The sequence below is a fragment of the Cyprinus carpio genome, chromosome B23, assembly GCF_018340385.1.
Source record: "Cyprinus carpio isolate SPL01 chromosome B23, ASM1834038v1, whole genome shotgun sequence".
Taxonomy (NCBI): Eukaryota; Metazoa; Chordata; class Actinopteri; order Cypriniformes; family Cyprinidae; genus Cyprinus; species Cyprinus carpio.
In genome coordinates, this window is record NC_056619.1 from 21,061,933 (window position 1) to 21,134,021 (window position 72,089).

The window sequence follows — 72,089 nt, forward strand, 5'->3', positions numbered from 1 at the left end:
TGCCCAGTGGTCCAAAGTCCTCTTTTTCAGATGAGGAGCAAGTTTTTGTATTTCATTTGGGGAAACCAAAGGTCCTAGAGTCTCTGGAGGAAGGGTGCCAAATTGCTTGAAGTCCAGTGTTAAGTTTCCACAGTCTGTGAAGATTTGGGGTGCAATGTCATCTGCTGGTGTTGGTCCATTGTGTTTTTTGAAAACCAAAGTCCCTCCTGCCCATTTACCAATAAATTTTGGAGCACTTCATGCTTCCTTCTGCTGATAGCTTTTTGAAGATGCGGTTCATTTTCCAGCAGAGTTGGCACACACACTGCCAAAAGCACTAAAAGTTGGTTAAATGACCATGGTGTTGGTGTGCTTGACTGGCCAGCAAACTCGCAGACCTGAACCCCAGAGAGAATCTATGAGGTATTGTCAAGAGGAAAATGAGAAACAAGAGACCAAACAATGCAGATGAGCTGAAGGCCACTGTCAAAGAAACCTGGACTTCCATACCACCTCAGCAGTGCCACAAACTGATCACCTCCATGCCACGCCGAATTGAGGCAGTTATTAAAGCAAAAGGAGCCCCTACCCAGTATTGAGTACATGTACAGTAAATAAACATACTTTCCAGAAGGCCAACAGTTCACTAAAAATGCACTTTTTTTATTGGTCTTATGACGTATTCTAATTTGTTGAGAGAGTGAATTGGTGTTTTTTGTTAAATGTGAGCCAAAATTATCACAATTAAAAGAACCAAAGACTTAAACTACTTCAGTCTGTGTGCACTGAATTTATTTAATACACGAGTTTCACAATTTGAGTTGAATTACTGAAATAACTTTTCCACAACATTCTAATTTATTGAGATGCACCTGTACCTATCCATTTTTGTACATTCCCATGTTTGCCACTGTAACAAACATTTTAACAATACATTTTTTACAAGATTAGTTTGTTCCTATTTTAGTTGAGGTTTTCAAAAGTTTCAGTTTTAGTCATTTTAACACAAACTTATTTTAATTCAGTTAGTAGCCAAGGCAACATTTCTGTAGTATTTAGAATTAGCCTTGAACTAGTCTTCAAGCTGGAACTACAACAGGACCCCCCACCACTCCAATAATGTACAGTGGGTGTGGGCCTAAGCCGTAGGGTTTCCATGTCTGATGGGGGTGTGGACTCGCGCCACGGGGGATGTGCCTCAAGTGTGGTCGTGAGGCTTGTACCCTAACAGATGCGGGGGTTGTGGGGCCCAAACATGAGTGATGGGTGGTGGGCTAAACATAATGTGGATGTGTATAGTCCTGATGACTGTGTATGCTTATTTCTATTAGTATTTCGTCAAAATATGAGGAATGGTTTATTAATATTGTAATTAAGCAACAGCACTTGTCAGGTTGTCTATTTTAATTGTCCACTTCAGCTTTTTGTCAATAATCCTTTAGTTTTTTGTTAATTGGCTATTTTTATGGTTTACTCTTCACTTTACTTTTGTTTAGTTTTAAATTCAGGAAATATAGTTTTTAAGTTTATTTCTATTTAGCGGTAACAATTGTTGAGGCTGTTATATGATCATCTGATATTTTCCAGCAGGTTTGTTCCCAATTATTGACTAATGTTGTAAGGGTTTTAGTTCTCCCCCTTCCGATACACAAAACTGTGGTTCATGTCCACACAATGGTGAGTGTGGTTTCATGAGCATAGTCCAATCAGTGGTGGGCTGTGTTCACAGCCTCATAATGTTGTCTCCACCTCCCCCATTCTTGACCTCTACTTCTGGACAGGACTCGCACCGTATTAAACGAAATTGAGTGGCAAGATTTTATTTTATACCAGCAGGGACCTGAAGGAGACCACAGTTTCTTTTCTCACTTGTAAATCAAAATCGTCCTCGTCATAGATCTACTCCTCTCCCCTCGGCTGTTCAAACGGGCATGCCACAGCGGCCTTTTCTTTCCGCCATCAAAATTATGTTCTTCCCTCAATTTTTCCCCGTGTTAACTACAATTTGTTCGTCTTTTCCTATCCAGGTTTAAGGATGAACTCAGCTCTGAATGGAAAATGTAAATGAAGAGTCTTTTAGCAGCCTAAATGCTGGCCTGGCTGCGGGCTCATTCCCGCGCGATGCCACAAGTCTGCCAGACTGAGAAAAAACCCTGCGCGCGATCACGCTGCCCCCACAATGGGACTTCCGTAGAGAAACCACAACACATAAACAGTCAAAATAGCATCTACTAGGTGCGCCCGCTGCACAAGAGTGCCTGGCAGGTCACCAAAACTCAGCCGGAGTCCGAAGCCTCTCATAGTTGCCCTTTAACAAACAACAAACCAACTCACGCACCCGTTCGCCCTGGCAACAATCCAGCGTCTGGCGGGTTTCTTATGCGGGCTCTCACGTCCGCTCAGCTGGGAACCGGGTGCTCATGGATTCATATGGAGAGCAACGCACGCCCCCCCCCGTTGATCTTCCACACGCACCTCACAGCTTGAAGTTCATCCGAAACACAAGTACCACAGTCTCCACCAGCGAGTCTGCTCCCCATCCACTGCCTCACACAATACACAAACCGCACGTCAGATTATCTGATTCTTCAGCGCACCTTCTGCACTCCAAACATTCCTATATTATGTTGGAGTGCACGAGTACCTGGAGATACTATCGATTTCAGTTTAGTAGCAGAATTCATTTTCCTCCCTTTCAGTTCTCTCCTGTTACTTTTAGTAAAACACTTTGTTCTATTGTTGTAACATTTTTGCTAAGGATGTAAGTAATAATGTTCGAATAACCATCCCTTCAGGTCTTTATATACATTCTATTTTAGCTATTTCAGGTATTTTTAGTACATCAAAGTTAACTACAAATTGAAATCGAGAAGATTGCGCTTAAAATTCTTAAAATTCTTGTTATTTCAGTTATTTTCAGAAGCTGGTTACATCATTAAGCATAGGAAAAAATTTTTACCTGCCTTCATTAGAACGTGTCTTATAATGGGTTCGAACACGTATTTATTCATTTTTACACTTTGGATACAGGTCATTAACAAACATTATACTCAACGCATGTTGCAGAGTACGTATATTCTTTACTGCACTTTAACCTTTGGTTATGGTTATTCATAATAGCTTCAAGTGTTAGCGCATTACGTTTTTGTAGAGTGGATTGTGGTGTTACCATATGCCAAATACAAAGAAACACATTACTAAGATATATTACAATTGGGGTGTGTGTTTCATAAACATGTTGTTGATGGTGTGACACAATGCAATGTGTTAAATTGTTTGCACTGGAAGCGAGAGCGCAAAAAACGGAATGTGTACACAATTTCTGCGTGTATCCAGGCAGGCAGCGTTTCCACGCGCTGACAGATGAATCAGTCGAGGTTTGTATCTGGGACAGATGTGTTTTGCGGGAGTCTCTACCTTCACATTCCACGTGATCCATTGCGAGCACAGGCGACAAAGTTGGTGAGTTGAGAAAAGGGAAGGAGCAAGGTGGTGTGGCGTTTTCGGTTGGGATTCCAGCAGCCGGCAGAAGACACGCGCGGTGTACGACCCAGAACGCCCGTCATAACTGCGCTTCGAGTAGCTCCAGAATGAACAGTTGGGTTGAATTCCCTCCTCAGACTGCTGGAAGACGAGGAAGAACAAACTGCATCAGAGAGGAAAGCAGCAAAGCACGCAAACACACAACCATAAGCGTGAATAAGAGTTACACTCAGGGTCCAAAACCTTCAGCAAAACAGTGGCAAAAAGAGTTTAACCAGCAGAACTCATTATTTACTGATCATGAACCTGCAGGATGGATGACCAAGGACTAAATTGGATGAATGGAAATTTTACCAACATTGCAAAGACAATAGAAGTCATTATGAAATTACACATGAGAGTGTACTTAAGTGGGTAAATACACTCTAGAGTTCAGCTTCTTGTAATTGCAGTAATGCACATTTCAGCATAATAAATTCCATTTAATTTGCAATTAACATGCAAATTATGTGTCTGAAAACAACCAAATACAACAACAAAAAAGGTTACTTGAAATAAAATTAAATGAAATAAAACATAAAAAGCTAGTGGCAAACTGAAAAAAAAAATGAGATTAAAATAATAAGAAAATAATAAAAACTATAAAAACAAATACAATAATATTAATTATTAAAAATAACAAAGTAAATACAAGTATTACCAACTGATACATATATAAAGTTATTTATACAATTAATAATTTAAATTAAAACAATAATGCATTTATACAAAGACTATACAGTACATAAAAAAAAGATGGACCCAGTTACGAAAAAAATGACCAAAAACGGACACTCAAACAAATTACTAAAAAACTTGTAAAATCCTAAAATGACACAGAAACGCATAAAATTAAAAAATTACAAAATATGCTTCTAAAAACTATTACTAGGCTACTCAAGGATATGAACATTGACTGAACATCACAATCAGTTTACATGCAAGTTATATATATATATTGACATTTTTATTTTTTATTATTAATAATTAGAATATATATTCACTAAATAAAAGTGCAGTTCTTTTTTCACAAGGGTAAGCAAATACAGATCATTTAGAATAAATTCCTCAAACCTAATCATTCTAGGCTCCATTCCAATACTAGTGACCTCTAAACTACACTACTTCAACCCAGACATAATGTTTTTATGACATTTAATCGGAGACCAAAAAAAAAACCCTGATTCTCAGGAATGGATTTAAACTCAGGAACCTGGTGGCTAAAGCTTTATTCAAATTAGCCAAAATCTATAACAAACAGACACTCGGGCGGCTGGGTGCTGGTATTCTGCTGGAATCTGCAGATTCCTTGTGGATTTGCCGATATCTTTCTCCCGTGAGCGAATTCCAACACACACAAACAGGAAACACGTTTCCAGCTCTAATTGAGCCTGGAGGCAGAGATTCTGTGCGTGCGTACTTTTGGGGTGCATTTCAATAAAGTGCTTGGAGAAAAAAATAATTCAAGCATAGATGACTGCTGGTGGCGAGGGGGGAAATTGGCAGATTTTAACAAACAGAACTTTTTTTTTTGTTTCTCAATCAGACCTTGCATTGCAGGAAGGCATGAATACACAACATAAAAAAGACATTGGATGAGCCATTTTAACCATAAGACAATAAAAGTAATAATGAAATTACACATCAGAAGTCCTACTGAAGCTGGGTAAGGTTGAGCTAATTGTTTTGTAGAATAGATTTAAACTATAATAAATAATTTAATTTAAACTTGCAAGTTAACGACAGCACATGAAGCGATCTCAAAATACATAAAGTATTAAATGTATTCTCTTTCAAAGCGTATTAACCGGTTGCTAATGCTTAAAGCGTACTTTTTACCAGGGTAAACAGTCTGTGCACTCAGCGATCCGTATGATAAACTCTAAAAGATAACTCTAATGATAGTTATATTTAATGTCCACATCAATGCACAATATTGGTTCTGTTTATTGGATACATAATAACTCGATTCACTATTTCTACTAACTCTAATTAACACTTTGCAACTCATATGTCACCAGTTTAGTCCTCTGCTTCACTTCTCAACCTGTAGTTAGAACTGTCTGCTTTATATCTGTTAACACTTTGATTTTGATTTTACTGACTGTAAGTAACTTTGCCACTTATTTACTAACCCTACCCTAACCTAGCATATCTCTACAATAACTCAGTAGAGTAGATTAGTGGACTCACAGATTCCTAACCTGCCACCCTCTAATCACGGGCACACTCCAGTGCACGAGTTTGTGTGGAACCAGTTGGCATTGTGTGTGTGTGTGTGTGTTGTGTGATTTTCTGGGGTGTGTTTTCATTAAAATGCTTGGAGAAAACATAATTCAGGCATAAACTCTTGGTGGTGTGACTGAGAAACCCACTGTTTAAAACCCGCATGAGTTATTCCAAGGATTTCCTCCGAAAAAGATGTTTTATAATCTGACAACACAATCTCTCAGTGAATGCAGCACAAACCTTTCGGCTCCGTACCTGAATATGTTGCACAGTAAATATTTACAATGACGGGGTCAGACAGGTAGACTTTGTTACTGTCTTTGTTGATGGCCGCCGTTATAACGGGAGAGTTGACGATGACAGAGTAGTTTGTGTTCAACGTCTCGCTGCTGAACTTCATGCTGGCATTTTCAGTGGACAGATACGAACCCAGATGCTTGTACAGGACGAACGCCATCCGGATTTCCCCTGAAAGACAGAGCGGCTGTTAGTTTCTTTATGAATTTATTCAGCATTATTATGACAAAGTTCAGTTGTTTTAGTTCAGAAGTATTTGGCTACTCAACAGGAGCTGAAAAAAGACTCACATTTGAGGGAATCAAATAAGTTGGTCAATCATTATCGGACGCTTGGGGCAAAAATGCCACCAAATCTGAGAAATATGCAGAGAGGCACAATATTGTCTGTTTTTGTTCTATTTCACAAGCAAAAACAGCTCCAAACAAAGCCACAACAGAACCGTTGCACAATGTGTTTTGTTACTGAATGAATCTGTTTTTGAAAGAATCAGTTGAGTCGATGATTCAATGACTTACTTATTATAACAGTCACTTGTTTTATGTTTAAAAGTAAATTTCATATTTCTATACTAAAAATGCTATTTTAAAAGCATGCCTCTTATAACATTATTCATGTAATTGTAGTGTAAACGCACTCATGGTATCTCTGAGCTGCATCAAACCGTTGGGAGTGTTTAGATTTTTTAATGTTTTTTTTTTTTTAAGTTTGTAAGTCTCTTCTGCTCACCAAGCTGAATTTATTTGATCAAAAAGTATAAAAAATTGATGAAAAATTGTAAAAATATTATAACTATTTCAAATAGCTGTTTTTCTATGTGAATATCTGCTAAAATATAATTTATTGTTGTGATCAAAGCTGAATTTCCAGCATCATTACTCCAGTCTTCAGTGTCACATGATCTTCAAAAATCATTCTAAGATGCTAATTTGCTGCTCAAGAAACATTTCTGATTATTATCGATGTTGAAAACAGTTGTGCTGTCCAATATTTTTGTGGAAATCATGATACGTGATATTTTTCAGGATCCTTTGATGAATAGAAAGTTTAAACAAACATCATTATTTTAAATAGAAATATTTTATAACACAATAAATATATAATATAAAAATAAACAAATAATATAAAAAAATATAACAGGTTTTTATTAAAAATTATTCTTCATATGCAGTTTATGTGCCACTTCTGAAGTGCAAAGATGGATTTATTGGATTTTATGTTTGCCCTTATAAAAATCCTCCTGGAAATAACTTTAAGTGGGCAAATATTAGCCCTTAATGGAAAAGTTAATTTCGGGAGCTCGTTTTGGGAGATCAGCCACCTGCTTAAAACCTTTAACAAAGCCAAAAGTGACAGTATAACAAAGGAAAACTGGTTAAATCTGCTGTTGAACATGGTCTGATGGGGCATACCGGGGTTCAGCCACACGTTTCTTTAGAGTTCACTAAATACTCTTCATTAGCACATCATAGAGCGCGAGCAGACTCCATCTCCAGCTGATCGAAGCCCTGTTTCAGCCGTTATATTAGAGGAAAAGAGCAATGAACTGAAATAATTTGAGCTTTGATTAGATGGGATTCGGTAGATCACGTAATGAATACATAACACCCATAATGCTTTGTTCCTCTCGGCAGCATTTACTGAGAGCCACAAAGGTTCAGAGTGAGCGAGAAAAAGGGAGGGAAAAAAAAAATCTAACCGCAGAGTCGATTTGATTCAGCTCTATTGAAATGTCATTAGCGCTTTACTGCCTCCTTTGACAGAGCCACAGTTCTGCTCGTTATTTTTGCGTCTCACTTGCTTTTTCCGTGAAAATAAATGAAAAATCACCCCACCGCTGCCTCCCTGTCACATCTGAATCACTGACTCACAAGAACACACAACTATTTTTTTGTGACTATTGGTGCTGGGCTGTTTGTAACAAGTGTTTGTTCACAGGAAGAAAAACAGGAAACCAGTTGACAAAATGGGAATAAGTTTGGAGGATCTTTACTTTCCATCTATTTTGTTTTGCCAAGTAGGATGTTGATATCAAGAGTTTCAGAGAATGGAAGTGGCTTTCAGCGTTATTTTAGTATCACTGATGTACTAGTATAGTTTGTGTTAATATTTCGAATTAGATTTTTTTTAATACATATTTTTTTTCTTCGTTTTAATTTTAGTTAAAATTTTACATTTTGTTGTGCATTTTTTAAAATATAAATTCCAGTATAGTTTTCGTACATTTCAGTTAACTTAAATTAAAGGAAAAGGAGAAATGCTGCCTTGGCAACTAGTTTAAATAAAATTTTTAATTTTTAGTTTTACTTTATTTATTTTTTTTTCAGTTTAGTTTAGGATTAATTTTTAGTTTTACTTTATTTAGTTATGCTGATTTTTACTACTTAAACTTAAACTTAAACATAAGAACTCGCCTTTACAAGCAGTTAAAATGATATACTAAAATACTTGATTTTAGTTTTAGTTTTTAGTTTTAGTTATTTTAGCTTTTTTTCAATTAACTAAACGAACAGACAAAATGTTGCCTTGCCAACTAGTTGAAATAATTTTTTTTTCTTTCTCAAATATTTTATTTTGTTTTATAGTTATTATAGTACTTCAAAATGCAAATGATAAATAATGCATTGGCAACTAGTTATACATTATATAATTCACTGTTAAATTATTATTATTATTAATATATCATTATTATTCCTAATAATACAACAAACAATATTTATCATAACATGCTGTAGTTATTTTAGTACTTCTAAACTACTTCACTAAAAGGAAATGACACTAAAAGGAAATTTTGTGCTGGCAACTAGTTTTTATTTTATCTTAGTTGATTTAAGTTTCAGCTAGCATTACATACAGTATGGCCGTCTCATGACCCCGTGTCTGTACCGTTTCTGCCGTGTTGTTTGAGGGTGTTGGCTGACAGGTGGATGGCGTTTCCCTGGCCTCCCGTCTGTGGAAACTTCAGATCGGGAAGATTTCCATCTGTGCTCATCCTCGCCACCTCCAGCTCTAAACAAAGACAAAAACACACATGCACACACAGTTAAACCAGAAAAATAATCCACACAATGCTTGACAAGTGAGGATTATGGCAATAACACACACCACAGAATTCAACTGAGGTCTTTTGAGTTTAGAAGTATGATGAAAGTGAAAAAGGACTGAAACAAAAGCTGTTTTATATGTGCTCCATCCCATTTGTGTGCTATGCTGCAATCTTCTGATTTCATACAAGCATTTGGTGTGAGGAATTTAAATTGTAAATCACTGAAAAGCTTGATCTCTATTTGGTGTTCAATAAAATTGCAGCAATGTCCAATTCATAGACAAAGATTCATTTGATGATTTGACTCGATCTTGATCGTTTAGTTCTTCCAAACACATCTCAGTTGTTCTCATAGCAACAGGTTCATAAGACCAAACTTACTTGGAAACAGGTTTATGCGACGTAAATAGGATTTCAGCGAAGGTGATACTTGAAGTCTGTCACAGCTGCTGCTTCTGTCTTACAAACCACCCTGTTGCTTTCCGTTCACACTGAGCACTTTTATAATTTTTCTCTTTCAGCCAATTCTCCTTCATGACAGTAGCTGAACCAAAAGAGAACTTTGACAACGCACATTTTAAAACGCAACGATGCACGACATCGAAGTGTTTGCGTCACATACTTACGTAGAGTCTGCAGTCTGAACAGAGAATGAAACTCCTGCTGTGCTGTTTGCAAAAATCAAAGCATCTCGCACTGTCTGAGATTTCAACAGTGATTCAGCGCAGCTCTCTAATCAAAGTATGAATGCAATGACTCACTGCATCAGCGCCAGGCCTGCAGCCTGTTTTTGGACGTTCATAAACATGCTTTCAGAGAAGCTGAAAAGAAGTCAGCCACAAAATCCCCCAGTATTTACACAAACACTTATCAAACCAGAATTAGCATTAAAAATCCCAAGAGAGACTCTCATTCGGCGGCGAGGCGGTGCGGGCCTGCTTTCCACCGCTGCAGGTATTCGCCGCTGACAGGACAAAGGAGAGTGATAAAGAGTGGTGGGCAGAACCAGACAACTATAGCTTGCAGGAAATACTTTTTCATTCTTCCAGCGTCGCTGTGAAAAGCTTAAGACTGCAAACAGCAGGCCGAGACGCTGTTGTGCCTCGAGAGAAATCAAAAGCCAGTTTAAATAATACGTTAATCACCCGAAATCTGCTCGCCAGATTATGAGCATGAGGACAAACACGCTTTTCGAAATCTAAATACAATGGCATGCCGTTTTTTTTTTTTTTTTTTTAAGCGCATTATATTCAACTGAAAGAGGAGGATAACAACCACTTCAGGGTAAGTTGGCAAAAGATGAGCATCCATTCTCACACACAAACAGGCTTTTATTTCCCCAAACGACTGTGTCATCAACACTATCATCAGATGGCAACGCCGCTAATCTTCTCTCGATTCTCCACATGGCGCGATGTTGGCACTCTGCATCGTCTTAAAGGGATAGTTCCCACAAAAATCATAATGGAAACCCAACTGAATAATACAAGCCTATGTGATGGTTCAAGTCTTCTGGAGCCGTATTAAAGCTTTGTGTAAGCACAAGACCAACATTTAAGTGACCAAGTAATCAGCAAGCCCTTGTGCTGTTTTTCAAGCTTCTGGAGCGTATTAAAGCATTAAGGAAAAATAATATTATGTTGCATCTTGCAGTCCATTGATTTATGTTTTTGTGCAGTCAAACATACAATCCAGGACCACAGGAAAAATGTACTTGTGGAGATATTTCTGAAAAATAATATTTTGTTGCATCTTGCAGTTTCATATAGTTAAATGTCCAGTAAGTGGTGCTAAAAGTGTGTTCAGTTTTATCCGAAACTGATGAATGTGAATCTGGCAATGTTTTACACTGGTTGTTGTATGCATCACAGCTGTTTGGAACTGAAATGCCTGGTTGAGTGGTGTTTTAAGGTCAATACTCTATTGTGTATTAAAGGGGTCATATGATGCGATTTCAATTTTCCTTTCTCTTTGGAGTGTTACAAGCTCTTGGTGCAAAAAGATCTGTAAAGTTGCAAAGACTAAAGTCTCAAATCCAAAGAGATATTCTTTATAAAAGTTAAGAGTCAACCACACACCACTAAAACGGCTCGTTCTTAAACACACCCCCCCCATATCTCTACATCACTATGTGTGGAGGAAGATTTGCATAACAAATAGAAATCCAAATGTTCACGCAAAGAAAGAAGGCGTAACTTTTATTCTCTCTGTTGCCGCCGGCGCCATGTTGTGTAGACGCTGTGTTTCATTGTGAAAGAGAAAATACTTTGTTTGGTCTTCCAAAAGAGCACACAACTAGAAATCAGTGGTTAAGTTGTATTTCAACACGGTTCCAGAACAGTTCAACCCAAATATTCATGTGTGCAGCGCATTTTATGGAGGAGTAAGAACACTTTCCCCAAAAACAATACCACAAAACTCTCTCTGTTGTCTCTTTCTATAAAAATTTGCACATTAAACTTTTAGAAACTTTGCAAGGACAGCCTGGCGCTTCTGACTCACAGCCTGTAAGTACATTTCATATTTAAAGAATTTGTCACTGATGATTCTAATGTGAGTTTTAAGCAGTGTAGAGTAGCGCTTGCTGTTTGTCATTTCTCCGATCACAAATGCAGACATGGTTTTATGTTTACGTGACATGATACTCAACACAACACTTAAAAAGACAGTATATATTTTTGCTAAATTAATAAAATGTGCACATACAATTCAATGCAGTTTATAGCTGAAGTGAACACTAGTGGCTGTAAAACAACAACAATTTTTATTCCTTAGTGCACAAATTATTATTACACAGGCTCAATAAAGACATATTCCCAAGCAATTCTTTGCACAATACTATGTTATGAGCTTAAAAAGCACTTTTAACACAGTGCATGAATTGTATACTAAGTATTTTGATCTCTGCATCACATAACATCTCCTTATTTGTGGCTTTTCTGTGTAGTAAACTTCGCTGTGTAGTAAACCGATTTTCTGTGTAGTAAACCGATTATAAATATAATCGGTAATTATGTCCCCACTGGATGCAACAAATGCCTTGTTTGTAATGGGTTTTATTGGTTTTGTCTCGCCATGCCGGGAGACGGCATCACAGTATGTTAAGGGGTGTAACATTTCTGTCACACGCTTGAGGCCTTCAGCCAATCACAACGCACTGGATAGCTAGCCAATCAGAGCACACCTTGCTTTTCAGAACGATGAGCTTTGTAAAAAGCAACGTGTTTCAGAAGGTGGGGCATAAAGGAGAAACAATAATGTACAGTATCTGGGAAATAATTTTTGAACCTTAAACTGCATAAACACATTGCATTACACCAAATACACAAAATGTTCTTTTTAGCAGCATCATATGACCCCTTAAAAATAGCATACTATCTACCCTAAACCTAACCTAGGAGAGTTAACAAAACAATCGTGTTAAAAACTAATTTGTTGAAGCAACTGTGTAATGTTAGCTTGTTTTTGAGTCTTTGAGCTGTTAATCGTGACTTGTGTTTCAGGGGACTAGCATTTGCATCTCAAATGCAGTGATGTACCGGGTGCGTTACCGAGCAAGTTTACTACACAGAAAAGCCAAATATAAGGAGATGTTATGTGATGCAGAGATCAAAATACTTAGTATACAATTCATGCACTGTGTTAAAAGTGTTTTTTAAGCTCATAACATAGTATTGTGCAAGGAACTGCTTGGGAATATGTCTTTATTAAGCCTGTGTAATAATAATTTGTGCACTAAGGAATAAAAATTGTTGTTGTTTTACAGCCACTAGTGTTCACTTCAGCTATAAACTGCAGTGAATTGTACGTGCACATTTTATTAATTTAGCAAAAATATACATAGAGGTAGTTTTTCCAATGAGCCTTTATTGCAAAAAGCACTTTAGATGCATTGTGCCAAGTTTAATGTCAAACATCACTGGTTTTTGCATGTGCTGGATGAATAATTCTTACATTTCAGTGTGTTTCTCACAAAACATGGCTTGGAATATAGTGCAAAAGTCACATGGATTAGACGGAAGCATGTATGAATGCTTTTTGAAGCTTGACTATACACCGTAAAAAAAAAAATGTTTTGAAGTAAAGAAATAGACTATTGGAGTGTTTTACAAGAAGATACTATTTTGTCTGCAAATTTTTACATTTATTCAAAGTGTTACCCATCTTTTCTATGAAATCAATTGTTAATTTCTGAGTGAAAACTGTTTGGACACTGTATTTATGGAAACAGCATCTCCTTGTGTGTTCCACAGAAGAAAGAGTATAATATGGGTTTGAAATGACACGAGAGCGTGTAAACTTTTCAATTCCGGCTGATCTATTCCTTTAACTGAAGGCTGCTTTTAGTCTCGCCGGTGTCAGTGACGGACTCAACAGACCCACGGGCCAAACAAACCATACAACGCTGCAAACTAACCCCATCAAACAGGGCCTGAAGGTCTGCTAAAGGTGTCAAATCCTGTAGATTAATCACCACGCAGCACGGAGGATATAAAATAACCCTCGTAAAAAGTTTGTCGGGAGGGACTCCCTCCCCCTGCAGAGCCAAGCTCCGGATCCCTTAATATCAGGATAAATCGCATGCCAGACATGATAAATTCTGTTTTATTAATTCCCAAAATGTGACCATCTCCGCAGAGAGATGGCAGACCTACATTCTGGAGTTTCCATGGCAGCCAGACCACATTAAATTCCCGTCTTTAGGAACGGGAGATGCATCCGCTTTCATCCCAGAGGAATATACACACACACAACAGCCTGATCTCGGGAATGCTGACATTCACACGGTGATATTCACAAACAGATGCGGGCGGGACAGAATAACGTGGGCGTCCTCAAAACGTCTCGTCCAATTCCTCTGCGGGCTGAGAAACGCGTCATAAACGACACTAAATTATCGCTCGGAGCATATGCTCACTCAGCCTTTCGTTTAAAAACGCTTAATTACGCCTTCCAGTGAATGAAATAACACGATTCACACACATAAAGGAGACAAATGTGGCACTGATATGAGGTTCTCTGTGATGAAAGCAGGTTTATCGGTGTGTATCAGAGCCGCTCAGGTTCATGGACGCCGCTGATAGCGGGATGTTCTGATTTCTGCCAAAACAATCAGAATTAAAAACTGATGCTCCCCATGGATAAGGCACACTTTGGTGTCACTTTACTTTTTTATGCATTAGAGGTACAAATCCCATGTTTGTTTGTTTTTGTTTGTTTTTTTTTGTTTTGTTTTGTTTTTTTGTAACACCATGAAAATGACCATTTAGAAGATAATAAACATTTCATATTCCTAATTTTTTACAAAAATGTTAGTGGTGACAGCATTACTGATCAAGCCTGCAAACCTCTTATAAGGGATGACAACAACAATATGAAAAATATCTGGTTTTCTTACATTTCTGAGAAATATAAAAGCTAAAATGATCAAACAGTTTTTAACGTATGAGAAATATAAACAACAAAATATTTCCCCCTTGTAATTTATGAGGAGTATCAATGACAATGATGTTTTATTTTTTTTTTTTTTTTTTTTTTTTTTTTTTTTTTTTTTTTTATCATTTTTGAAAAAATACATATATAATACAATGATTAAACATTTTTTTCCGTAATTCATTGACATGTAAATGACAAAACAATCAAGCAAATTATTTCTATAATTTATGGAAAACACAACTGACAAAATGATACATTTTTTTGACAATGATCAATATTTTGTGCGACTATATTTGAAAAATAATTACATAATGAAATGATCAAGCAAATGTATTTTCTTTAATTTATGGGAAATATAAATGACAAAATTAAAAAACATTTTTCTGTAATTTATGACATTTATAATTTATTATCAATTATGCAAAAATATTAAACACCAATTTATTTTCTGTAATTCATAAGAAATATGAAGGACAAAATGTCAGTCATTTTTATTTATGAGAAGTATATACAATAGGGATCAATAATTGTTATTATGATTCATCAAAATATAAATAATAAAATAATTTTTTATGTAATTTATGGGAAATATAAATCACAAAATGATCAAGCAAATATTTTTACTCTGTAGTTTATGAGAATATAATGACAAAATAATCAAGCAAACAGTTTTTTTTTCTGTAATTTGTGAGAAATATGTATATAGATAAATAAATATATGGATATATAAATATTTTTCTATTATTTAAGACATATAAATGTTAAGCAGGTCTTGTAATCTTTAGTTTGACATCCAAAGGTTGGCAATTCATATTTTCTGAAGGATCAGCACCTCATTTCTGACCACCATTTGTGGGAAGAGAAGTTTACATCCAGCAGAAAAAGAGCTAATAAAGTCTTTCATGTGTGATTGTGTTTATTCATCTGTACAGTGGCTTTCATTAGCAGGCAAGGTTTTCATCAGCAAGGTCAAGGTCATGTGTTGGATTGATGGAGAATGCATGACTCACGGATGTTTTCGGTGTTTTCCTGCACGACGTCAGTCTTCAGCAGGTTGTCTGCGAGCACGAAGGCGCCCTGCTCGACGGTGTCCAGCAGCATGGTTGCGGCGCGCAGCTGATCTCCGCTCAACAGCTCCATCCACGCCGTCCTCGCCTGCGGCTGCAGCAGGTTATTCACTGTCTCCACCATCGCCTGCACCCAAAACAGAGACACCAGAAATCTTAACATCCTCAAGAAACACTACTGACTCGGAGAAAGCCCTTCAGAACGACGTCTGTCAGTGCAGTGCTACAAACTCAATGGCATTTCTGATTCTCAATGGCAAATCTATGCGCATGCATGCTTCGCGAATGTGACCCAATGACAGGAAAAGAAGTGAACCTTCATTACCAGGAAACCACGTCCAAAACATAACATGACAAATGGTACCAAACACACACACACTCACTCAAGCAGAGTCAGTTTACATGTAGCTCTGGTTTCTGCGATGCTGGATATCAAGTTGTTGAGATCAGTGAGCGGCATAAGAAGCAGCCGCTCAGAAACACAGATCTACAGCTGTGGCCGATCGTTCAACCTTTTAATAATGTTTAACCCCCATCATCAAAACCTCATCACTCCACTCAACAGCAGCACCGCCAATGAAACATTTAAAAGCTACGGGCCACAGCGGGAACGCTAATCAGCCCAAGCCTAAACAAGTGCGGCCAATGATCTCAAACTTCATGTTGGACTCAAACACTGAAGAGGAAGAGATGAAACAGAAGAAACCGCAGATCAGCGCTGACCCCGCGGATCCTGATCAATAGAGTATGAAAGAAAAAAGAGAAGAGAAACGTACAGGAGCAGGACTGATTGTGCATTTGTGTGTTTATGTCAAACAGCGCTGATGCTGAAAGAACAAATCAACCAGACACAATAACTGCCATTTAGTCATCCTTTTTTTCCACTGTATGTCTCTTTCCTCACACAAAAGATGTTTTGTTGAAACTTAATGCTTAGATTTTTGCCATTATTTACTGAAAATCTGCACCTCTTATATCTCAGTCATGGTTATGCACTTTTAAACACACATTCTTGCAACAGACGGCCAAAAATGTGAGAACCAATTAATCCTGTCATGATACTAAAAGTCAGTACCAAAATCTGAAAAACTTAATGGTTCTCCACTTTTGATACTACAGCAACAACCACTGAAACCCACTTCTGTTCAGTATTTGGGGGATGGATGGATGGATGGATGGATGGATGGATGAATAAATAAATACATACTCAATATGCACACACACACACACACACACACACACATTATATATATTTCAATATTTTCATTTAAATTTTAGTTCTTTTTTATATTTTTAATAAAAATAAATAAAGATAAAAAAATTTAAGTTTTATTTAATTTTTCATTGATATTTATTCAGATAGTAATTTTAGTGCTTTAATTTGAAATGCTGCTGTCACACTTATAGACCCTTTTGTTCTGTTTTCTTCCCTCATGTGCAGTGTTACAGCTGCCTTGGCAATTAATTGATTATTTATAATAATTTGTATTTATTGTTTGTATTGATATTACAGATTTATTTTAATGTAACGTGTCCTTATATATTATATGATATTATATTATATTATATTATATTATATTATATTATATTAATTATTTGTATTGCTTTCAGATTTATTTTAATGTAAAGTGTTCTTATATATTATATTGTATTGATTTCAGATTTATTTTAAAGTGTTCTTATTTATTATATTATAATATAAATAAATGTATTAATTTGTTATAGTTAAGTTATATTTGTTTAACATTTTTGTTTGTTTATTATAATTATATATTTTAATTTTGAAGGAAAAAAAACAGGCCTTCGGTAAATATGCCAGCATTTTATGCATCATAAATAAACACATTAAAATAATATTTTCACACTTTTAATGATAATGTTGCAGCTTTATTGAGTGACTGATGACAGCGCTGCTTGCTTGAAATAATCCCGCAGACAGAAGTGTGTTTTGATGGTTTGAGCCTCACACACACACACACTTGTTATTAACACACTAATCTACTGTTGCTCTGCGGGTGTGCCCTCTGAAATGTCTCTGTAATCCGTGGCAGCTCTGAACCGGCTCAGGCCGAACTGAACCGGTCTGTCTCTCGGCTTACACAGGTTCGATCCTCCCGTGAGCAGCTTTAGCAGCACCTGACCTCAGATCCTCACAAAGCCCGGCGGGAACGCCAGCAGATTAAACACTGATCCCGGGTCAGGCTGCCTGAGCTCAGAACTCAGAGCCAGTTCTCTCCAATTCATCAATCATCAGCAGTCACACAATGCATATTCATACAGAAAACATTTGGTGCTGATCGTTCACAGTTCACAGTTAATTTAAACGAGTGCTCTATGAGTCGATGCAGATGAGATGAATGCATGCGGATTGTGAGGAGATCAGTGATGCAGATGAGCCGTTTAAAGGATTCGGGAGGTAAACGTATCAGCAGGACATTAGAAACAAATGTAAAACTGAGAGCTTGATCTGACACGATGCAAGTGAGGTCATTTAAATAGAAATGTCTGCTTTATGAGCCATCATACAAAATAAAATAAAAATGAATAACTAAAGCAGAAAAAAAAATAAAAAAAAACAAAAAAAAAACAACCCCAATGCAGATCAACAAGACCTAATTCACAACTATTAAATAATAATAATAATAATATATTTAGCAGCATTTAATCTGAACAGAATTATATTTTCTATGAATGGCATATATACAAAACCAAAAATTAATAACTAAAACAGAACTACAGAGAAAACCTCTCACCGAGAAATGTCTCAATTCACTCCAAAACAAAATAAATATATTGATATTTTTAATGATATTAATTACTAATACTATTGATACTAATAATCATAATGTATAAAATATTATCTATTATTAGTAGTGGCAATAACAATAACACAAGCATTTTATTATTAATTAATTAATTAATAATTTGCACATTCTGATCATTATTTGATTTTCTTACCATTATATTTTCATATTATACTTACAAGAGTGTGTTTTTCACATACTGTAGCAGTGTGTAAGTGTCACGAAAATAATATGACAACACAAGACATCTTAACGGCCCTAAAATAGGCTGTGTATACACTCTTATTTTGATCTTTCTGTCATTTCCAGACAGTTCTCCTGACAGCTTCAGCCTCACATTTTCAGCAGCACAGGTGTTCAGTGTATGTCCGACATACAGGACTGAATCATCATCATCATCATCATCATCATCATCCTCATCATCATCATCTCACACAGCAGCAGAGAAGAAGAAGAAACCAGAAAGTTCAACAACTTCTGAAATATATCGGTTTCACATTCTGCTCTTGCTCATCTAGATGGTCCTTCTCATACATACGAATGACTTCCAGACTGCATTACAACTCTGTGTGTGTGTGTGTGTCTGATCAATATGATAGTTATTAAAGGCAGAAAACTCATATAGTGTTTTTAATACAAGTTCTCATTTTAAAACACATATTGCATGCGCTCTCATGCTGTGCATATAGACACCAGCTCGACTCATATTGCGATTTTCCAAAAACGAACTGAGGAAAAATAAGAAGTAAATGCATGTGTGTGTGTGTGTGTGTGTGTGGGGTGTGTATCCCAATCAGATTGACAGCAGTAGGAAAATCGCATATTGTGTTTTTAATACATGCTCTCTGTTTTATCCCGCTTTAATGACATTGAGCATTGGTGTGTGTGTGTGTGTGTGTGTGTGTGGTGTGTGTGTGTGTGTGTGTGTGTGTGTGTGTGTGTGTGTGTGTGTGTGTGATCCTGGCAGACAGGACAGCACTGATAAAGCAGCGGATGGTCTGTGTTGTCCGTCTCTCGTTCAGCATCATCACACTGGGCTCAAGGAAGGTCACGTTCATCTTTAAACATCACACGCTGTTAAACACTGATTCTCCATTAAAGTCCATTCAGTAACGACCCGTCAGACAGACACCAGCCGGTGTGTGCCAAGCCACAGCAGCCCGGTTAACCTCCCGTCTCTGACAGGAAGACAATGTCCATCGAGCTGCGTGTTGAGGAGAAATGAGCTGCTACATTTCAAGCCCATCAGACTGACTAGTCTAAACTTAACATCCTAGCATCTGCATAGCATCAGCCAGCATTAAAATAATAATAATAATAATAAAATAAAAAATAAAGTAAAACTGAAAACGAGGAATTATGGCTGGCTTCATCCAAACACAGAAACATAAGCAAAATATTTAAAAATCTACTCAGCTAATAAAATAAATTAAGAAAACAAGCTGCAAAAACACATACTCATGGCTTAATATTAACTTTAAACAGTAGTTTTGAAAATAAAATATGAGTCAATAATCCATAACAAACTCCCTCCAGTGAAAAAGTCCATCTCCTGTTGTCTCACGCATCAAAATCCAGCCACATATTTGTTTAGAGCTGTTTTGGACTGTTTTAAACGGTGCTTGATCTGTGCAGATTTCTCTCCTGATTCAGACCAAACCACTTTTAAACTGCAGGAAGTGTTAAAAAAAGTAAAGTCGTGAATTTATGGATTATAAAAAAAGTAAAGTCGTTATTATGGATTATAGATTCATATTTGAATTAAATACATCTTAATGATGGATTTGTTTCTTTTTGTCTTCTCCAGATGTTATCTGATGGACTGGAGTGCTGTGGATTACTTGTGGATTATTGTGATGTTTTTATCAGCTGCTTGGACTCTCATTCTGACGGCACCCATTCACTGCAGAGCATCCATTGCTGAGACACTGATGTGATTCTACATTTCTACACATCTGATGAAGAAACAAATTTAACCATCTACATCTGGGATGACCTGAGGATGAGCACATTTTCTTTTTTTTTCTTTTTTTTAACTAAATGAAACTGATTTGATCTTACAAAGTCAGAGCGGAAAAGACAATTTGTACATATTTGATTTTGTTTGTTTCTATGGTTGATGAATTGTAAACCATTTACACTATTTATTTGCCACTGTATACATTTGCTTAGTATTGGAAGATGGTGTAAAATAGAGAACGATCTCTTACTCTCACAGTAGGACGGTGTTTAGGCAACTATAAACACATAAAGCGGCCCTCACCATCATTAAACAATCTGTTTAACAGTTAATCATTTATAATACTGAACAGCAGAAGCACGTAAAACAAGACACAAAAGTGCTGCTGCGCTCGTGAGCATCGACAGAGGTTTGAAACGTGTCTGTGAATGTCAAACTGTAAACTCAAGTCATTTGCATTTGTATGGTCACTAATGTATCTATTAATGCAGCCGTGTGTGAAGGATCTGAAAACCGTATTTTGGGAATTAATTTTACATCTCATCCTCCTCTCTTCACAACACCGTCATGGTTTTAAATTGCTATTCTTGAAGATACAATCATATTTAATAAATATCAGTCAACTTAACTTAAATAAGTAGAACTTAAACATTGTTGCAGCCGTGTATATTGGGTTTGCCAAGACATTATTGGTCACTGAGAGTTTCTGTGAACAAAAGATTGAGAACACATGAAATGTTATTCAAAAAGAAAATGTTTTATTTAACAACATTAACTTACAATAATAATCAACGACTTCTCTTTATGCTCATGTATTCCCTCAGGTAGAACTCATTAATATCTAACAGTAAGTTGTTGGGCTCATGAATATTAATCATGTTGCCATATTCACCTATAGTGATTTGCTGAAATTAAAATGCAGACACTGAAAGGTGAGCACTAGCCAATGGGATTACAGCTTGCATATTAGTCCCGCCTACTATCAAATAAAATGCTTCTGTTTGGCCTTAAAGCCTTCATTTAACTTCACATTTTATGCAATTAAGCGAAATATTATATTCTCAGATATAATTACTTTTTTTTTTTAAATGTAGTAGCTTATTTAAAAAAAATAAATAAATAAATAAATAAAAAAAACCTCTCAATTCTGACTTTTTTTCACAGAACTGCAATTATATGTTAATTTTTTATAGCTTTTATGCTTCTTTTGAAGCTTTGGTCTCAATATAATTGCTTGGGGAGAGAGCAGCAAGTACATTCTTCACAATTTCTCCTTTTGCAATCCTTGTATCAAAGAAAGTCCTGCGAGGTTAGAACAACATCATTTGATCATGATTGCAACTTCCATTTGAGCAGCTATTCAAGTGCAACAGAAAATAGATGCTATTTGCATATAGAAGTGTATAAACACATTTACATCTATGCATTCAGCAGATGCTTTTATAGTCTTATCAACAATGTTTGGCAGCATACAATACCACATTTAACAGTGATGAAGAAATTAATCAATCTGTTCTCTTCATTGCTTTATATAATAATATTCCCCATATTCTCAATAATAACCTTTTGTTGTAAACTAGAAAAGAAGGCATACAGACTGAGAAATATACAGAATAACCCTGTAATGTTCATCCAGACGGGCCGCAGCTCTCCAAACGCATGAACATCTCTTTCCTTCAGAACAACAGTGGTTCAGTTTGTTGCGGGTCGTTTATTGATCGTGAAAGGGCATCAATAGTTTAAACATCAAACCCATTTCCCCTCAGAAAAGCACACTCTGTACCCGTAATGTACACTGAGCTTTGGTTTCTGAACACAGCGCTAGGAATCTATTCTTAACGCCGGATCAGGTCGGGTATCGATCCATCACTGTTATTAATAAGTAAAACTCTGCGCTGGAGCATGTAACAAAAATAATCAAAATCTCTGCGCTTCCAGAACGACTGTATTCTCTGTGCACACCATCTACTGACCAGCGAAAGCAAATCAACGGATTTACACTCATCAGATTCTTAGCATCTGGAATAACTTTTCTGATTGCTATGTATGAGACGTTTCCTGACAAACATAACATGCACAGAGTTTTAAGAAAGCGTTAGCAATTTATCATTAATTACACTGCTGTTTGGGGTTGGTAATGTTTTTGAAAGAAGTCTCTTCTGCTCACCGAGTCTGCATCTATTTGATTAAAATCACAGCAAAAACTGTGAAATATGTTTATGATTTAAAATAACATTTATTTTTCTTTTTTTTTAATGTGAATCTATTTTAAAATGTAATTTATTCCTGTGATCTGTAGCTGTATTTTCAGCATCATCACTCCAGTCTTCAGTGTCACATGATCTTCAGAAATCATTCTAATATGATGATTTGCTGCTCAAGAAACATTTCTGATTATTATCAACATTTTATTTGTTAGAATTCTTTGATGTTTCAATTTAAAATGGAGACGTTTTGTAAAATTATAAATGTCTTTACTGTCTATTTGCATCAATTTAATGTGTCCTTGCTGAAAAAAAGTTTTATTTTCTTCAAGTATTTCTTATATCCTTTAGTATACAGATGTGGCTTTATATTTTTGCATTGTATTAATTTATTCGATTATTACTTCATAAACTGAATTCAGGCAAACACAAGTGTTATTATTGCTAACTAAAACTAATAAAAGATTTGAAATTTTAAATGAATATTTAAATATTTATTTTAAATAAATGAACTAAAATTTCTAATTACTAATATTATTAGTTAAAAAAAAAAAAAAAAAAAAAAAAAAAAACTTCAACTGAAAAAATAAACAAACAAACCTAAATCGTAATATTTAAAAAGTACACAAACTAATAGAATTGGCACGCAACTAAAATTTAACCTAAAATTAAAGTAAAACCTGAAAATATATGAATATATATATATATATATATATATATATCTATATATATATATATATATATATATATATATATATATATATATATATATATATATATATATATATAAAATCATGTAAATAATATTAAAATAACACTGTTTCAAACTAAATCATACACATGGTGAGATAATCTTCATAGAGTGAGAGCTATTTCCAATAATGATTGAAAGTTCTCCAGTTCTCAGTGAATTATATATGGCAACTATACGTTTTACACCATCATGTACACAAGTTACGTTCTCTATTGAGGTCATATCAAAGGATCATTTCAAGTGAATTGAAGCCAACCAGTCTTCACACTAGAAGCTCTAGTCTGAAAACACATTACAAGTTAAACAGATGAAGCGTCTTCAGTCATAACTAACATGCATCACATCCAACACACACTTCATCAGGTCTTTATGACCTCTGACGGGTCAAAACAGCTGTTGCTCAACAATCATCAAGTGCATGCTGGGAAGGCTGACGGTCACATGACCTGACAGGGTCAGCAGCGGAGCTCAAGCTAAAAGCCGCAGGCCACTGCTGATCTGAGAGCAGCTGTGCTTCTCAAGCCTGCAGTTCTGAACAACACCAAATTAATTCTAACCTACAGCTTACAAACGTGACCTAAAACTAGCTTATTCAGAAGATAATAAGCACAGCTGCTCTCGTTGATGCAAAAACACAGTCATGGGTAATAATGAGGCCAAGAACAAAAATAGATCCTTACCTAATAACACAATTAGTAGCTGACCAATAATTGCATTTGCTTTTGAAAATGCTGCCCTTGTGAAAAAGAAGTGCGCTTAATTGTAGTGAATGTGCATTTGTAGGGTACTTCAGATCTTAAAAAAGTGTATTTTTAATAAACTGTACTTGCTGAAAATATAATATTAATAAAATAAAAGGCCACTTAAGTCACTTAAAGAGAGGAACTTGTATGACTGTTTCTGAACACACTTGAGTATACACTTAAAAGTGCATTTTGTAATAATGTCAAAAAAGTTTATTTTAACATACATTTGAAATCACTACGTTTTAAAGGAATACCCTTATTTTATCACATATTAAAGCACATCTATTATCATTTTAACTGTAGTGTGTTACGCAATATTACATTTAAAGTTAATATATTACAAAAATGCAGCTTCATTACAAATGTGTAATTACAAATCGTTTAAAAACATGACACACAATTTTCAACAGAAATTATATATAAGCATATTTTAGTTCACCATAAATGCTTGTCTGTACATTCAGCAGTACTTTTACATATATGTTAAAAGACAATAGAAGTAATTATGAAATTACACATAAAGCTGTAGTCCTACTTCAGTAGATCAAAAACACTTTAAAGTTGAACTAACTGCATTTAATATAAACTGAAACTATAATACAATTGCAATTAACAATTCACACTTAACTATATAATTTCTGCACTAAAAGCATGCTAAAGTGCACTTCTTTTCAGCGTGTTCCTGTGATCGTAGGCTGCGTTCGCTCATGCAAGCGTTTAGAAGCGAGTGGATTATTATGGGTAATTTGCAAAGGTGGAGGTTAAATTTGCTCAAAGCCTCAAATGACAACAACACAACCTCACAAAAAAAAAAAAAAAAAATATGGGAGGAGCATGAGGTGGGTGCGAATGAAGAGAAAAGCATGAAAGCGGTGCAAATATAAAGAGGAAAATACCTGGACGAAATATCGACACGAGCGCTCCCTTTTCTGCAGCTGAAAACCCAAAGAGAAGCGCTTTAGTATCAAGCAGAAAATACCACAGTCTCAAGGTCTTTCACACCGAACACAACGAAGCCTAGTTGCTGTATCTGTATTTTTTCATCTTTTATTTAATTATTGCACACAATCTACAAAGCGATTGTTGCGAAGAGCCCCACAGGAATCCATTGAAAACTGCATTGGTGTCTGGTGTGAAAGAGCCATTGGAAGCACATAAATCACATCCTGCTGAACCCAAAGGAAAAGATGAATCCAGTTTGAGACTGAATCAGAATGAGATCAAAAACTTCAGCATGTCAGAAGTGCCCTGCACAAAAGAGAGACGATCGCTGAAAGAGAAAGTCAGTAGAAAGGAACTGGAAGGACAGTATTTGGTAAATTCAACAACAGAATGTAATTCAAAAGTCAAAATACAGGTAAAAATCAATACAGAAAATTACTGTTGGATCAGTGGTTGGTTATAGTTGACACCAAATGACACCATACACTCTCAAGAGTGCATCTTAGTACCTCCAGTGTAAATATTTCTACTTTAATGGTATATATTTGTACCTATTGAAAAAGTGGCATCCCAGTGACAGCTTTTGCACCTTTTTTTTCTGAGAGTGGCATTTCAGAGTCATTCAGTGTTCATAGTTATAATGGTTTCTACTTCTATAACTTCACAGCTGACAGATCAGGTGCTGATTGAGTTTCAATAATATCAGAAAAGTTTCATTTGAGTTCGGTGTGGCTTTAATGGTCATAATGAAAGAAACGATGGATCATTTAACTCAGAGCTTGAAAATAAATGGAAAAGGAAACAACAACGCTCAAACTGAGTTCAAGAGTTTTCCAGGACACACACTGCATGAGTTCTGAACAATGATGAAACTATTGTGACTTGTGATTGGTTGTATCACGTTTCATAACCGCATAACATGTGATGTGGACAGAATCTGGTTTTATCATATCTGGTTATGACAGTGTTGCTGTTTTATTGTGTATGCTGTTATCTTCTCATTTCTTATGTTTCCGTCATTTTCTCTTTTGCTTTGCTTTCAGGTTTCAGGTAAAATACACATTATAATAGTATATAACTAATACTAAAACATCATTTACAACAACAAAAAAAAATTATCATCAAATAATTATTATCATCAAACAAAAAAAAAAAAAAAAAAAAAAATGTTGCGCCATACTGTAGCAACTAAATGAAATAAATCATTTTTAGACTGAAGTAGAAAATTAAAACACAACATAGTTATAAACTTAAATAAGCTATTTCAAGATATTAATTCATATTTTAATAGTATATTAATAAGAAGAAGAAAGAGCAATAAGAATAGCTTAATTTTAATAGCTTAATAATTTTTGCCTTGACAACCAAATGAAATAAGTTTTCAAAATTAAGTATTAAAATTACTAAAACTTGCTAAAAAGGAAATTAAAAAGACAAAATACAAAGAAATTAATACTTTAACTTCATAATATCAATAAACACTACGATAGTATTTAAATAATACTAAAATAACACTAATTTAAATGCTGAAAATGATAAATAAGAACAGTTGTATGTAATTAAAACTGCACAATTTAACCCAATATTTGTGTGTGCGATGCATTTTATTAGAGTATTGTGATCATTATTTGCTCACTATTTTGCACAAGAACCCTAATGTAGCATATTTGGCTCACTCATGTGGATGAAGACGCCTCACACAGAGCTGAGATGTTTTACATCAGTGATCCCTGTACTGAGTCTGAAGCTCAAAGCAACCAAAGGCAGATTGAGCTTAAAATTACTGCTTCGATTAATTAGCATGAAGAGTGTGACAGCCTCATCAGAAAGTGTGAGCGTGACGCACGCTGATCGCTGCGGCTGTGCAAAGTGAAGTTTGCAGAACTGTGGGTGGAAACGAAGTGTGAATTTCTCAGAAGATGAGTGGAAACAGGTGTTTGTGCTCCATGCTCGGGCGTCCCAATCTGAAAAATGACACTCTTAAAAGCCAAGTTAATTAATTTTGAGTGGTTCTGTGTCTCAGACAGTACAGCCTGTCACCAGAAGAACGAAGATGATGGGTTTGATTAAACTGATACACCTTTACTTTGAATGCAGTGTAAGCCTTGGATAAAAGTGACTGCTGAACACGTACATTATAATTAGGAATATATTACTCCACAGAAACCAGAAGGAGTGCTGTGAACGTGTGTGTTGTCAGGATCCAACATTTACTTGCTAATGGATGGATAAATTCAGAAGATTTTTGACCGGCAATAAAACTGGACTTTGCATTTTTGTCAATTGGTATAAAATAAAATAAAATAAAATAAAATAAATAAAATAAAATAAAATACATAAAAAAAAATAAAAAATAATAAAATAAAATAATAAAATAAAATAAAATAAATAAATAAAATAAAATAAAAAAAAAATAAACTAAAGTAAAAATAAAATAAACTTCCATCAGTGATATGGCTTTAGATTCAAGCACAAACACACAAACACTGCAAATTCTGTTTTGATTTTTTTTTTCAGTAATACTAAATAAATAAATAAAAAAAAAAAAAAAAATTAAATAAATAAATAAAAAAAAAAAAAATAAGCAATCTCTAATTTATGCACTTCCATTACACAAGCAATGGTCATTCATTAAAGAGTAATTTGACTTAAAATATTATGTTTAGATTGTCACATTTTAATTGCATGATTTGCTTAATAACATCTATAATCTAATATTAAAACTTGAAAAAAAAAGAAAAGAAAAAAGAAAAAGAAAAAAAACATAAAGAAAACAATACTTTACTTTTGTCAATGAATGAAATTGAGGAAAAATGGTCCAGCAATTGTATTTTTGGACCGATAATGAAAATGTGCATTTTATTAAATAGTTTATTAGATACACAGATAAATAAATAATCTTGAAATTTGAATGAATCATCCTTAAAATCCTTGAATTTTAACCAATTGCATGCTTGCATGCATGATTAAGTAAATTAATAACATCCAGGGTCCAAATCATTTTTAGAAAATAAAATGAAAATAAAATGAAGCTATCACATTGAAAAATAAAATAGTTTTAGCACATAACATAAAGAATAAATAAATAAATTTAAATAAATACTGAAAAGATAAACATAAAATAAGCTCATTCAAATGTTAATGAATACTTTATAGTATATTAATAATACCTCAATGAATTAATCAAGAGCCTAAATGTTGCAGTTCCTAACAAAGTTATTGGCCAACTGTTTCATTTACTCTCCAAAGCTCCAACTATTTACCTTGCACTATGTTAATTTTGGGCCCTGTGTGTAATATTAATACACACACAACATCTGAATAAATGGTCTTTGTTCTCTGAGTGTCTGAAGACAAACTACACGCAGAAAAAAAACTAACACGCAGGAAGGTTGGAGAAAACAGAGTCCAAAGCGAACCTCTTAACTCCACGGAAACTTTAATAACGCTGGCGATTATTCACGCCGCATAATGTCCTCAGAGCGATAGGAGCCTCAGGACGGTGAGAGTTTCTCTTCACCCAAGTTAAAGCTATTTTTAAACAGACAGCTGACTGAGAAACACAGGGGATCATTCATCCTGACAAACACGGACATCATTAAAAAAACACCCACTGCTCTCCTCCTCCTGCTGCTCTCCATAACGACTGCATCAAAGAGGAAGCTTTATCTGCCCCGCGCTCCCTGTCTGTTTCTATAATAATAATAATAATAATAATAATAATAATAAGTAGGGATGTCTGTATAATGCAATGATATAGTGTGATTAATTATGGAAAAACCCTTCCCACCCAGACCTGTCTATCACCTTACATTGATGCACTTAGTGATGAACATGATGCAGGACGGCTGAGTGTGTGATGTAGCCAATGAGAATGCAGTTATATGCCCTGAAATTCAAGAAATGAGGGCAGAAAATGCCCCTGTATGAGTTTTTGTCTATATTTATATCATATGATATAGTTAAGCAATACTACATGAGTGCTGTTTTTCCCAAATGATTGCAAATGTGATATTGATTTGATAGTTACAACAAAATAAAAATAAAATATTGTCTCACACATTTACACACAATATTCTATATTTTTGCAAAAACACCAACAAAAAAATATCCAAAAAAAAACCCCGTGTTATCGTCTCCTAATCTAACAAAAATCCCCTTATCGTCTTTGTTATTATCTCCAATACTGTTACTGTCTCTGTTATTGTCTCCAATACTAGTATAGTCTCTTGTTATCGTCTCTAATATCATTAACGTCTTAGTTATAGTCTCCAATACCGTTATCTTCTCTGTTAACATCTCCAATACCGTTATTGTCTCCAATACTGTTAACATCTCCGCATACAAAAATGCAAATTTGTGAAGTGTTCAGTCTACAGGAATGTGTGCAGGCACATAGTGTTTCTTTACAAACTGACATCGCCAACTACTGGTCTAGCCTGCATTATACAGCGATTTTAGTCATTTGTGAAAGGGGACGTCTGTATACGAAACTTTTCAAAAATGCAAAGGGAAACGAAAAAGAAAAAAAACTTTTCAGGTTTTAGTACTGTCACGGTGTCTGTTCTGTGTCTCCCTGGGTGGCCACTAGAGGTCTCACTTCCCCTTATTGTCATCTTCGTCAGTCAGAACCTTCATTTCCCAACTAGCCTTAGCTGCTCATCACTGTTCATTGTATTCAGCTGTCACCACTTACCTTGTTTGTGCACCTGTCTTTAAATACCCTGTTTAGTCTGTCTTTCTTACGGAGTCCTTGTTATATGTCACCCTGGTTTTTGTGTTTACTTGAATGTCTGTTTAGGGTTTGCTTGTTTCTGGACTGATTACCTGGATATTGACCATTGCCTGGCTAGATTTAGGATTTCTGGATTACCCATTAACACAACTGCATTTGGGGATCTACCTTTTTGTGTTTGCGTGTCGTGTCGTGACAGAAGGACTCCGTCACACATAGATCCAGCGGTGTGGGTTTCTACTGTGTCGAGTGTGGAAGCTGTTCCTCCAACCACCATGGAGAACGGAGGGGTAGACTACGGAAAACTAACTACCCTTCGTCAAAAGGGGGCGTGAGCGTGGGTGATCTGGCTCAAGCGTTCTGGGACATGGCGGTGGTAGGGCGGGGGGTTTTTATAACGATGGAGGCGCTAAAGGAAGGATGTTTAATGACTGCTGGATGAACTTTGCCTCGGGGGGAGATGAAGGGGCTGGAGATCCTAGACTTTTGGGGGTTTACCCATTACCTGCGCCATCGTGCTCAATGGGATACTTCGACCACCACGGTGTCTCCAAGAGAAGATGGGCCGCCACAGCCCAGCCGCCACAGCACAAGATGACCGCCAGCCCAGTTTTTGCCATCAGCACAAGATGGCCGCCAGCCCAGTGCAACAGAACAAGATGGCCGCCAGCCCAGTGCCACAGCACAAAGATGGCCCCGCCAGGCCCAGCGCCACAGCACAAGATGGCACGCCAGCCGCCCATTACGACGGCCACAGCACACAAGATGGTCGCCCAGCCCAGAGCGGCACAGCCAGAAGCGGGTATGGCCGCGGAGATCATTATTAGGTTAGCTTTTCTCAGGATGTGCCCCAGATCCTAGCAATCGAGATTCCAGAGGAGGTACTCACACGCACGGCTCATGAAGTACTGAGCCATGCAGCGCCAATGACCCAAGATGGCCACCAGTTTACAGCACCACAGCACAAGATGGCGGCACCAGCCCCCCAGCGCCATTGCACAAGATGGTTGACTCAACGCCTGAGTCTTCCGTGAAGAAGCCACGGCACGCCATCATAGAGGGCGCAGGAGGAGGAGATCAGGCTGGTTCAGCCGTGTTCCCTTCAAAAACCCGGAGGACGTTCCCGAGCAAGGCCGCTGCCGTCCAGAGAGGACGTTCCGCCCGATAGCAGGCCGCTGAGCCAGTCCAGGGAGGAAACGGTACATGTTCCGAGCAGGTCCGCTGTCCGTCCAGGCAAGGACGTTCCCGAGGCAGGCCGATGCCGTCACAGGGATGGACGTTCCAGAGCAGGCCGCTGCTGTCCAGGGGGACGTTCCCGAGCAGGGGCCGCTGCTGTCCAGGAGGACGTTCCCGAGCAGGCCGCTACCATCCATAAGCAACAGAAACGGAGGACGTTCCTCTTATGTTACGCGCAGGAACACGCAGGTGGAGTAAAGTTGGGAGGTTGCCCCAAAGGATTCCCATGTGAGGCGACTTGTGTGGCTTGCTGACTGCACGATAGCACGGGTGTCACGCTATGCTTGTGTGGTTGACAGAAGGTCCGGATAAGGGGGGGGGGGGGGCGGTGCCCGATGCCGTTCTGGAGGCGACGGATCGAGTGCTCGCGATGATCGTTCGAGATAGGTTCGACGGCCGTCATCAGTAGCTAACTGCCAGATGCACACCGAGGCATAGCGTTTTGCTTTTCTGTGTCGCCCGATAGACTGTTGTCCTTTCACGATTGCCCCGATAGCCGACGGCGGTGCCCGAGCTGTAGCCGATCATGAAGGTTCCGAGGCACACGGTGCCCAAGGCGGTTGCCTGATTGAAGCGTAGTAGATGTGTTACCCGAAGTGGGTGGTTACCGATGCAATGTCGATGACACCCGAGTACTGGCGGTGCAACACAGAAGATGTGCTCCGGGGGCAGGTGCCCGGGAGACGCAGGTGGCTAACCTTTTTGCATTTTGCCAAAGAGACTCGGGTTCACCGAATGCCTGATGTCCAGAGCCCGATGCGGTTCCCGACACTTTATTGGTGCCCAGATGTCTTGTCTGTGCCGATATGTCTAGTAGGCCGGCTGGCCAGACAGAACGTTTCCCGTATGCATATGTAAAACATCTTTAATGCAATACGAGGCGGTGCCGATGCGAGCGATGCCTGATGCGGTGCCAGAGGTGGATTGTTTTGGTGCACGTAGCATAATGTTGACGATGTGCACGAGGCGGCATGCCACGATGGAAGAGGACGGTGACTGATGCAGCGGTCTAAGGGTGGAAACCGAGGCCGTTGTTCCATGCAATTCTTCTGTCCGATGCCGATGGACTCGGTGGCCCGTTGCCCGAGGCTTATCTCGGTTCCTCATTGACGATGCGATTTGCACGATGTGACCGAGGCGGTGCCCGTATGCCAGGCTCGTAGTCGCCCAACCCGAGGCCAGGTGGCTCTTAGCGGGTTTGCCCGAGAGCGGTTCCCCGATGCCGAGGGTCGGTACCCGATGCAAATGCCGAGGCCGAGGCAGGTGCACGATGCGGGGCAATGAGACGGTTGCCAAGAGCGTTGCACGATCGCCGAGGTTTGCCCGATCAGCGTATGCCCGATGCGCCGAGGCGATCCTCTGAGGGACGTAGTTTCCGCGGCGTCCGAGGGGTGCCCAGGCGGTTGCCTGATGCCGTTCACAGAGGTGGTTCCCGTTGCAAATGCGGTATCCGCGTCCCGCGATCCAGGTGCGAATGCAGCAAGGCGGGTGCCCGAGGGCCGGTGCCCTGAATGCGGCTGGCCGAGCCGTTCGTTTCCCCGATGCGGTGTCCGTAATGCCGAGGCGGTGCCCTAGTCTGTGCCTGGAGGTTCCCCGTATGCCCGATGAGGTCGGAGATCGTCCCCAAGAGTGTGGCGGTGCCCAATTAAGAGTCTGGGTCGGTGTCCGAGGTGGTTTACCCGTGCCTGAGGCCGTGCGCGAGGCGGATGTCCCGATGCGCCGAGGTCGGCTGGTCCACCAATTGCGTTCCTGAGGCCGTTTCGAGTTCCCCGTCCTGTCCCGATGCCGAGGCGGTGCCCGGTCGGATGCCTGTTGCCGTGGCCGAGGTGTTTCCCGATGCCGATGTCCGTTGCCGAGGCGGTGCCCGATGCCGAGGCGGTGCCCGATGGCGATGGCCGAGGCGGTTCCCGATGCAATGTCCGAAGCCGAGCGTGCCCGATGCCGAGGCGGGGCCCGATGTCAGAGGCCGGCGGTGCCCGATGCCGAGGCGTGCCGAGCCCAGGTCGTGCCCGAGGCGGTCCCCCCGAATGCCGAGACGGTCCCCGATGTAATGCCCGATTGCCGAGGCGGTGCCCGATGCGGTGCCAGAGACGTGCCCAGAGACGGTTCCCAATGTAATGCCCGAGACCGAGGCTGTTCCGCAGGTCGAGGCGGTGGCCGATGCCGTTCCGCAGGTCGAGGCGGTGCCCGAGTTGGTTCCAGAGACCGAGGCGGTGCCCGAGCGTGGCCCGCGATGCCGATGCAGCCGAGGTTCCTTCCCTCAGGCGGTTGGCCGAAAATGCGCATGCCGAGGTCCAGCCTGAGTGGTGCCCGAATGCAGAGGTCGTTCCCCGAGCGGTGCCCTTGGTCCAAGGCCTGTTCCCGAGGCCGTGCCCGAACGTTCCGTGTCCCGCCGGGGGCCTTGTCCAATGCCGTTCCTGAGGCCGTTCCTGAGTCCGTTCCTGAGGCCGTTCCTGAGGCCGTTCCTGAGACCTTGTCCCCGAGGCGGTGGCCCTGTCCTGATGCCTTTCCTGAGGCCATTCCAGAGGCGGTGGCCGATGCTGGTTTCCGGAGGCCGATGCGGGGTGCCCAAGATGGCTCCGAGGCGAGACCCGTGTCCCAAGGCCGTTCCCGAGGCGTGTCCTTTGTCTGAGGGTCGTTCCTGATGCCGTTCCCAATGCCGTGACCGGGCCATCGCCACAGCCTGCTCCTTACTGGCTCCCCGATTGGCAGGTTTCCGTTCGGCCAACTCAAATGGCGAATTCCTCCTCCCTGGCCGTCTGCACAACGAGAATGTGACTGATCCACCGTGGCCACCCTGAACTGCCTGGTCCCTCGTGGTCCCCTGAACTTTCGGGTCCCCCGTGGCCACCTGAACTGCCTGGTCCCTCGTGGTCCCCTGAACTTTCGGGTCCACCGTGGCCCCCGTGAACTGCCTGGTCCCGTCGTGTTCCCCTGAACTTTCGGGTCCACCATGGCCCCCTGATCTGACCAAGCCACCTGGGCTACCAGGGAGCCATCGCTGCCGGTCCCCATTTCCCCTACACGGGCCTGGCCCGCCATCCCTCCCCCTGTTCTGCCTCCACCAGTCCACCTCCCTCCTGGTCTCTTTATTTTGTGCTTATTTGGTTCTGAGGAGCATCTGGAAGCTGCTCCTTAGAGGGGGGGTAGTGTCACGTGTCTGTTCTGTGTCTCCCCCTGGGTGGCCACTAGAGGTTATCACTTCCCCTTATTGTCATCTTCGTCAGAACTTCATTTCCCACTATCCTTAGCTGCTCATCACTGTTCAATGTATTCAGCTGTCCACCACTTACCTTGTTTGCACCTGTCTTTAAATACCCTGGTTGTTCTTGGTCTTGAAAGTTACGGAGTCCTTGTTATATGTCACCCTGGTTTTTCGTGTTTCTTGAATGTTGTTTATGTTTCTTGTTTCTGGACTGATTACCTGGATATTGACCATTGCCTGGCTAGATTTAGGATTTCTGGATTACCCATTAAACACTGCATTTGGATCTACCTTTTTGTGTGCGTGTCGTGACAAGTACATCATCGTCATGTAAAAGTACCCCTAGTCACTGCACTCTTGTGAAAAAGAAGTTTACTTTAGCATACTTATTATAGAAACATTATACTTTAAGTGTGAATGTTAAAATTAAAATGCGTTATGAAATTAGCTGAACTTCAGTGTTTATAATTCAGTAAAAATATTTCATTTCTATTAAAACATTATACAATACATACATATTCACATATTCGATACTATTAAGCACACTCCTTTTTCACAAGGGTGGATTTGCCCAAGTTTGTCAGGTTAGAGGCACCACATCTTTGAAAGACACTTAGTTTTGTTTTCTTTTAGTGAAACTAAACTAAGAACCTCAAGTTGTTTCTTGCACTTATTCAACAAGAAAACAAATGTCCAGTGCACCTGTGATTATCTGTGTAACACATGAACAGTCAGATGGTCATTATCACAAGATAAACACTGACAGATTGATCAGGACTTTTTTGCTCATTGGTGCTGCACTCTCTCTGCTCTCTTTCTTCTCACATTACTGAATCATTTCAACTCAGATCGATACTTCATGTCCCTTTATTTATTTATCTGGTAATGAGCTTCGCGCCGGGTCTCGATCACCCAGTCAGGGTTTATTTTGTGAAAATAACTGGCTGACTGTACATCCATTACATATTCCTCTTTGTTTGTCCCTGAAATAATCAGTCCAGGATGTTCTGACCTCACAGTCCAAACACATTTTACACTCATTTCTGTGCGAGCATTTGCAGAAGCTGAGCAACTATTTTATTGAAAGGCAATATGATTGGGTATGAATGATACCACAAAACAAAATCCCACACCTCAACACAACACAAATAAAAAAAAAACACAACCCAAGACAACACCTCCTAGACACCCACACAGACAAAAGGACAAAATCTGACTTTGCTGCAGCCTGGAATTGAACTGTTGGTTTCGTCTGGTCAGAGGAGAACTGGCCCCCAACTGAGCCTGGTCTCTCCCAAGGTTTTTTTCTCCATTCTGTCACCGATGGAGTTTTGGTTCCTTGCCGCTGTCGCCTTTGGCTTGCTTAGTTGGGGACACTTAATATCCAGCGATACCACCGACTTGACTGCACAGATACTATTTAAAGGGGTCATATGATGCGAGTTTTCCTTTCTCTTTGGAGTGTTACAAGATCGTGGTGCATAGAGAAGATCTGTGAAGTTGCAAAGACTAAAATCTCAACTCCAAAGAGATATTCTTTATAAAAGTTAAGAGTCAACCACACACCACTAAAACAGCTCGTTCTAACACGCCCCTCATGTCTACATCACTATGTGGGAGGATTTGCATAACACCGCCTAAATGTTAACGCAAAGAAAGAAGGCGTAACGTTTATTCTCTCTGTTGCCGCCGCTGCCATGTTGTGGAGTCACTGTGTGTTTAGTTGTGAAAGCGAAAATACTTTGTTTGTTCCTCCAAAAGAGGACACGACTAGAAATCAGTGGTTAAGTTGTATTTACAACACTGTTCCAGAACAGTTCAACCCAAATATACAGATGTGTGCAGCGCATTTTATGGAGGACTGTTTCCTGATTCTGGGAGAGTAGACTATAATGTCGGCTGTTCTGACTCACAGTCTGTAAGTACATTTACATATTGAATGGATTTGCAGCTGATGATTCAAACCTGAGTTTTAAGCAGCAGAGTAGCGCTTGCTGTTTATCATTCATAACAACAAAAACACACACATTTTTATATTTATACACCACAATAAGCAACGCAACACATAAAAAGACAGTATAAGTCATTATAATCAGTAATTATGTCCCCACTGGATGCTACAAATGCCTTGTTTGTAATGGGTTTTTTTAGTTTTGGTTTGCATCACAGTATGTTAAGGGGCGTAACATTTCCATCACACGCTTGAGGCATTCAGCCAATCACAATGCACTGGATAGCTGGCCAATCAGCATACACCTAGCTTTTTTTTTGAGACCAATGAGCTTTGTAAAAATTTACAGTATGTGGAAAACAAACCACATAAACACATTGCATTACACCAAATACACAACATAATGTTCTTTTTAGCATCATCATATGACCCCTTTAAACTGAACTGATCTGGACGATGACATCACTGAATTCAGTGATGAACTGCCTTTAACTGAAAATTGAGGTTTTACTATTGTCCTTTTGCATTATTGACACACTATATTCCTATTTAATACTGTAAAGTTGCTTTGACACAATCTGTATTGTTAAAAGCACTAAATAAATAATGGTGACTTGACTTTGACTTGACTTTAAGGCATGAATATATTAAGATATTATAAACACCACCATCGTGATTTTCTGTAAAGCTGCTCTGAAACAGTGTTTATAGCTCTATACTAATACATCTGACTTGACATATATTATAGTGGTGTATGTCAGACGCAGTACCTTGTTGAGGCTCCGAGCGGCGCTGTCCTTTCCTCCAGGGGTGAGATTCCTGAGCTGGACGTCCAGCAGGTCGATCAGGTGACCCATTGCCCGGACGGTGTAGGTGATGTCACCCGCGTGCATGTGACCCTTGGTCTGTTCGGAAAGCTCACGGGAAATTATGGCCGCAGGTTCACCCGCTCGGATCTACAACACACACAGGCATAAGGGAATGTGTTTACCATTGAAAAAAATACATCACCTTTATCTAATCATTTCTCCACTAGAAAGATCTTTTTTTTATGTTGTTCATTTCATTTAAAAGAAATGAACTAAATGAATTAACAAAGTAAAGCGTTTTTTTTTTGCAGGTGTGTGTTTGTGTGTTGATGACGGTCAGTAGAAATGAAGGTGTTGGAATAGGTGTTAATGTTCCTGCAGCTCAAACAGCAGAGCGTGATGATAAACAACACCAAGGTCATCACAGCTTTGAGTCCCAGTCAATGCATGGATGACAATATGAATGTAAATTATTTATCAGCTTTAAAAAGACGATTTACAGTCTGGGATTCATGATCCTGGTGCATCAATCCATGCAGGCAGGGCATGTCAAAAAGTCAACATATATCATTCATCTATTTCAGAGTGACAGTATGAGATTAATACAATATTTCTGCTCAAAGCCAATTTAGATTGTTTGTAATAACATTCTATTATGACCTAATAGAGATTTTTTATAAAACAAAATGACACCTCAATGTATCATGTGTAGCTTTTTATAATAAACTAAACACCGGTTTATCGTTTCTCATGTGAACACCTTTTATTCTAATTTTAAAAAGCCACAAAATGCATGAAAAACACATGTGAACCATATTCTATCATAATCATATATCTATTAGCTTCATGTTTCATCTGTAGAGTCAGAAAGGAGGAATTTACCATCACTGAAGATGGGGAATTATGATCATGTAATACTGATTGATGGATCTGCAGAGAATCGTATATCGTATACTGTATATATACTGTGTATATGATTAAACATTTGGTAATACGGTTGACACATGCACGTGATGGTCTTATTTTACATGGCTCACTCTCTGCAGATCAGATCATCTGCTAGAGGCGGCTGAAGATGTGAGAAGCGAACGACTCTTGACTTCCCAGAAAGTGCAGCTCTGTTCTTTCTAGTCGTGGCAAAAACACGGGCGGAGACGAGAGCCACGCTCTCTCGTGTTGAGTTTAATCACAACACTCCTCCAGCTAAAGGAAGAGATGTGTTTATTTGCTAATGAGACGCAACTAAAGATGCTGTCTTCTGGGCTGCCTGCTGGGTCTACACACACACACACACACACACACACACACACACACACAATCACACACACACACACACACACACACACACATTTGTAAAACTGTACGATTGATTAGAGCAACTCATTCAGCCCAGTGCAATTTTAGTATTATTTATATATTATAATATTATATTACTTATTACTATTTTTAAGTATTAGTATTTTTATGTGGCACAATTTTTTTTTTTGATTGTTTTCCACCTAATATTTATATTTTATTTCAGCTTTAATTAATTTACGAAAAACACGTTTCTTAGTTTTATTTTTAATTTCAGGTAACAAACACAACACTATAATTAAAATGACTAGTGAAAAGTATTTATTAAGATTATTTGCTATTTCTGCAGTATATAGTATGCAAGCTATGCAATGTTTAGGAAATTTTCATGTAACTACTAATCTTACATTACATTTTACCTCAGCTATATTTCAATAAAAGATATATAGTTTTTAATAGTTTTAGATACGTCCAACAAGAGAAGCTTGCATACATGAATGTAACAAAAAAAGTATAACATGCTCAGTGCAAAGACAAAGTACTTTAGATCATAAACTATATCTATAGTCTATTTTTATTTAGATATATAGGTAAAATGTATGTGTGTGTGCGGCGTGTGTGTGTGTGTGTGTGTGTATATAATATATATATATATATATTATTATATATTTCATCACCCCTTTACTCCAGTCTCTCAGTGTCACATAATCCTCCAGAAATCATTTCCACTATGTTGATTTACTATCAGTGATGTTCTCTTTAGCTTTCTATTCATCAAAGAATCCTAAACAAACTGTCACAGGTTCCAAAAAATATTAAGCAGCAAAACTGTTTCCAGCACTGGTAATAATCATTATATTAGAATGATCTCTAAAGGCTCAAATGACTCGGAAACTGAAGTAACAGCTGATGAAAATTCTGGATTTGGCATCACTGAATTAAATTATATTTTAAAAGTATATTAATTATGTATTATATATGTATAAATAACCTCTGACATGGAGAAGAGTGAAAACTCCTCACACGACGGCTAAGTTAACGAACATCTGAACATAACGAACTTTTAATGCAAAAATTATACATTGTATTTAATTTATAGTTTACACGTACAACAAACTGGTAATGTCATAGTGGTGTACTGTAATCGAATGATGCCTATCTAAGTTATACCTGGTGAACAGTAGACAGCACATGCGGTGTTCATCTAATAAAGATCTTCATCGCTAGCAAACAATAGCCTTTGCAGATTTGCTTTCAATTCAGTGCAGATCAAGAGCCACATCTTCAATGCTCTTGATGTTTCTTAAACTTTCTGTTACAACTCTGAGTGAACCGCGCTTCAGCACGCTCAGCTCGCGCGGCAGGAACTGAACGACGGGCTCATTCCAAACTGATTCGCGAAAACAAATGAACACTGGTGGGAGCCAGTTGGTTTGAATCAAGCTTTTGAACAGAATTGACCTCAAAAGATAAATCATTTGTGAATGGTCATACGCTCATTGCCAAGAGAAAAGAAGACGGCGTGTTTTGGAATAAACTGAAAGCATTTATAACTGTTATTGCATTAAGATAAAGAACGAGAGGAGCGTGGCCCACAGTAACAAATAAAGTAATTATTTCACTCAAAATGTACTTAAGTAAGAGTAAAGTACCCATCTTTAAAGATACTCCAAAAGTATTAGTTACCCAAAAATTTCACTCAATAATGTAAACTCGTAACTACCCACCTCTGTTATCCCCCACTGTGTGTGGGTGTGTGTGTGTGTGTGTGTGTTTGTGGTGTTTGTGGTGTGGGTGTGTGCGTGTGTGTGTGTGTGTGTGTGTGTGGGTGTGTGTGTTTGTGGTGGTGTGTGTGTGTTTTCTTCTAAACCTTCTGGGTTGAATGATGTGAACCCATGTGGAGGAGCAGTTGCTGAGGTCAGGGCCCCTGCAGGGCCCCACAGTCCCCATCGGGCCCCCTGACAGCGAACACAGGCCGTCCCTGCACACAGAAAGCTGCCATTACTGTGTTGTTCATATCACACCGTCAACACACCACATATCAACGTCCTTCACTGCTGTCTGAAAAGAAAAAAGCCACAGATGACAAAAACCGCTTTCACAACGTCTGTGATCATAAAAGAATGTGTAATTACTTCCTCTGATGGAGATAAAAATCACTGGTGTGTGTGTGTGGTGTGAGTGTGTGTGTGATGCTCTAACTACAGCCCAGATGCAGGGATGTGTGTGTGTGTGTGATGTGTGTGTGGTGTGTGTGTGTGTGTGGTTCGTTCCCCTGAGAGCACGGGAAAGGTCAATTAAAACGCTCGTGGAAAGAGACCGACAGAATTCTCAGCTCTAATTAGAAGGACAGAAGAGGGAAAAAATGTCATTCTTCCAGTCGGGTGACTGTATTGGCCAACTCGGTTTGAGATAACTGACACTGAAACACACACACACACACACACACACACACACACTCTCTCTCTCCTCTCCAATGTACTGTCGGCACACACGCACACAGTAGTTTTGATAAAGATTAGGTTCAATAAACACATCATTACTACAGTAATAACAATCAAAATAAACACTGTTCTCATCACCAAACAATATAGTCCAATAGGTACATTGGGGAAATATTTTGGGATAACAATAATGTTACAATATTGTATTAATCATTGGTATCCTTGTAATGCTGTGTTTAAAATAACTGTTTCCAGTGTGAATATGATTTAAATGTAAATTGATTTCCTGTGATCAGGAATAAAGCTGTATTTTTCATTACTCCAGTCTTCAGTGGTCACATGATCTTCAGAAATCATCTAAGATGCTGATTTGCGCCAAGAACATTCTGATTATTATCAGTGTTGAAAACTGTTGTGCTACACAATATTTCTGTGGAAACTGTGATATATCTTATTTCTCAGGAGTCCAGAATAGAAGAGTTCAAAACAACATAATTTAGTTGAAATAGAAAATATTTTGTGACATTATAAATGTCTTTACTGTCACTTTTAATCAATTTTTACCCACATCTTTGCTAAATAAAAGTATTGATTTGTCTCAACTTTAAATGATATTATAGAACGGAGTGTTAAAAATATACACACGTCAATCAAAAGCTAGTGTTTTTTGATGGTTGTTGTTTTGAAAGGTTTATGAGGAGTGAATGGGTTTACTCTAGAAATGACCAGAGGACAAATCCAGTCTGATGCTATGAGAACTTCAACAACAATCAACTAATCATGAAGAATCTGCCAATCACCCGAAACCATGGAAACAGACAGGACGACGGGAAACGTTTGGATATGAACAGTAAGAGAAATGAAGGGAAAAGCTTTGTGGGCTGAAGTTTAAAGAAAGAAAAGGAGAGGAATGAGAGCGACAGACCGCGGGTGAAAGGCGAGTGAGCGCCTGCAGCAGCAGTTTTTGGATGTGTGTGCTGCGTTCGTGTTTATTTGTGCTCACTCTGTTGTGTCGCGGACGGCGGCTGCCTGCACATCCACACACTCACTAATAACCACAGACAAAAAAACAACCACACCTGGTTACCAAATCAAGCTGTTAAACATGCAGTGACCAGGCTTTATTTTGCTCTGTAGAAACAGGGCAAGGCGTCGCTATGCAGTTGCTAGGATGTTCATGGTTAAGAGCAGCTTTCTGAAATGTTACTTGTTAATATCTATCAATAAATAGAGGGACCACACATTCTTCATTTTTTATTAAGTAATAATAACTATTATTACTATTATCATTATTGATTATTTTTGAAACCATATTTATAATCAAGTCATCAAACTGGCTATATTAAAATGAACCTATTAATCAAACTATGAAAAATAGTATATATTGCGAGGAAAAAAGTCAAACCTGAGAAAAAAAATAAATAAATCTCAGAATTTAGAGAATTTTGATCCCCCCACCCACAATTCTGAGTTTACATCTCGCAAATATGAATTATATTTCTAATTAAGTTTAATCTGCAGTTTTTGACGTTTTTATATAATTTGTTTCTCTCATAAGCTGACTTCTCTTGGTTCTGTTCTTTTTATCTCAAAATTCCTAGCAGATCTCACTTTTTTTTTGTTTTTCCCTCCGAATTCTGAGAAAAATTGAGATGCATTCCAAATGTAAAAAAAAGTCTGATTTACTAAATGTACTCAGAAGTCTGACTTTCTTTTTTCATTGTTCTGACTATATTTCTCTAAAAAGTTTATATCACAAATTTTATCATAAATTGCGAGATGCAACTCAGAATTCAGAGAAAAACCCCGCCAAAATTGGTTTATTTCGTGAAATTCTATTTTAAACATTTTTATTTCTCATAATTGTGACCTTTTTTAAATTTGAGCTTATATTTTAACATTTTTATTTCATGGCGGAAATAATTGCTTGCATAACAAATGTTAATATGTATTAATAATAGTGCGTGGTCAAACAATTAATCGCGATTAATTGATTCAAAATAAAAAGGTTTGTTGTGCACAATATGTGTGTGTTTCTGTGTATATTTATTATGTATTTAGAACTACAAACACATACTATATATATTTTTGAAAATATTTACATGTACTACATGTCTATATTTATAATCATATAATTTATATTATACATAAATAAATTTAATATAAAACATAACATATTTTTCTGAAATATATACATGCATGTGTGTGTATTTAGATATACATAAAAAATAAACAAAGTACATGTACATATATGAGACCCTGGACCACAAAACCAGTCATAAGGGTAAATTTAACATTTAATTAAAGATGAAAAAATAATCTTTCCATTGATTGTATGGTTTGTTAGTATAGCACAATATTTGTTTTGAGATTACAACTATTTGAAATCTGGAACCTGAGGGGTGCAAAAAAAATCTAAATATTGAGAAAATCATCTTTAAAAATTTGTCCAAAGAAGTTTTTAGCAATGCATATTACTAATCAAAAATTAGGTTTTTTATATATATTATGTTAGGAAATTTACAAAATATCTTCATGGAACATGATCTTTACTTAATTATCCTTATGATTTTTTGGCATAAAAGAAAAATCTATAATTTTTTGACCCATACAGTTGTTTTTTCCAGTGACTTAAGACTGGTTTTGTGCTCCAGGGTCACATAAAGATCAAGGGCCAATGAGACTTTATTATCAACTGTCATTTATGTAAACAAAAACGTTTATTTTGGATGCAATTATTTGAAGTCACAATTATTTATTTGACAGCACTAATTAATAATGAATAAGATATTTTCAATATCTTGAAAGCGATAAACGGTATATTATCTTTTGATAATTGACGATAATAGCACTCGGTTCCTATTCAAGTATTGGCACAACTTAGGAACCCAGTGCATCTCTTCAGCGCCCTCTGCAGGTGAACATAATCACTACATGGCTGCTCTGGACCTGCTGTAAACGTACCGATGGTTCCGTGGTGTCCCGGCGGGGGCAGGGCTGCGTTATGTGGCCACGAAGCCCTGCCGAGTGTTTTGGGCCAGGTGATGGAGGAGTTGGTGACGGGGCTGCAGAATCTCCACGGCGATGTTGGGCAGGACGGAGGACGTGGTCGGAGCGCGCCGTGACCTCGGAAGAGCCGCCGGCTGCCGGGCTGTGGTTGTGCTGCGCGCTGGGGGCTGCCGGTGTCGTGGAGGGAGATCGGGTGCTGGCTGGGTCATGGTGGTGCTGGTGGAGGTGGAGGCGGTAGTCATGGTGAAGGTAACCGGGCGAGTCGTGTGCGTGTCGTCGTCGTGTCCATTAAGACATTTCGCCTGAGGAGGAGGTTTCTGGAATGAAATGTGAATTTTTGTTAACTGTGATAAAATAATTGGCAGTGCAGTTTTAAACAGTGACAGAATAACATGTATCTAAGCAACAGAGCGTCTGTTTAAAGACGCAGTGTTGACAAACTAGTATAACCCAAAGATTGCCTACTATTCTGCTACATACACAAAAGTATGTACTTTTTCTTCACAAAAAGAGTACATACTTTCAGGGCATAGTATAAGTAGGCAAACTGGTATGTAAATGTTTTTTTTTTTTTAATATCATTACATTTTATTTGCTTTGTATTATTTTGGGAAACCTTCTATGTAACTGTTTTAATAAAAGCAATAATAGCCCCCTGAAAGCCATGGTTTACCAGTGAATTTAATAACAGCTAAGCTCTGCGTCGTGCCTAACAACTCCCCTTAGCTGTTATAAATTCACCGTAAACCACGGCTTCTTGGGGGCTTATTGCTTTATTTTTAGAACACAACAAATTATATTTAAATCAGAAATGATATTTAGTTAGTAATAATGACCATTGTAATAGATAGTAACACATTATCTAGCAACAAGTAAGCAGCACCCTGAAGAAAAACGACTTCATACTGAGCTACAAAATCCACACCGTTATATAATAAAAGACCTAGCGGCTCTAAAAAGACAGACATTTCTCTTTATTTATCTTTATTATCAAGTCTACTGCTGAATTTCACATTCTCAAGTTAAAACTCTCATCAAAAAAACAAAACAAGAGTTTGAGTTTAACCTTGGAAGACTCCATCCAAAGCATCATTAGATGTTCAAGAGTGAAGCCGTGCTGTCTGCACTGTTTCGGGATTCAAGATAAAATATTTTTTATTATTCTCTTCTTATTACGAGTGCCAGGAGTGCTAGAAACCCTCTTGTTTTTTGTCATGATTATGATTACTAGAGGTTTCAAGGCGGAATATGTTTTCACTGCTTACTGCTATTATATTCCAGACGGTTGCTATGGTAACTACACCTTCAACTCTAAATCTGTAAAATAACACGTTTATTATACTTTTGTGTATATTAACGACAACCTACACTACACACCTGTACAATAACCTAACTAGAAAACATCCACAACCAATGAGGTACTATTAGGTTTTTTGTTGTTGTTGTTTCAATCAATTTGAATTTTTATTTTTTATATTTTATATTTTCATTTTAAACTGTTTAGTTAAATGTTTTCAATTTTCAAATAACCAACAGGTTGCTTTACACAGCTTCAGTGTAATTTATGAAAAAAAATGAAAAAAACAAAAAAAAAAAAAAAAGCAACAAATAAAAAAAAATGAAAAGCAAGCAAGCAAAAATAAATAATTAAATACATTCTTATTTTATGAGAATGAATGTCTCCTGCTCAATTAGCCTAATCAGTAAAATCAAAAACACATTATGGCTTTAAATGAGTATTTGGAACTCATTTCAACTCATGCACATCATGCTCCAAAGTGAATACATATTCAATATATCCATTAATTTTTAATACACAGACTGTTATATTTCACCAGGAATCACATTAATGTTTTGTTGAATCATTCATCAAGATTACAAAGACAAATGTTTTACTTGCAATAGCATGCACTGTTGAACGGATCAGAATAAGAGCAGAAATGTGCATGACGTGCGTAAACAGACCAGATGACCAGCTGCTGTCAGTTCTCCAAACACAAATAAAGGGCTGAAATGATCTGGCTTCTGTCTGCGAGTCTGTGATACTCTGAGTCTCCAAGGAGCTAATGTGCTAATAAACACCAAAGAACACCAGCGAGAGGGAGGAGGCAAACAAAGCAATAAGCCAATACAAGACATTTGGGGGGAATAATGTCGGAAAGGCCCACAACCCAGAAAAAGAACAACCCGCAGAAAATAACACACCCAACCACAGGCTTATTGTTCACACACACACACCACACACACACACCCTCACACAGGCTTTTGTGCTGTGGGGTGATGTTACGGTAATAGTTTTTGTGTTTGGTGTGGGCAGAACATCGACTCTGATCTATTATTGTTTACATTACAGAAAATTTCATTTCCTGCCATTTTCACGAACTGACCGTGTACGGCCAGCAGCGCTAGGTTCACTGGTAAGAGAGTCTCTCGCGGTCTATTAGCAAAGAACTGCCCATTCAGAGAGGAAGAGACACCTGACCGACATGTACACCTGCCAACCACAGTCTGGTGTCGGTTTAACACACCACGACAACCAGTTTAGAGACAAGACAATGATCCCACAATATAGCCATGAAAAACGAAGTTCACCAAAGGTTACAGTGATCACGGCTCATGAATTGACATAACTTCACTGCCACTCAAGTGCTTTTCAAAACAAAACGCGGAAAATAATACATGAATAAAGACCAAATCACAGCTTGTTACAGCATTACATCACTGGGGTGCTCATCAATGGTTATTATTTTGCAGTGAATGGTGCCGTCAGAATCAGAGTCCAAACAGCTGAATAAAAACACATCACAGTAATCCCACAGCACTCCATCCACCAGTTACCATCTGGAGAAGACAAAAGATGGTGCTGAATCTGAAATGCAGATTTTTTCTCTCCCTGATTCAGAACAGACGACTTTTCCACTGGTGCTACTATTAAATTCTGGACTTGTATTTTTTACTTGGAAATAAAATGTCTGGAATTTGGTTTCCTCCAAACACTGGCAGCGTTTTTTGTCTTCTCCAGATGTTATCTTATATGGTCTGGGAGTGGGGTGGATTATGGTGATGTGTTTATCAGCTGTTTGGGACTCTGATTCGACGGCACCCCTTCACTGCAGAGCATCCATGCTGAGACACTGATGCAATAGCTACTTTCTTCAAATCTGATGAAGAAACAAACTCATCTACATCTTGGACGGCCTGAGGGTGAGCACATTTTCATTATGAACTGTTCCTTTAAAGTCCATAATTTGCTTGAGGGTGTCTGAGTAGCATGCAAACTAGATCTACATGTTAATGCATTTCACATCCAGTGTTTTTAGTGCTGTAACATAAAAACATATAGTTATTTCAGTCACTCAGTTATTTCGCTTGATTATTAATATTATGTTTATTAACTTCACAAACCCTACGGTTGGAACCACTATTAATTCTTTGATGAGCAATTAAAAGTTTTCAGCAATACCTGCTGCAGGAGTTAATTCTCTTTAAAAACTTAATAAGTCGTGCCCAGAGGGCTTCTATATTTATAAAAGAGCACTCAACCCTGATTATTATTTTTTCTTCTATTTTTTGGCCTCAGCCATTTTATAGATAATGACAGTGATAGCCCGAAGAGAGGCTTAATGTGATCAGGTGTCCATCTGCATGTCTGCAACTCGCTGATTAGTTTTAAACAAGCTGAAAATTCTGGTGCAATTCAACCACATTATGCATGATATTTTCATATCCAGTTTATTTTTGAACAATTTGTATATTCTGCGTAGTATCTATTAGTTTAACAACACATATTTTGAGTTTTTAATTACTTCTACATTCCAAAAGCATGTAGAAGAACGTTTTAAAAAGTGGTCATGAACTGCCCCCTCATCAGAACGCTCTGTTTGAATAGGTGTGGCGAGATTGTAGACTTAGAAGTAAATGCCCACTGCTAGTGATTTGGTTACAGTTGTGTATGTTGTGACAGCCTACATCCTTCAAGATGGATGCATAAATCCTCAGTAAATATCAAATGAATATTTCATAGACAGACAAAAGCAATAGTGACCACGTAATAAACACAGTTTTATTAGTTTTTCATCTTTCTGAAAATCCGGCATAGAACTGTGCCTTGATGATTAAACCAAGCCAAGATAAAATTAAGTTTACAAGGACCAAGTTCGTACAGAGGCACCCCGGAAACTTCATGTAAAAATAAAGTTGGATCATTTGGATTCTGTGTAAAACCTTGCGGTGTGTTTGCCGCTCTTTGTCATTTACGTACTACTGTTCGCGAGTCAGGGGAGGGCTTAACAGGCAGTGATGTAGAATCGGTGGGCGGGGCTAACAGCAGTGGAGAACAAAATGAAATCGATTGGGCGGGGGCTAAACAGGCAGGGATGTAGAGATCGTGGCGGGGCTAAACATGCCAGTGGTATAGAATCGTGGGGTGAATTCTAAACAGGCAGTGGCGTAGAATCGTGGGGGCGGGGCTAACAGGCAGTGTAGGAATAGACTCGGAGTGGGGGGGCTAAACGGCAGTGGATGTAGAATCGATGGGCGGGGCTAAACAGCAGTGTGGAGAATCGGTGGGCGGGGCGAAACAGGCAGTGTATATGAACGTGGGGGGCTAAACAGCAGTGGCTAGAATCGGTGGGGTGGGCTATAAACAGGCAGTGATGTAGAATCGGTGGGCGGGGCTAAACAGGCAGTTATGGTATAATTTGTGGCGGGGCTAAACAGGCCAGTGATTGTAGAATCTTGGCGCGTGCTAACCAGGCAGGTGATGTAAAGCGGTGTTTGATCTATTTGTCTGCGTATGGGCGTACTTTAGCAACACTATTACATCACAGAGTAGAACATTCCACAAAGCTGTTGTGTTTGGCAGACGTTAAAGTTCTGAGTTCTGAAACTTACAGTATGTTGTGTACAGTGACCTCTTATTGTCAAAAGATCAAGAGAATTTTGGGTTTTCAGTTCATTCATGACCCTGTTTTTTGTCTTTTTTTTCTTTTTTTTGTTGTGATTTGACAATTTAAAAATGTGCGATAAGAAGTAATGATTCGTGCGCTGATTGTTACATGCACGTTATCTATTAATGGTCTTGATTGTTCATATGGCTTTTTTAATTTCTGTAGTAGAACACCTCTTAATCAAGACTCAGTTTTGTGTTCTCTCTTTTTTCAGAGTCATTGTCTGGACTCGGACCCGTTTTCAGGCATTTGCAAGTAGATGCCAGATTTCAATTTGTCTCCTTTTGGACTCATCTGACTTCGTCAGTTTCTGAGCGGGGCGGTGAGACGGACGCCATCGGCCCCCCTGGACATTGTTATCTGCCTGTCTCCGCCACCAACCAGGACTATCACTTCGGCCTGGAGGATCACGAAGCGTCAGCGAGCTTTTCGACTGCGACTTCAGCGACCTCGCCATCGGAGTTCCTGACAGACGATCCGAGTATTCTTTCCCAGTGTGAACAGGAAACTGATTCCCACTTCCCTTTTGAATCCAGATTGCTCAGAGGGCTCTGAACAGCGCCGTTTAATTTATTAATAATAAGTCACCTTTAAAGGAATCGTTTACCCAAAAATGAAAATTTACTGAAAATGTACTCACCTTCAGGCCAACCAAGATGTAGATGAGTTTGTTTCTTCATCATATCAGATTTGGAACTGTCGCGTGGCATCAGTGTCTCAGCAATGGATCTCTGCAGTGAATGGGTGCCGTCAGAATGAGAGTCCAAACATCTGATAAAAACATCACATTAATCCACACCACTCCAGTCCCAGCAGTTAACATCTGGATAAGACAAAGGCAGGCGTGTTTGTAAGAGAAGAAATTCATCAAGACATTAACTGGTTTCTGACTGTTTTGGTTTGTTAAATGGTTCTTGATCTCTCGCCATATTTCTCTCCAAAGTAAAAATTCCAGAAAGAACTTTTCACTGGAAAAAAGCATTATTAAAGTGAAAACGTCTTGATGGATTTTTTTTCCTATAAATGCAGCTTTCCTCTTCACGAGATGTTAACTGATGGACTTGAGTGATGTGGATTATTGTGTGATTTTTAGCAATATTTCGCGGATTCTTGTCACTCGTCATTCTGATGTCGCATTGTCACTCCACGGTGAGCCAGGGATGCAATGCGACTTCCTCCAAAGCTGATGAAGAACAAACTCATCCTACATCTGGAATGTGGCCTGAGGAGGAGCACATTTTCAGCAATATTCCATTTTTTGGGTGAACTTTTCTTACAATTTCGTTTTTTGTTTCGTATTGTTTTTAAATGTTCAAATTATTATTGTAAATCCAATGGTCGTCGTGAAGGTTTAGGACATGTCGAAAATCGTACTGGAGGTAAGCGGGTTTGAATATAAACTGACAGGGTTTGTATGGACATATTCCTCAGAGAATGGTACATAGTATTTCAGGTGAGTGAGAACGTATTAGTTACCGTCTGTATGTCGGGTCTGGTTATGTTGGCATAGGTTGGTTATGCATGCTGCACGATAATCAATCCGTCATCGCTCGTTTAGCGATAAAGAGGATTTACAGAAAGTGAACTTTCAACTATTCACACAGTCATAATATCGGTTAATCTCTAAACAATTATATTCACAACGTTCCGTGCAATATGTTCATCATGTCAACGATTCCTCTAGCTTTCACAAAGTTTCTGCGTCATTTAAAGCATAGTGTTATATCGGGTTGGTGCTGTTTTTAGCGCTGTACACGAGACCGTTCTGGTATTTATTATATTAATTATTTGATCCTAATAACAGAAAATGCCAATTAAATATTAGATCCCCTAAAAATTCACTGACTGTTGTCTTGGTTTTTTATTTTGTCCGTGCAGTGTTAAAGATGCATATAATTTCCAGCCTCATCTTAAATATTACTCTTGATATTTAAAAAAGCACTATATGTATTTTTGTTTTGTTTATTCCTTCAGCCCTTTCTAGGATTTCCTTTAATGAGTCCAGGGATAGAAATAATGTCTTGTATTTCTATATTTCCCTACTGGAGTTTGAATTGTGATTGATTTATAGCTTTCGAGTGTGTTGTAGTCGTAATTCCACTGCGATTAGCCTATCAGGACGCTAGCTATTTAGTCACATGAGAAGATAGACGACTAGTAGCATGTCAGTTTTTGTGTGGGACTTATTTAAATGAATTTGAGTGGCCGTAGGTCTTGATTATAAAGGGCTCTATGCTGAAGTTTTTAAGACACGTTTGATTAAGCCTCTTCATCTATAAAATTTATAATTTAATGCCAAATTGGCTTTCTGTTGTGAGATTTGTATCGCGGTTTGGGGTTTTGCCTTATTCTGTTTTCTAAAAGGCACAGCTTTCTGTTGTTTAGTTGAATGTGTTTTTTGACCGATGTGTAAATCGTAAATAAATTGAAAATGCATTGTGTGTGTGATTTGATGTTTGTGTGACAATTGTTAGGTAGTTTTGTACTTGTTATTGTGTTTGAGGTAGGAGTTTGTCGTGGGACAATTGCTTATGACGGATCAAAGCGCTTCGATGAGAGAGTACGTGATTTATGGTTATTATCTGGATGTATAATTAGAAATATAGTTTCTAATAGGGCTTTTTTTGCATAAGTGTTTTTCCTGTTACTTTATAAGCCACTTTAAAAAGTGGCAATTGGCACGGATTCAAACAACGTGTGGTACTTATTAAATTAAGTGCAAATAAAATCAGATTTGGATCTAAAGTCAAATTTAGAATTGCCTCGAATTATGGCTTTAAATTCCATTTGCAGCATTTAGTGTTTTTTAGTTTAAGGTTTTGGACAAGTTCAAGATTCAAAGGTTATGTTTGCAAGCACTGATTGGTTGTTTTAGCGAAGCAGAAGGGATGATATTTTGGGGTGATGTGAATCTGTCAATATTTTTAGATTATTATCTGTCAGTCACAGATTAAATGGATTGTCTTTGTTCTGACAACATAAACCTTTTGACTTCCCTAAAATCACTGATTGTCTTGACTTCTTCTGATGAGATGCTGTAAGTGCTCATAATTGTTTTCAGATTGAGCTATAAAGTTCTGTAAGGTTTATTTTAAAGGTTTACATCATTTTAAATAATTTTTGCATTTGCATGTAGATAAAAAAAAAAATAAATTTAAAAAAAAAAAATAAAAAAAAAAAAAATATAATATATATATATTATATATATATAATAATATATTTCTATATTATATATATAAATTTACTTAAAGATCTGTTTATATCCAAATGTTTTGAATTTAAAACTCTCTTTAAAATGTCACAATATTGACTGTTTTGGAACGGGGAAATTTAATTTAATATCATTGATATACTATTCTAGATTTTGTTCATATTTTGAAAGAGGATTAAATTCTGTTTTCACCTTAAATTGTAGTAATTTTGTTGAGTTTTTATAATTTTTATATTAATTTTTTTTTGGTGGTCACTATTTTAGTTCAATAATATTCGACAATATTTTTAGTTTTGTACTAGGCTTAATTCTAACAAAAAGAATTATGTGTATATCTATTATAATATTATGAATATCAATAATATTCATAATAATAAACAGTGTAAACACACCATTGGTGACCAGCAGATGGTGCGCTTATCAAAAGAACTTACTAGTGACAGTATCTGACGGCAATACCACCATGGTGCTTTAAAATTAATATTATGGTACTATAGTACATGTCCAGAAAACATGGTATTGCCATGTGTACATGCAACAAAGACCACAGTTTTGTGCTGAGTGGTCAATAATGAGCATCTTTTATACAGAGGAGAAATATGATGAAAGCATGTCCTCAAAAACCCATAAGAACCCAGAGTCAGGTTGATTTAATCAGTGTATGATTACCTGCAGAAGCAAATAATTACCCTCATGATAACTGATCTGGAAGATTAATAAACCTCACAATGCCTAATTTCTCGTGCCCGGCTAATAGTTGAATTTGCATTTCCTCTGGGGTTTAATTTGCGGTTATGTGGACTCAGGGATTCCCATTTGTCAACCTTTACAGATCTGCGGATGGATGATTTTAAAGTAATGGTTCACCCAAAAATGAAAATTCTATCATTTAAAAAAATAATGTATGCATAGCACCATGTGAAAAACATTGTTTTTGCGTTCAGATCAAAGAGTAAAACGAAGCAAAATATTGTATCCGCGTGGCGTTGCTGACACGTTACGTCAGTGGATACTCTCCGAAAAATGGCACCAGGGTGACACGGAGAAGACAAAATTGTTGAATAAAGTCATTGTTTTTGTTTTCTTGGGTGCACAAAAAGTATTCTCGTAGCTTCATAAAATGTGCGGTTTGAACCCCTGATGTCACCTGGAGGGGTCAGAGAGCTCTCGGATTTCATCAAAAAATCTTAATTTGTGTTGCGAAGATGAGAACGAAAGTCTTACGGGATTTGGAACGACATGAGGGTGAGTTAATTAATGGCAGAATTTCATTTTTGGTGAACTAACTAACCCTTTTAACACAGAGCGATGCTAACCCGGAGGCTCATCCTGGCCACTGGTCGGAAATTAATGGCAAAAAAAGAAAATTGTCAAAAATTAAAACTAATTCATGAAATTACAAGATTAATACAGCGACAATTAAATGCAATTAGTGTCAATTACTGCATGAATTAAGATATGCTCCTGTTGCAGCATAGTTCTTTTTATGCGTTTAACATCGTGAGCTTTTTAACCAATCACATGCTATTCGGTTGAGTTTTTATGGAATGCAATAGCCAATCAGATGAGATCATCACCCCTCTGTTCTGAGTGCATGCTGACTGACTGCATTTAACACTCGCTGTAACATTAATTTATTCACTGTTGGAATAGCCTTGAAATTAAAGTGTTATAATAAATGACCGTCTTAATAAATAACCGTGATCACGTTAAATACATTTAGTCTTATTAAAACATTTTATGGCAGCATATCTGTATTTAGTACTTAATTTATGATGCAAAGTATTTAATAATTACAGTAAATAATAGGCTACTGTTGACTCACCCCTGAAATTGGGTCACCCTCTGCATAAGACACAAAACATTTGTAAACGCACAGTCTGTGCTGATAAATCATGTTAGAGATAAAACAAATCATTCTGTGATGCATACATCTGACCTCTGACCTAGAGTCACTAGACACTGATGTCCTGCAGAGGTTGAGACTGAAACTCTCTCTCTCTCTCTCATCCTCTCTCTCTCTCTCTCTCTCTCTCTTTCCTCCTCTGCCTCTCACTCTTTCTCTTTCTCTCTCTCTCTCTCTCTCTCTCTCTGAGCTCTCCACTGGGATGTAGCTTGCAGCGGGTGTAAAGCAGAGGAAGGTTTACCTTACAACACACCACTGCTTTTGGCACAAACATGCTGTGTGCTGGGGTGATGTTCACAAGCTGCTTCATCATAATCACCCCCAATCACCCTTATCACCACAATTACCATCATGAACCTACTCACCACCTCATCACCACCATCATATAATCACAGCCACTGGCATTATATCATCATCATCACCATAAACATCACTAATAAAGTCACCATCATTACATTATCAACAAGCATACTAGATCACCACAACACACCCCAACATCGTTACTATCACATTATCACATCAAATAATCACAACCTATCACTATTATACATTATTATCAACATCACTATTATCATCACCAACATCCAACTTCATGACCACTATATCACCCACAACTCATCACTGTTACGATCACATTATCACCCATCAAATAATCACAACCACTGACATATCACTATCATAACATATTATCAAAATCACTACATATCACCAGTCACTGTATCATAATCACAGCCATGACATTACATCATCACTCACATCACGATCATCATCACCCATACATCACCACTAATGCAAACTTTCAACGAATTGACCACGCATATTACCATAATCAACAATATTACCATGTTACCATCACTATACACTCATTATCACACTACTATTATTGCCACCATCATCAGCTTAAGGAACTGCCATATCACCATAACATCACTATAATCATCACATCACCATAACATCCCCCATCAATCAACTTTCCCTGAATTACTACCATCACCATAACCACCAACACCACTAAGTGTCACCAGCTGTCAAACTTCAATGACTGCTATAACGCCATAAAAAAACATTATCATCACATAATTTTTTTTTTTGTCTGTGATCAATTTTTTTTTTTTAACAAATAGGGAAGGGGGAGCAACAGACACACCATCAACAATTCACAATCTGCAAGAAATGAAAAATAAAAAATACATTTTCATTCTTTTAACATACTCCAAAATGTCAGAAGAAAACCATTGCCCATGCATCAATAGTCCCAGGACCTAGATCCGTTCATTTGTGCTGTTGTACATTTACAGGCCACTATCCCAAGGAGGCTATGTATCCAAAATGTTTTTATGCACACCATTCCGGAGTAAACCAGTTTTTGTATTATTGTCTTTCATCAGCACATTATTACCGTCATCACCATTATCAACATTTCCCTCAGTTACTATCATCACCATTACATGACCACTATCATTATTAAATCATCACATCACCATAACATCACCATTATCAACCCCTCATTTCCCTCAGTTATAAATCACACATTACATGACCACACTATGATAATCACAAATCACGCATCACACCCGTCACCATAACATCACCATTATCATCATCAAAATGCCATAACAACATCAACATTGTCAAACTCATATTATCAGCATTATATTATCACCATTAACATCACATATCATTACATTATCACCAACATAACATCATCACATTATCAGCAGCATCACCGTTATCACCATATTCTTCATCCTCATTATTAGTATCAAGACAGGTCCCCCGCTATCATCAGGAGCTTCTAGGAAGTCACCTTTTGAGTAAACAAATTCACAACCCAAACAGGTCAGAGGCCTGATAAGAGTGCCTGTGTGTGGTTTAATGTTAACAAGCTTTTCTTTGATTATTATATACCATCAGAAACACTTGTTCCTGCTAATCACAAGTGTAGTGTTGGTTTAACGTTCATTTAGTTGATCTTCTACATTTAGATTTATTGTAGTTCTGTTCCTAGCTCCACTCTTTTGGTCAGCAATAAAGAAAAAAACAGTGCTAGTGCTCTCACTCTAGTCTCCGCCCACTCATCATCCGCCACCAATCAGAACACTCAAGCGTTCACAATGACCACAGATGCTCTTGCAGTAGCTCAGAGCTGGTTTTCTTTGAGGTGGTCGATAACATCAGAGTGTGGTTAACCTTGCAGACCGTCGGCTTAAATCTACTCTTCCTCCCTGCGGTATGGGTAATATGTAGATTCCTCCTTTGATCTCCCACCTCATATGTGGGTTTTGTTGTTTGGGGGCTGAATCTGGGCTCCTGGGGTTAAAGAAGTGGGGTGTTTTTTTTTTATTTATTTATTTTTTTAGTTCCTCTACAACTCTTTTGCAGTCTCCACAGGTGAACACTGTGACAACATGTGAATCTATATGAAGCCAATCTCACCTTTGGAGGTCTCCATTGAACTCACAATGTGACCGCTTGGAGGGCGCATCGAGACACTTGCTGCTTTTGGCATCATATGAAGCGTCTCAATGTCATTCAGTCTCAGGTAAAAGTTGAACACACACCCACCTCCTTTACTCTACATTAAACACCACAATTTCCATTTCATGACTCATTTACAATCAGATGCATTCTAAACGACCCTCGTATCATTCAACAAAAATGCCATATATCATCCGCAGCTTATACCTGCTCAAGGTAGAACCTAAAATAATGAATCTATAACATATATTTCATACTTTCGGTTCCCTGACAGACGGCACACCATCATTTCTACTCTCCCCGCTCTCACTCTAAATCAGAGGATGCTATTAAATGATCCAGCAGAAGTATATATATATCAATACAAATTATTATCTCACCTGCACATACAAAATGCAGTGCTGTGGATTGTGGTTTCTTTCACATGGATGCAATTTGGCAATGTTATATAATGTTTCGTTCAAAAAATACTGTGGTATTTTTTATACATGCTTGTATGAAAATTAACATTTTAATGCATCCAATGCTTACCATAAGAATACAATGGTGGTGTTAATGCCGTGTTAATGTGCTTTACCATGCATGGCTATTTTTTGTTCTGGTAATACAGTGGTTAAATCATTTATCTGCATTATGCAGTTCAACAACATGAAAGAGCAAACCATCAGGACGGTCAGATGCAAACCGCAGCCTGATCCTGATCAGATGCGTCATTATTTTTGCTGATGGTTTGCGCACTGGTTTGTGATACTGACAGTGTTTCAGATGTTCAGTGATGGTGATGAAATGTGGAAGATGCACAGATTTTGAGAGATAGGTGGCGCTCGTTGAGATAATCAGACTTGTGCACGGTTGCGATTTTCAGACAAATTAAATGTCAGGGGAAACGCGACTCGCTCGAGTACTTTTGAAAAGCTGACTATCATAAATTATTTTAGGCCTCCTTTACTTTCCAGAGCCTCTGAGATCCGTCATAGTGAAGCTGAAGTCTCCAAACTTTTGTTCTGGTTGAAGCATTAACAGACTTGAGTAGCCTATCTGATGGGAATTCAGACAAGGCCGCAGAATCCAAACCTCAGCAAAAATCACGTAGCCAATACCGGGCACGTAGTTTATAGGTTTGACACGTTTTTCCTTTCTTTGAATGATATCTAATGCCTTACTATAGGGAAAAATGGCATATTTCACAGTGGCGACAGGAATTGAAAAGTGAAGAACGGGTCCAGAGGAGAGGAAAATAAAATATAGCAAATAAATACTAAAGAAAAATTAACAAACGTAAAATAAAATAGCACAGTTAAAATAAAATAAAGTAATAACATGGAACTATAAAGAGAGAGAATTTAATGAAGGTAAAAGAGATATAGAATAAAAAAATAACTAAAAGTAATTTCAATTGAAAATAGACACATAAAATCAAAATACATTTGTTTTTAAATTAAGTAAAAAATAATCAAAAAAAATAGTAGTGTAAACAAAAATAACAGATTAACATAATAAATAAAAATTAAAAAAAAACAATGAAATAACAAAATGGAGCAAAAAATAAGTTGCATCAAAATATAACAATACAATAGCATAAAAAGTAAATAAAATAAAAGCAGAACAACCAAAATGGAACAAAAAGTAAAAAAAAAAAAAAAAAGTTTCCAAAACTAAACAAAAAAACGTGCATGGGGCAATGTGTTCCAAAATGTAACACACTAAAAAAAAAAAAAATGATAAACATAACTCATTAAAGAAGATAACACAATACATAGCCTTTGTAATGTAAAAAACATAAATTAATACATAAAACAAAATAAAAAACTTAAAAAATAAGTTGCAATGAAATAATAGCTAGTTGCAAAGATAAAACATAACTTTGTAGTTTATTTGACAACCTTGGGCACAAGACTTAATGTTAATTTAAGCTGTAAAACTATCTGCAAATACCGTTACCTTTGTGCAAGGGGGTATAATTCAAAAAAGCATTAATTTAGTGTGAACAACTCAGTTTTCTTAACACTTGAAACACATATCTTGACTGATAGAATGTTTTTAAAGTAACAAATGTGCTTCAAATGCACAACATATCCACTGTTATATCTGAAATGGTCTAGTCAGATTAAAATATCTTGCATTTTTCCTCCAGTGATGAATCTGCATGCTTTGCTAGCGCCTCAGAAGTGTGTTAACTAGATCTTCCTGACTAGCAATAATGAGTCTATCGTGACCCATTTCATCGCCCGATTATTAACAGGTCAATACTGGACTCAATATCCCATTATAAACGCCGCCGGCCGGCCTCACCATTTGTATCTAGTCACATTACAGCCGTTTTTAGTTCTGTCAGAAACAACATTCATCTCGGCTGGATTCTGTTCATCCCGTGTTTGGAGAGCTGACGAGTGAATCTAATGAATTTTTCCCCTAAAATGTTCATCATTTTGAGTCCAAAAGTTCAAATGAACAAACAGAACTCATTGCATAATAAAGCAATGAGCCATGAGAGACTGTGATACAATGTAACGTGAAAAAAAAACTGGAGCGGAATTCCATGTAAATTCAGTTCCCACTGTAACAAGCAATGAACGACAGGACGTTTGAGTCATGCTGGGGAAGCAGCTGTTGTGAAATCTCACTTGTCCAAAATCCTGCTTCTCATAGCTGCAGTTAAACGTCAAATATCTTCTGATGAGCCGCAAATGTGTCATATTGCATATTGATCATATTGAAAGGTCATGCGCATGTGTCTGATTAACACAGGAGTTGCATCTCAAATCATGTGCTACATTATGCATTTGTACAATTGTGAAAGTGCATTGATTCAAATGGAGCACAGCAGTTTGGAGTGTTTTTGTTTATAACAGCTGATATGCACACACATCTGTGAGTAAATAGATATATGCTCCCTCTAAGTTCTATTTTTGAGAAATTTGGGATTCACCATCATTTGTATGCAGATGATTCTCAGACTTTTTAAAGCAGGTTGTACACATTGTTTGGTTCGATGTTAAATTTTGTTAATCTGAGTCTAAGTACCAGAATAGTGTCCTGGATAGTCTGAAATGTGCCTTAACAACAATTTTAAAAAACAGCCAAATTCAGACACATCGAACTTCAGACCTGTTTCCATTCTACCTTTTAATCTACAAAATTTAGGATAAAGTTGTTCTAGTTCAGCTACAACAAGTCTTCTTGATCTAACCAAATCTACAAAATGTTTCAGGAAATTACATTTGTACAGAAACAGCCCTCTTAAAAGTTCATAATGATTATTTTAATGTCAACAGATGCTGGAAATGCTGTTACTTAGATCTTACTAGACCTAAGCTCAAGCTTTTGATTTGAAGGTTCTCTTTGTAGGTTTAGTTAGCAGTGACTGAAACACAGCTTTACACACAACTGCCAGTCCGTAATGGATATGATCTTGAGCTTCAAACACTGTCGTGCTGCTCAGCAGTGCTCTCTTTATACACCTGCTGCCATTACAATACAGTTTTTCATTTGTTTGACAGAAACTTTCCTTAATAAATCTTTATCTGACCAAGATCTCTGTACTCCAAGTCAACTCACAAATCTTTTGACAGTTCAATAATTTCTATTAGCTTTTCTCGAAATATTGTTTGTTTTGATGCCTTTTGCAAATCATTGCATTGTTTCATACTTTTCATCTTCAGAAAGATCTTTCTTTCATTACCATATTTCATGAGAACTGTGACTTGCTTAATAATGTGGAACAACCTCTTTAAGTAGAGTTTCCATTTACCTCAGAAGACCTGGCAAACTATTGACCAAACCTGTCTGAGATTGATAACAGTTATCTAAAAAGATGTACACAAAGACCACACAAACAACAATCTGACTCTTTATTGTACCGAAATCATACTGATATATCACTTGCATAATAAAATCTGGAACACAGTGTACAGTGGCTACCTGTTAAACTTGAGTGGAATACAAAATTTTAAACATGGTGGTTTTTAAAGCACTTCATATCTTGCACCACTCTTCATCACAGAGTTGTTGCACACACAGAAAATCAGTGAGACCACTCAGATTTTGAGAAACAGCCTCAATTCCTAGGTCCAGATTAAAACACAGTGGCGATCAAGCCTTTGTAATTGTTGGTTAAACTCTGGAACAAATCTTCCGGTTGCCATCCAAACAACTTCTTTATCTCTTTTTAAAGTTATGCTTAAATCTCATCTCCTTGACGATTTGCGGCAAGTCAATGAAGTGTTTTTGCATTTATCTAATGGGATCATTATTATTTTTAATTATTAGTTCATAGTCTAGCTGTATACTTTTACTATGTAAAGCACTTTGGTCAACTCTAAGTTGTGTTTAAATGTGCTTTATAAATAAAAGAAAGAAAAAACTATTGCTTCATGAAACATGGAAAAAATGTGCCGTTCAGTCCCTATATGAAGGTTTGACTGAGGTTAAATGCCGGTTGGGAAATAACTTTCTCGACAATAAGACAGCTCAACGACTGAGATGATTTTATTTGGTAATAAGGGGTGTGTAGAGGGTGTTTATGATTGCCTAGGGATGTTTCCTGGGAAAAACTAACAAACTGTTGAGCGTGAGAAACCTTGGTGTCATAAGCACAATGGCTTACAGGACATATTCATACTAAAAGCCAAAAAAAGATTATACATAGTTCATTGAAAATGATTTTTATTTTATTTATTTTTTCTGGAAATGTTTGAGTTGGAAGTTCTGCTAATGATTTTTTTGCTTGTTTCGAATGTTCCGAGAACATTCAAAATTAATGTTCTGTAATGTTTGGCAAAATGTTTAACCTTAACGTTCACATAAAATACATTTCTGAAACATTTTTTAAAAAACTGGAACGTTTTGAATGTTCAGAGAACATTGAGAATATTTAATAGGAACATTAGCAAAATGTTCATAGAAACATTTTTGTTGGCTGGTCTACTGTCATGCATATTGATGCATGAATTTTCTAAGGCCCCTCCTAAATGATCAACATGATCAAAACTGTGCTGAAAAACCCATCGCACACAATCTACTCCATTCCTTCTGATATGATGTTTTTTTTATATCCAGTCAAAGCTATTTTAGTGTAATTGTACAAATGTCCACCTTCAGCTGGTGCTTCACATGTCTTTCCTGTTTTATATCAAGTAAAGGTCAGAATAACTGCAGTAATATCTCCAGATGAACTCTTACTGGACTGAAGCAGCTCAGCTTTACTTGATTCTCCATCAATCATGTTTTAGAGTCTTAAATCTGATCATCAGGATCTTTTGAGAAGCTTTACTTTTACTGTTCCTCAGCGGAGGAATGATCTTCACAAGCCTCCAGAACATCTCACATCTTCTGAGGAGACTTTATTTCTTCAGCTCAATCATCACTGGATTGCATGCATTGCATTATGTTTTGGATCATAAATCTAAGGCATTTCAGTAAATCTTACTGTATATTTGGCAGATATAGAGTGAGGAAAGATACATATAATGTTATAATGTTATAAACATTTTATTGGTCATATTAATATCAGCATCTGCACCAAATTGCACATTTTTGCTCAGTTTAGGACTGAATAAAACAGAGCAGTTTTTTCCTTCATATGTTCACCTACATCAGAGTATATGAGCCATAAAATCTATAAAATATTGGTATGGTACTCAAAGAAGAAGCTATTTTATTTATTTTTTGTTTCACTAAATCGTTACATTAATAAAAAAATAAATAAAAAAAAAGACATTCTCCTGATTATTATTTCTGGCTTTACATGGTTACAGCTGCAAATTACTACAAATCTAGACTAATGTTGAGTAACTGATGTTTCAGGTGTAATAGCACAAGTTATTTGGTTTATCTTCACTTTTTCCACAAAAAGCAGTATACTGATGAGCAAACACAAAACTAGCTGCGATTGCAACACAATGAAAAGTTCCAGTGCACCAGAACCAAGTCAAAAACCACAACTGCATTACTTGTCTGAAGAAATGTTAACTGTGATTCCTTTAAGAAATAGAAGAATATATTTATCATCTAAATCTGTTATTATATTGCAGCTGTCGTGTTTTATAAAAGCAATAAAGTATGAGAGCAGCTTATTGCTTTTTGAACTTTATTAAGCCTCCTTGTGTGTGAGAGCCGAATGTTGGTTGTGAAAGAAGCTCTTGTCTGCTTGTCTGCAGAGTTGAGGACGTGTTAGATCCGCTGTGCGAGCATGAAAGCACCTGAGAGAGTTAATGGGATGAGATGAACAGAGCTGCTGCGGGACGCCCCCACATCCCTCACACACACACACACACACACACACACAACACACACACACACACACACACACTGCATGGAGATGATGTGCTGTCTGCTCTCAGTACTGCAGGTGATTTTTATTTTTTATAATAATTTTTTCCTGTTGAAATCTTTCTGCTGATTAATTAGTAATTGATTTGCACAAACCACTAAGCGTATTAACAAACAAACTTATAATTGTGTTGGAGTCAGTTAATTTAAGTATACTATAGTTTTTGTTCATTTTGAATTTGAATTTTTTTTTTTTAAGTTAAACTTTCATTTTATTGTTTTTATTAAACTAATTATGACTTATTGTTTTGTAATTTATTTCAGACTTTATCTCATAATTATGACTTTGTATGCCATACGTTTGACTTTTTATCTAATTTCAATTTAGGTGTGTTAATCTCAGTGTGGACTTATTATTATTGGATAATTTTGGCTTTAATTGTCACAATTGACTTTTGTAATATATTGACTTTATTGTGTAATTATGACTTAATGTCATCAAAGTTTGACTTTTTTACATCTTAATTTTGACCCTATTTTTTTTTCTCATTCTGACGACTTATTTCCTAATTATTACATTTTATGACATAATTTAAACTTTTTAAATCTAACAATTTAAGGATTTTTTGTTAAAAGCAACATTTTATCTCATGTTTATGACTTGCATATATTTTAATCTTGTGATTTTGACTTTCATGTAATAAACATTTTGACTTTCAAATTTCAAAGTATACGTTATCTAATAACATTAAATGTTTGTCACGTTATTAAGACATTGTCATAATAGTGTCATATGACTTAAATGTCATAATTTTGACTTTATTCTCATAATTTCAACTTTTTATATAATACAATCTTGACTTAAATATTTATTTATACTTTTTATAGTATAACATAATTTTGACTTTTTATCTCAATTTTTGTTTTTAAATATATCTGTAGAAGTTTTTTTTTCATTTGGGTAATTGTAATTATTTAAGGAGAGAAATATTGCCTTGGCAACTAGCTGACATATAAAATAAGTTTTTTTTTTAATCATTTTATTGTCAGAATTTTCACTTTTTATTGAAAACCTTTTAATTTTAGTTTTAGTAATTTTAGTACTTAAATTTACTGTATTCAGTCATTTTATTATTTTAGCTGAGCTGAACATTTCTAAATTATAAATTTTTCAAGTGTAAGTTTTTTATATTCTAACATTTTATATGTGATTATATTTTTACTAAGGGTGTAAAATACTTGAGTAATTTTACTTGATTACTGTACCTAAGTATTATTTGGGGTGGGGGGGGGGTAGTTTTACATGATTACATTTCTGAAAAAAAAAAAACAGTATACCTTTTACTCCTTAAAATTTTTATTTTGTCTAATGCACATTAAATATGGTAAGGTAAGCTCAAATGTGTGTGGCTGACCTGAGAACCAATTACTTTATTTCAATTAACTAAAACACTTTTGAATAGTTTCAGTATAAATGAACAGCACTGTTCTTCAGTACATACTGTGCATAACGTCCTCATTTTCTGCATTAAATACCCAGATGTGCTGCAGCTGAGTCAATGTATATGCACATGCATATTCGTCTTCTATCACAAATGAGACGTTTCATTGTCTTCTAATGTTTAAATGAGCTATTACTATTTTCTCTAAAATAAAATGCATTTAAATGTCTTCTTGGAGTTGTTTATTATCTGATATTACTAGCTGAGTTCAGGTTTTTCTGCTCTTGACGTTTGGTCCTCTGGTGCATACAGACACTATTTCTCGTCGTCTTCAGGACACCTTGAGATCCGAAAGCATTTTCTTGACACTATCTTTAAGCACACAGAGGGCAGATGTCGCCGTTATCTCCGTGTTAATTCCCGCAGCCATCGTGACCTGTGACCGGTTTAATGTGCGTTGGGCATCAGGGGGTTGTCGCGGTTTTCCCCCGCTGCGCCACACGTCTATCGGCTCTCCTGCAAGAAATGAGTGTTTTATGAGAACGATACATCACCGGGCCAGCAACAGCGGCGGACGCTGACACCTGCGATTTTTTCTTCTGGCTTAAAGGAAAGAAGAGAAATAAATGGACAGGATCAGGCCTGTGTTTGTGGGAAAGGTTGAAGGTCACCGCGCTGACAGAAGACTAGCTGAAGAGGAACTACAGGCCTGACAGCATATTTCAATGTGTTTAATTAAATCAATACAGCCGCGGTGTCAGTCTCTCAGTGAGGAAACGTGTCACGAGTGCTCAGTGATTACAGCACAGCTCCACACAACACGCTCCAGGCCTGAGGAGAACTTTCTCATTCAACACTGAACATGCAACCAATTGAAATCCATTATGAGACAACATATTACATAAATCTAAGGCGAAACTTGATTTTATTTTTTGGTAAATGATCAGAAGAGAATCCCATTTCTGCTACATAAGAAAAACGCAGGATTTGTAAACCCATAATTATGAGATAAAAATCTTAATCAATGAGATAATAAGTCGAAAATTATAATATTAAAGCTGGGAATATTATGTTGAAATTGCAAAAAAAATATTTAACTTTGTTACGACTTTCTCATAATTATGAATTAGTGTGTCATAATTTTAACTTTTTATGACAGTTTTGACTCAAATAAGTCACGATGGCATATTAAGAGTTTTGATTTAATCTAATAATGTCAACTTAACATGTTATTGACTTAATTATAATTATGAATAAGTGTGCTTTAATTTTGACTATTTATCTAAAAAATATGATTTAGTGTCATAATTTTGAGTTAGTTCTAACTTTTAAAATCTCAAATTCATATTTTTTAATTTTTGCAACAATTTTGCATTTTTTTTACTTTGCCATAATTTTGATATTACTTGGCATGTCAGAATTTTGACTTTTAAACTCATAATTATGCATTTTTATGTAAATTTGCTTTGTCATAATTGACTGTTAATCTCAATTTCAACTTTTTAACTCATAATTGTCTTAAAGTTATAAATTAGAGTGCTATAATTCAGTTTTTAACCCACAAATATGATTTAATATGTTGTAATTACATTTTTATAATCTCATAATTTTGATTTTTCATCTCATTTTTACATACAACATAATTTGGGGTTTTATCTTTTTAAAAACCTTGTTTTTGCTTTTATCTCATAATTATGACTTAATATGTCATAATTTTGACTTTAATCTCACAATTTCATTTTTTATGACTTACGACTTTTCCTTTTTTATCTAATTTTGTTTTGTCTCATAATTAAGATTTAGTGTCATAATTTAGATTTTTAATTCCTAAAATGATAAAGTATGCCATGTTTTTATTTAATGTCTTAGTTTTTTTTTTTTTTTTTTTTTCTTGGGCTTATTTCATAATCATCATTTACCAAAGCATAATTGTTTTCTTATATGGCAGAAATGGTCTTCCATATAGACATTAGATAGAAATGACAGTAATTTTAGAGGTGAAGCAAGTTATTTTGATGAAAGATTACAAACGTGTTGTCTTTATAATAATATGCATTGAAAATTTATTCACAATGCAGGAAGTAGCATTTTAATTCACGTTGACTTCTAGTATGACTTACAGTACATGCTGCATAAATACAGTAACTGTTAGCAGAGGAATGGCGTAGTGTCCGAGGACCTGACTGTGCTGGGCCCGGTTCCTCTTTGATAATTAACAGTGACTCATGGACACTAAAGGTGGAAGCAGCTTTTCTTGTGAGGAAAACTAAATGTAATGGCATTTTTTACCGCTCAGGATGAGCTGTGACCTCGGATGAGGAACACATTTATATTAGAGCCAGAACTCTCTGCCTTTAATTTCACGCTGGGTGCGTCTCCACGAGAGAAAAATAAGGCTTAATTTTCTGCCAGTTTTCTAAAACCGGTGGAAATGAAAGAGAGAGAGAGAATAAATATCAGTCGTTTATGTTGAAATGCTAATTTGTTGCTTGGGTTGTTCTCAGGAAAGCCGGGTGTTTGTGTTGTGTCCGTTGTCCCAATTATATCTTGCAGCTGAAATAATTAATAGGATACTCAGTGATTTATGAATGTGAGGTGAAATCATATTTGCTAGTTAAGGCTGTTATTAAAACAATTTTGCTCTGATCTTTAACCTCTTTTTTTCCTATTAGAATGTGTCAATCATTATAAAACTGTCTGAAGTATCTGAACAACAATTTCAGTGAAGAGTCTAGTGATCAATATAACTATACAGTCTGCAGTCATATTTACATCAGAAATTTTCTTTGATTTATTCTTGCTTCATTTCAACACATAAAAGAAAAAAAGTCATATTTATCTTTACATAATTTAAATTTATCTGATTTCGACTTTTTTTTATAATCACGACTTAATTTAACAAATTTAACTAATTATTAAAAAAATCAATACTGAAATTTTAATAAAATCATGAAAATTTGATTTTTTTTAACCTCATAATTTTGAATTTTAATCTCATTTTTAACCTTTTCTCAAAATTTCAAAATTATCACTTTTATCTCATAGTATTTCATAACGTAGACTTTTTCTTAAAAGCTTGACTTTTATGTTAATTTTGACCTGTGTAATAATTTTGAGTTTTTTATTATCATTTGCGACCCTTTTCTCGTCATTTTGACATTTTATTTAATAACTATGACTTTACATGTCATAATTTTAGATTTTCTATCCAATAATTTTATCTTTTTGGTCATAATCATGACTTAATATGTTGTAATTTTAATTAGTATGTATTAGTTTGAACTTTTTAATCTCATAATTCAGATTTTTTTTTATGGCAGAATTTCTACTTTTTAAACTCAATTTCCACCTTTTCTAATAATTTTGACTTGTATTATAATTATGATTTAGTACGTCATAGATTACATAACATGGTTTGTCATAAGTGTGACTTGACAATCATAATTTTGACTTTGTATGTAATAGTTTTGACTTGTGGCAAAATTTCACATTTTTACCCCTTTTCTCATAGTTTTGACATTTTCTTTCATAATTGCAATTTTTAAGTATGTCAGAATTTAGACTTTTCTTCTAATTTTTTTTTTTTTTTTACTTTTTGCCATAATTATGATTTAAGTCATATTTTTTTATTAAGTATATAATAACTTGGGCTTTTTGATCTCAATATATAATTTTAAATCTCAATTTTATCATTTTTCTCATAATTCATAATTATGATTTAATGTCAGTTTGACTTCGTATGTAATAATTTCAGTATTTTTGTCAAAATTTCAATTTTTTTTTTCTCATAATTTGACATTTTATTTCATAATTGTGACTTAGTATGAAATAAATCAACATGTAATAACCTGGAATTTTCAATTTCATTATTTTGACTTTTTATGTCCATTCCTTTGTTTTCTGAATTTTTTTCATAACTCTTTTACAGTTATCAGCAATTTTTTTGTCAGGTCACTCTGACACCATCTTTCTGTTGATGTGCTTGAATTACCGGCTTTTTCTCTGTGCATGTAGGTTTCTGGAGGCTTTGATAGAAAGCGTGATTTAGCTGCTAACCCGAGCATCGCTCACGGATGGAGAGAGACAGCGGCTGAAATCTCTCCTGCGGCTCTGATTGATGGAGGAGTTGAATAGACGAGCTGGCAGCAGAGCTCAGTATCGTTCATCCTAATGTGTTTGCCCTGAATGTGAGCATGACTTTGCTGCATTACCCTGCGCAAATCAAAGGGTGAAATAAAAGACAAACACATGAAGTCCACTTATAGATGTTAGTGAAGGTTTCTTTGTGTAATTTAGTTTTTCATGCCCCTGTATCTGACAATTAAATATTGTTTTTGATACTGTAATGTGGGCGGTCATATGTTAATGAGCTCATGAATTTGTAATATCACAATCATCATGGTTTCTGAGTTGTTTTTGCAGTTTAGTTGCAGCAAATGTTCTAGTGAAGAGTATTGAACTCTTATTTCAAACATCAAGCAAAATCCTATTTTCTATTATATAAAATACCCCTGAAAGTAATCAAATGACCACAGCAGAGCAACACAGCAGTTGTTATAATCTCATAAAATGTTCATGTCAATAACAGTCTCATGCACAGAAACTATAAATGTCTGTATGTTGTGTGGTAATATGCTGTGTTGTGTCATAGTCAACCAAAACCCTCGTAATCTGCAAACATTTGCTCACTGCAGTTCCCAAAAGTATATTTTTGAATTCTGCAGCATATTGAGCTGAGCAGGTTGTATATGTGTGGATGATGATCGAGTCAACATCCTGAAGAACAGCTGCTGGATTTAAAATAAATGTCTTTTTCTTCTTTCCCGGTAAACGGTTGTTGCTCCTCTCGCTATATAAACTTAAACACAATCTGTCCCTAATGAACAGACGACAAGAGCGTTCGGATTTTATCTCACAAAAACAACATATAAACTTACAATTCTGAAATAAAAATCATGCAGTTGCAGGAAAAAAAAGGTCAGAATTATGAGATGAAAAGTCACAATTACAGTTTTATATTCTGTTCCAAAGTGGGGGAAAAAAACAGCGATACAAACTCAGAATTGCGAATTGTTGGCTATCATGAAAAGTATATAAACGGCAGCAATAGCAGCGCATTTAAGAGGAATAGTGTAAGCAGCACTAAACAACCACCTAAAAACAGCGGCGCGACCGATGTTTATATAGCAAAGGCAACATATGCTGTAGAGTGGCCTTTTATTGTGGCCAGCCTAAGGCACACCTGTGCAATAATCATGTTGTCTAATCAGCATCTTGATATGCCACACCTGTGAGGTGGATGGATTATCTCGGCAAAGGAGAAGTGCAGATTTAGACAGATTTGTGAACAATATTTGAGAGAAATAGGCCTTTTGTGTACATAGAAAAAGTCTTAGATCTTTGAGTTCAGCTCATGAAAAATTGGGGCAAAATCAAAAGTGTTGCGTTTATAATTTTGTTCAGTATATATGAATTCTGAGGACGGGAGTGCTGGAGTTTATGGGGGTTAGAAGAAATCTCTAGCATTAATTCTGTTCATGGCTTGTCTTGAAAAAACAAAGACAGTTTGACGTTCGTCAAAGAAGTCACTCTACAAGATTGTGTGCCAAATGTTCTGACACTGCCTGAATTTCGTTAGAGGTAAAATTTGATCGCAACGGCCATTAATCGGCTGTTGGTGAACAGATTTTAGCCTAGATTTATAGGAATCTTTTCAAAATTTGTCTCAGATGCCCAAATCATGGCCAAAATCGCACAGTAGCTGTTTCCATCCATCTATGGTTTTATGCGCTTTTTGGAGTATCCCATAAATAAAAACAATGCATGGAAATGCCAAGATGCACATAAATTTTAAAAATGCGCATAAAATAACTGAGTAGGATAAACTTTTTTATGAAAAAAATGTGCATAAACTACAACGGAAACACATTTACCGAATAAATTCCACCTTGCACATCAAAAAAGTTGTGTGACTGCACTTTGGGACATGATAACTTGACTAACCAGCAGACTTATCTCGTTCACAGCATCTGAAATGTTGTTTTGGTCGCTCTGAAATCCTGAGCAAAGTCTGTCACCAAAGTAGGCCTGTTTCTGTATAATTACTGTCTTACATGACTGTGTTCCCAGACAGCAAGCATCCACCTCTGAAAGCGATGACAGTGTTTATTGTGTTTCATCTGCTCGCTCTGAGATGCAACAATACAGTTAGCCCACAGTTCAATACCTACCTTGGTTTTTTGACCACGGTTTTTGGTTGGATTCAGTTCTGATGGCTTGGCACATCAGAGTTTTTTTTTGCAACAAATTAACAACAAAAAACTCATGCAAACTTCTGTACACTGGAAAAAGCCTTGATTATTATATGTCTACTTAAAATTTATTTTTAGAGTTATTATTTTTCAGTTTTTTACCCAAAATTGGATGGATTGGCCATTATTGAGCGCTATAAACACTACATGTTTCATTCATACTGGTGGCCAGAGGGCAAAAAAATCCACGTCTGCATCACAGTTGTAACACTGGGGCAGATAACATTTGCCCCAAGGATGGGTTTTTAACAGTGGACTTGAAAGATGCTTATTTTCACACACACATACCCCAAAAACAACACGTCCTTTATATACACTTCCCATTCAAGTGAACTACCCAACAAAAAGTCCAACTACCATTTGGACTGTCTCTGGCCCCTCGCACTTTTACGAAGTGCATAGACGTGGCTCTTTCCCCTCTGAGGAAAAGATTTAAGAATAAATTTAATTTAATAATAAAACCAAAAATTCTAAATTCACAAGCGTGTGTTGAACCATGCATGTCGTACCGAACGGTTTGATATTATTTTGAGAATTGTGACATAGTGCCAGTTTATCAGGAAGTGACGATTTTGTTCTCTCTGACTCATTGGATGAAAACGGTGCTTTATTCTCAAATGTTTTATGCGATATTCCAGTTTGGTGCATAAGTTAACTTCACAATTTTGGATGGAAACATAGCTAGCGTTAACTAAGCTTTATGTAGGTGGACTGCGCGCGCACTTCACTTCATACGACCATCAAGCGACTGGTCTTAAAAGTAAGTTCTTGAGTTATTTGTGTGTCTCATTCTGGCCTCTAAAATGACCTGCACGTCTAAACACTGGTTCAGTTCTTCTAGCCTCATTTTCAAAACAAGCGTGTTGTTGTAGCTAGTATTTATCGGCCTGTCAGTCCGGGTTCAGGTGTTATCGCAGCGCTGCAGACGCTTCTGCCTGTCCGGCCTGCTTTAGTTGTGGGTGTTTAAAATTAGATTTAACATCTATCACTTCTGTTGGCTGAATGGCTCGGTGTCAGGGTTTGGCAGAGGCCATCCGTCACCGACCGTGTGTCTGCCCTCTCCAGAAGACCATCCGTCAAAGAGAAACGAAACATCACCACGGGTCGAAGGCAAACACGCGCACGTACATTCACAAGAGCGCGCGCGTACTGGACAAAACATGCAGTTCACACAAGGGTAGTTTGTCTGCAATATTATGAACACACTCATTCTTTGAACAGTCCCTCATATTTCAAATGAAAAGGGGGAAATAATATTTTTACGTTTTCTGAATCAATTATTTCTATGACAAAGTATTATGTATGTATGTATGTATTTATTTTTTATTTATTTCTTTTTCTTAGTCTCAGTGGTGCATATTATTGTAACAGTATTTTTTAAAGGAAAAGGAAAAATATAAATTTAATTGAAATAATTATAATTGAAACAATTATACTTAAAAAGTTAATATATTTAATTATATGCTAATAAGTAACAATTAATGATTTGAACGATCAAACAATGAATGTTTATAATTATTTTTTTACTAATCTAAGTAAAATAAACTATAAAAAATATTGAAATAATTATAATTAAAAATCTTTTTTTGCTTATACAAGTACAATTAAGTATAATTTATAATTATAATTAATTTTTTACAATTTTTTTGCTAATGTAAGTATAACTAAATGTACGATGCAATTAAAAAAATAATTGAAATTCTATATTAGAATATTTACTATAACATTTGCTAATATAAGTAACATTTAATATTTAATTATAATGTAATTTTTACATTTATAATAATGTTTTATTGTTATCTAATTTTAACATGATTAAAATAATTATAATTTAATATATAATTAAATTAT

At 36.9% G+C, this 72,089-nt stretch overlaps 1 protein-coding gene across 1 annotated transcript; it reads right to left on the reverse strand.

Moving 5' to 3' along the window:
- Positions 1–3,398: 3,398 nt before the first annotated feature.
- LOC122141887 (adhesion G protein-coupled receptor L3-like) lies at positions 3,399–37,090 on the reverse strand. Its single transcript, XM_042750530.1, has 6 exons — positions 36,884–37,090; positions 24,941–24,979; positions 15,520–15,703; positions 8,914–9,036; positions 5,986–6,198; positions 3,399–3,625 (listed from the first exon to the last, which is right to left on the reverse strand). The coding sequence occupies exons 1-6, from the start codon at positions 37,004–37,006 to the stop codon at positions 3,399–3,401; spliced, it is 909 nt and encodes a 302-aa protein (XP_042606464.1). The 5' UTR covers positions 37,007–37,090.
- Positions 37,091–72,089: the final 34,999 nt, after the last annotated feature.

Coding starts and splice junctions, on each gene's coding strand:
- LOC122141887 (XM_042750530.1), bottom strand. CDS start 37,006: ATGCACGCGGGTGACATCACCTACACCGTCCGGGCAATGGGTCACCTG. Junction 15,704..24,940: donor CGTGTCGATATTTCGTCCAG/GTATTTTCCTCT, acceptor TTTTGGGTGCAG/GCGATGGTGGAGACAGTGAA. Junction 9,037..15,519: donor GGAAAACACCGAAAACATCC/GTGAGTCATGCA, acceptor GTCTTTGTTTAG/AGCTGGAGGTGGCGAGGATG.